The following is a 72,089-nucleotide window of genomic DNA, read 5'->3' as shown; positions in this document are numbered from 1 at the left end:
TGAATGGATAATATTTAATATGAATGTCTTAGTTTCAGTTCATAATGATAAACTAACTAGGAAACACATTCAAACATTAAAACTTATGATTATACACTTTGCTCAACATAATACAAGGTGTTATGATATTTACATGCTGTTGGTAAAATTTAGCAATTCTGCCCTGTTTTGGAAAAATCATAGAAAAATCATACGAAGTCGAAAACTAGATCCGTAAATTCTGAGAGTTCAAAAAATGTGTCTAGTTTGCTCATAATTTTTATCACAATTTATAATGACCTCTAACTTGGGTGAAAAAGTCCATAATCACAGACTGGTCCGGATTGTTGTTTGAAGTGATAGGCAGTTTTGTAAAAATCGCCATAAATTGTAGAAAAATCGTATGAAGATGTGCAAGTAGCCATTTTAAAGATAAGAACTTGAACTATTCGAACCTTGTACAGTTTTGAAAACAAAAATATTTAAGATGCCCAAAACAGTCCGTGAATGGAGTTGAACTTTTCTGATGAAGGCTGTTAGAGAAATTTAGTTATGTTCTTAGTGTTTTAACTTGTATTCCCCCCCCCCCCCCCCCTGAAAACTTGAGAAAACATGAAAATGTAGGGGTATGAACTCACCTTGAGTGATTTCAGTAGATAAGTGTTGAAGAAGATAAGTGTTCAACCCAAGAACACTTGAAGAATCACTTGAAGATTCGAAGATCTAACACAATTATGAGAGAGTTTGTGTAAGATATCCATGATTTGAGTGGAAATATTTGAGATAATCATAAAGAGAATGGATTATGCTTACCAATGTGGAGGAAAAACTCAAGATCAGCCCTTGAATCTCGAATTTCTAGAGAGAGAAAGTGAGAGAGGAAAGAGTTTGATATTCTTGTGAAATGAGAGCAAATGAGAGAAGTGAGGAGAGAGGATGAATATTCAGCCCTCAAAAACGTGGGAAAGAGGGATAATTGAGTGGAAAGGACATTGATGTGACCTAGGTAAGGTGGGGAGGTGTGGTTAGTCAAAGAGTGGGTGTGGGGTGGTTGCTTGTGACATTGGATAAGGCAAAGTCAACACTCCACCTTTAATAATTCACCCATTTGATTTTTATTATTTAAATAATGATTTTCATCAAAATATGTTTAAATTATGAATATTTAGAGTTTATTATGTTAAAATATAATTTCTGGAGAAAATCCCGCTTTAAAATCACGAAAAACGGGCTTAAAATGTTAAAAATATCAAAAATGGGCTAAAAGTGACAATTTTCCGGATTCTGGCCGAGGTTCGGCCTTCTGATGCTGAAACCGAGAGGAGGAAGCCAGAAACCGAGAGGAGAGAAGAGAAAGGAGAGGAACCGAGAGGAGGAGGGTGGAAACCGAGAGGGAAGAAAGCAGAGAGAGAGAGAACCGAGAGGTGGGAAGGGACAGAGAGGCGCGCGAAGAGACAGAGGGGCGGAGTAGAGACAGAGCGAGAGAAGGGAACAGAGAGGGGCAGAGACCGAGCGAGAGGAGGGACGCGACAGAGAGTGAGAAACGAACAGAGAGTGGAGGCGGACCGAGAGGCACCGAGAGGGACCGATCGCTCGGTTGGTGAACAGTGGTTTCGGTTCTTGTTCTAGGGTTCGGTTCCTCCTGCTCGGTTTCGGTCCTCTTACTTTCGGTCCCTAAGAAGACCTTTCGGTCCTAAGGAACTTCGCCTCTTATAAGAGGGTTTCGGATCCTAAGGTTCATTTTTCTCGTTTTCGCCCCGTTTTAAGCCGTTTTTGACCCGGTTAAGGGCCGGAATGACCCGAATGATTCCAAAGTTACGGGAAACTTTTGAGAGAGATTTGGGAGAGATTTCTCACACTTGAAGAGATTTGGGAGAGATTTGACATTCTTGGAGAGATTTCTCATACAAAGAGATATTTGCGAGAGTTTTCACATACTTGGAGAGATTTGGGAGAGATTTGACATTCTTGGAGAGATTTCTCATACAGAGAGATTTTTGAGAGAGATTTCACATACTTGGAGAGATTTGGGAGAGATTTGACATTCTTGGAGAGATTTCTCATACAAAGAGATATTTGAGAGAGATTTCTCATGCTTAGAGGGATTTGGGAGAGATTTGACATTCTTGGAGAGATTTCTAATACAGAGAGATATTTGAGAGAGATTTCTCATGCTTAGAGGGATTTAGGAGAGATTTGACATTCTTGGAGAGATTTCTAATACAGAGAGATATTTGAGAGAGATTTCTCATGCTTAGAGGGATTTGGGAGAGATTTGACATTCTTGGAGAGATTTCTAATACAGAGAGATATTTGAGAGAGATTTCACATACTTGGAGAGATTTGGGAGAGATTTGACATAGAGAGAGATAGAGTGAAAACGATTGGGAGAGGTTCCATGTGTGACAATCGTGAGTGTCCGGCATCGCAATGCATCGTTCGTAAACCCTGTTAAGCCTTGTTTAAGGATCTTACACACTCCCGATGAGTATGCAACATTGTTTTATCGGTTTGGCTCGCCACGTACCACAGTTTTTAGGTTATGGAGGTATAGGTGTTCGCACTTTTTGCTTTATGATTTCTCATTAGAATAGAGAGTTATGTAGAAGTTTCATAGTGTGAATTTTAGTACTCATGGGCAAATTGAGTCGAACGGTTTGACTTGCTGACTTTAGTTGACTTTGACTTGACCGAAATTTGACGGTTGTCACAGCTCCGATGTATGGTACCCGAACCATAGCATCACTCCTCAATCTGCTCCGATGTATGGTACTCGAACCATAGCATTACCCCTCAATCTGCCCCGATGTATGGTACCCGAACCATAGCATCACTCCTCAATCTGCTCCGATGTATGGTACTCGAACCATAGCATTACTCCTCAATCTGCCCCGATGTACGGTACTCGAACCATAGCATCACTCCTCAATCTGCTCCGATGTATGGTACTCAAACCATAACATCACTCCTCAATCTGCTCCGATGTATGGTACTCGAACCATAACATCACTCCTCAATCCGCTCCTTAGGACCTTCAGAATACTCCCTGTATCAAGTATGGGTCCTCTGCTTTCAGTAGTACGGGCCCATACTACCTGCCACATCTACCCATACTTTCCACACGGACCATCCCAGAGCTCCTAAGTAGCTGCTCGACCTGCTCTTTCACCAATCCCATCGCACGTGCTCGCTCCCCAACAAAATCCTCTACTCTTCCATCGCACTCATCTGGCTAGGTTTACTCCCTAGTCTCTTCCGTTGTCCTCCCACTTCTTTGCTATCAGCTGCTGAAGAGCTCCTAATGATGCCAGTCATCTACCTCCTGAATATCGTCATACTCACTTAGTAGCTGACTCCCATCATCGAGAGTTCCACAAAGCACAAAGCAAGCAGTATTCGAGCATCGAAGAATACGTAGGACTCCCTCTCTGTGATAACTCCACCTTCTCGGATCATCCTCGGAAGTACCACTGAACCCTGTAACTCTACCCCACGTGCGTTCTAACTGGATACTCTCTCTCGTCACATACTCAAAAGCATAACACATATGACAACAAATCCTAGGCTAATGCATCACAAATCAGGCCACTCTAGTCCTAAGATATGAAATACCTAGCCTGTCTCTAGCATGCAATAATATCTCATAAAGTGCATCATAAATATTTCATAACACAAAAGTAAGGGTATTTTGGGAAATCACCGTTTGACTCTGGCCGATTGTACACACTGCTCTTTCTTGCTTTCTCTTTGAACTCTTATTCACTTTTTAGAAAACTATTTATTTGAAAACTTTTCTTACTTCCTCAGTTTGAGTCCAGATTTACCCGAAGGCGCATCCGAATCCCTCAAACCAAGGCTCTGATACCAATTTGTAACACCGTAAATTTCAAGACAAAATTTTCATTTGAAATAATCATTTTAATATTAAAACACTTATTTAAAATCACATTCATAATTGAATTACAAAACATAGTTTCATTTTCACTTGAATAAAAAACCAGGATCCTCCAAAATGTAACTCTTTCTTTGGTGTGTACAATCGAGCCGGTGCCATCCCGTATTACTGAAAGAACCTGAAACAACATAACATAAAACACGGTAAGCACGAAGCTTAGTGAGTTCCCCAATATACCACTTACGCACATACGTCTTTCCAGGCCCTGACCTTCCGGTCCACAGCACAACGCCTTCCGGCCCATGAGATAATCGCCTTTCGGCCCATAACGTATTGCCTTCTAGCCCATAACACATTGCCTTCCGGCCCATATAAACATACACAGCACGCATAACAAATAACTTACCACATATAGCACATATATCACATATCATATACTACCTTTCGGTCACATAACATATTGCCTTCCGGCCCATAACATATTGCCTTCCGGCCCGTATAACATATTGCCTTCCGGCCCGTATAATATATTGCCTTCCGGCCCGTATAACATGCATAACACGCATAGCAATTATCTTACCACATATAGCACGTATATCACATATCCTAGCCGACCTTCCGGTCACACTGTCATACCCTTCCGGGTACAGTATAGTGAGAAGACTCACCTCGCGGATACTGAAAGTTAGCAACTCCTGAAATCCCTCGTACTTGATCCGCCGAGCTACAAACTCCCTATAACATCATATATCTCTTATTAACACTTTTATCTTCCAAGTTAACTGACCCTAAGGAATCACACATAGGTCAACTCTGGTCAATGGTCCACGGTCAACTCGACCGGACTCGGTGAGTACTCTGGCGACTCGGCGAGTCTAGTCGTCCTCCAATCCTCTAAGGTTTCCCTTCTACTCGTTGAGTATCCTCCTTGACCCGACGAGTTACTCCTGGAAGAATCGCGTGGCCACCCCGACTCCACTCGCCGAGTCTGAGGAACAACTCGACGAGTCCCAGTTATTGTTCAAGCTACTTGCCGAGTCTGCTCATCTGACTCGGCGAGTCCATGCCATGCAACCGCTCAAACTGCTTCCTAAGGTCATAACTGCTCCGACCATTCATAGGTCTGCCCTTCCTGGACTGGTCCATTACGTAAGGTCCTCATTTCGGTGCTCATGCTACACCCCAAGACTTATAATTCACATGTTGACCTAAGGCATAAGGATTTCAATCCAAAACCTTCACCAATTCCCGAAATGCCCAGGCATGGGATATTTTGGACCTCCAAGGGTCCCAACACGGGGTTACAATCGTTTGGGGGACTTGGGTAACATTCAATCTATCCACAAAAGGGTTCCATAAACCCTCATCCTCTAAATACATCACCATAGCAGAGTATACTCGAATTCTTACCTGGATAATGTATTCTCTGTGTCCCCCCATCCTCAGAATGACTTCCTTGCTGTTCCTTTAGCCAAGCCCTTCTCTTCCTTGCACAACAACTCCTTCAAAATCATCAATGGTCTTTAGCCTTGCTCCAGATGCATACAATCGGTTTAGGGTTCTTCTCAGAAAGCTAAAACGAACAATGACGGCCAATAAGTCCCCTTTATACGTCCCAAACCTAAACGGCTAGGGTTTTCGCTAAACAGCGCAGACTCGCCGAGTCCCTATCTGGACTCGTCGAGTCCAATCGCGAACCTGCGACCCGGCCTGCGATCCTACTCGGCGAGTCTAGCTCCAACTCGCCGAGTCCCCCCTTAAAACACCCCAAAAATATAATTTTACAATACTTGAGATTTCGGGCTGTTACATTTTGAGTTCAACATATTTAGATAATATTTTAGAGCTCTTCAATACTTTTCTGTGGATATAAAGATCGTTGAAAACGGAGTTAGAACGAAGAAGTTATGACTGTTTGAACTTAGGGTTGTTTTTGGGTTGAGCCTCATACGCAGGACATACTCAACGTGTATGTGGGGCGTACTAGGGCATCCCTAGTATGCTCGGCGTAATTTGAGTATGCATGAAGTATGCGATCAGTGCCCAAACCCTATTTCCATGGTTTGATCCCTATTTAAGCTCCTTAACTTCCCTAAACCCATTCCATTCTCAGCCTCCACCTCTCCAACACCCTCTCTTGTAATCCTAACCATAGATTGAGCCCCGTGAGCAGAAAGAAGGTGTTTTTAAGTGATTTGGGTTGTTCTTGGTGCACCTTGGAGAAGAAGGAAGTCATTGAAGAAGTGTTAGTTGCATTGGATCTTGTAGATCCAGACTTTGTTCACTTTGATCTTTCTCCTAGTGGTATAAGGTTTGAATCTTGATGATGAAATTGTTAGATCTAGCTAGTTTTGGGTATTATGATCTTTTGGTCACTTTAAGTTCATAAAGTTTAGATCTTGAAAGTTTGTGACCTTGTTATGGATAATGTTGGAAACTTAATCCATCTAAACATCATTTTGATTCACATATCAAGGTTGGAGATTCGTACTTAATGGATTAAATTGAAAACGATGCGCTTATGGTTCCCTTTGAGACTTAAAGACTAGATCTTATGTGTTGGGACCATTCCAATGGATAAAGTTGGAAACTTTATCCATTATGAAACTTTTATGAACCATAAAAATTTGATCTTGGCCCTTCCATCCCTTCCATACAAGAGTTGTGATGTCTTATTAGGTTAAAAACTTAGGGTTTTGGACAGTTTATAGCCATGCAAAATCATAAAGTTGGAAACTTTATTACTTAAGACATCATTTTGGGCTTGGATCTGAGTTTGGGTCGTAAGGGATTAATAGAACACGCTTTTAATGGAGTTTTGGGATCGAGCTGCGTACGCGGAGCATACTCTCTTGGTACGCAAGGCGTACTTGGCTAATAAGAAATATTGACTTTTGTACCTTGACCCTTGACTTTGACTGCAAATCCTGAGATCAACATCAATTTCCTTGCCTATGGAATACTTTTACAATACAGGGTATAATGCAAACTAAGCATCTTGTGTAAGTCTTATCTCATTAATAGGCAAGACTACAAGACTCATAATCAACTTCTAATACCAACTCTGTTTAGGAAAGATTATCGTAATTTAATGTATATGTTTAAACACATAGAATTTAGGTATTAATATACTTTTATCTTCCTCACTTACAATAAATTTATTATTATTGTAATGTTGTCATATATGCATCCTACATATATAGAACCATATCGTGTTCGCACATAGTACATCTAACATATATTCCAGGTAATAAGCATATGTTTCACATATAAATTTTAACAGATTTTTAATACTTTAATTAATACTTGTATTAATTTCATGTTCATAAAATGGACTATGCAATCACCTAACTTTGGTGGATGAATTATGATTTGGGCAGCGATTTGCCTATCACTTTAGATTTTTCCTTTAAAAGACCTAGGTATAGGTACCACTAAGTCTTATTCTTATATTTCTTGCGACTATAATAGTAATAGTCTAAATTCCTCAATAATCCAAATGTCTACACCAAGATCTATCAAGTAGGGAATAACCAAGTGAGATCATATTGGAGGTAGGGTCCGTTTAGTTTATAGAGTATACGGTTTGGATACTCCACTTTAAACACATCGTTGGATCTAGCCTAGACATTACTCTCGTAAGTAGATCAATCAATATTTTGACTTGGAATCACTAATAAATATTATTTATAGGTTCAGAATAACGACTATGAATATAAATATAAGCTACACTTAAAGCGTAGTAAGTGCAACTTAACTTACAGAGTTTCTGGCGAAAATCGGGAAATTTCGTGGGTAGAACTCTGAGACCGAAAACTCTAATTCACCGGGCTCTCTCGTGCTCCATAACTTCTCTAATATATTCTAAAGGCTTAGGAAAATCTTGCTTAAGGGAAGAAAATAGTGATGGGTTTTGAGCATTCTAACACTTCCTAAGTGTACATGCAACCCTAATAACCTTGGATCTATGTTTGTCTAATTTGTCATGCAAAGTTGAATTCCAAGGTTATATCCTATCTAGTATACATGGGGAACAATTTTAACATAAAGTATAGATAGAATAACTTACCTTGTTGTTGCTTGTGTTCCTTGAAACCTTGTGAGCCTAGCACCTCAAGTGGTGATGCCTCAAATGCTTCACACAACACCAAATGCTCTTGGAAGAACTTATGAGAGAATACACATTCTTCAAAATCGGCCAAGCCCCCTTATTACTTAGTGTGTATATGTGTGTATATGTGTGTAGCCGATTTGGGAGGAGATCATATTACTTATATAGTGTTAACACATCTAGGGTTAAACCCTAATGTGTCATGACTCTTCATTTCCATGACCCATGGATTTGTAACTCCCATGGAGCATCCTATGGGTGGAACCCAACTTGATGACCCATGGAGCCTTTTAGCCCACTATACAAGATATGGATGATTTACTTAATCAACCCATATATTTAATTAGTTATCTTTTGATCACTTAATTAATTCTAAATTAATTCTTGATCAAACTAATCAAATAATATTATTAATATATTAGAACTTATAATATATTAATAATCTCCAAGCGTTATTTCTCTCATTTAGTTTATCCAATTGCATGGTGCCATGCAACCCAAATGGACCATGCCGGGTCGGGTCAAGTACATACCAGAAATAGTTATGGACTTAGACACCTTATCCAACAGTCTCCCACTTGGATAAGTCTAGTAACTATTACTGCAAGTATGACTTCAGGAACCGATCGGCAATCGTAGCTCTTTACAAGGTTTCTCGAAACTTGAGAAGATGATGGTACGCCATTTAAGATAAGTGATCATATAATCCTCCGTTCTAGATATCAGTCGGACAAATACATGGAACAATGTCTTACTTATTGTCCAACATTTGTTTCCCGATTTCCGATTTGTTTGACAAAGAACTTTATTGAACACATCAATCTAGTTCTGACCGGGCCCGGTACATAGGTCAAAACAAAATCATCGAGGGGCCCAGATATCAGCTTCTAATCCAAGAAGGAACAGATAAACTTCGACTCATATGTTTGTTCTACTACTCATTGAATTACACATAAGAGCACCATTTTATAACATCGAGTTACCAATGCGTTTTTCGTACAATCAATGCATAACCAACTTGTAAGTAACAAATCATATCTCTAGGTTTAAAGACTTATATGATATTACCGTCTCACGATCACTCGAGATAGAATTCCATGAAGTGATTCCAGTGAGCGTGGGTTGAGTCCAATGCTCAGAACTTATGAGCACTCATGATTGTTGTAGCCTTGTCCCAGACCTCTACAACCAATCATGACAGTCTTGATTCATACTTACTTCCGACATATGACCGACTGTGGAGGTTTGAATAATATGTTAAACCAAACAAAATTATTCTGGAAGTCAAAACATGCAAAAGAAATATAGTAAACGATCGACAAGAGATAGCAACACTTTACTTATAAATAAAACACTTTTATTCATCATCAAATGTCAATTACACTTTACAAATTTCGAGATTATCTAACTACTAAATTTAATATCATCCTTCAGCCCTATGCTCCGAGCATGCTGGAGATGCTTAACCCGAGTCAGTCCCTTCGTGAGGGGATCTGCTGGGTTCTCATCCGATGATACCCTCTTTGCCACGAGGAGTCCTTCTTCGATCCGATGTCTGATGAAATGGTATTTTCTGTCGATGTGTCTGGATCTCCCTTGATCCCTTGGTTCCTTGGCTAAGGCAACAGCACTTTCACTATCACAGAAAATTTCCATCGGCTCTTTAATAGCTGGTACAACTCCAAGGTCTCCAATGAAGTTCCTCAGCCATAACGCCTCCTTTGCCGCTTCGCTAGCTGCAATATACTCTGATTCACAAGTAGAATCTGCCACTGTTTCTTGCTTGGAACTCTTCCAAGAAATTGCTCCTCCATTTAGGGTAAAGACCCAGCCCGACTGAGAGCGGAAGTTATCCCTATCAGTTTGGAAGCTAGCATCACTATACCCTACAACTCTCAAGTCATCACTCCCACCGAGGGTAAGGACCCAGTCCTTAGTCCTTCGCAGGTACTTGAGAATATTCTTTACCGCAATCCAGTGTGCCTTGCCAGGATTCCCCTGAAACCTGCTAACCATGCTCAAGGCAAAGGCTACATCAGGTCGAGTACACGTCATAGCATACATGATCGAACCTACAGCCGAAGCATAAGGTAATCGACTCATTTCTGCTATCTCAGCCTCAGTGCTAGGGCTTTGTGTCTTACTCAGCTTGGCGCTACTCTGGATGGGCACCTCTCCTTTCTTGGAGTCTTGCATTCTGAATCTCTTCAGAATCTTCTCCAAGTAGGTACTTTGACTAAGTCCAATTAGTCTTTTACTCCGATCTCTCAAAATCCTTATCCCCAAGATATAGGCAGCTTCTCCAAGGTCCTTCATAGCGAAACACTTACCAAGCCAGGACTTTACTTCCTGTAGGGTTGGAATGTCGTTTCCTATGAGCAGTATGTCATCCACATAAAATACCAAAAAGCTAACTATACTCCCACTAGCCTTGACATATACACAAGATTCATCTTCACTCCTAGAAAAGCCAAATTCCTTGACCTTTTCATCAAAGCAAAGATTCCATCTGCGAGGTGCTTGCTTTAATCCATAAATGGATTTCTCAAGCTTACACACTCTATTAGGGTACTCGTTACTGACAAAACCCTCTGGCTGACTCATGTAAACATCTTCAGCCAACTTCCCATTAAGGAAAGCGGTTTTGACATCCATTTGCCAAATTTCATAGTCATGAAATGCGGCTATGGCTAACAGAACCCGAATAGACTTAATCTTGGCTACCGGAGAAAAGGTCTCATCATAGTCCACTCCAGGAATTTGAGAGAAGCCCTTTGCAACCAGCCTAGCCTTATAAGTGTGTACTTTACCATCCATGTCGGTCTTCTTTTTGAAGACCCATTTGCACCCTACAGTCTTTCGATCTGGTACATTCTCAACCAAGTTCCAAACTTGATTGTCATACATGGATTGTATCTCGCTATCCATAGCCTCTTTCCATTTGGCAGACTCGGGGCCTGCCATGGCTTCCTCGTAGCTGTTAGGGTCATCTTGACTTACTAGTGTCTCATCACTAATAAGTTTCTCACCTTCTGCAGTAATATGGAATCCATAGTAATGCTCAGGTGCACTCCTAACTCTCGTGGAACGTCTCAGAGGTACAGATTCCTCAATTGGCTCAACAGGAGTTACCTCCTCAAGTTGAGGGCTAGAGTTTGAAGTTCCTTCACCACTTGATTCTTGAATTTCTTCAAGATCAACTTGCCTCCCACTGTCTCCTTGGCTTGTAAACTCTCTCTCTCGAAAGACTCCTCTTCTTGCTACAAAGACCACGTTGTCACTAGGTCTGTAGAAGAGGTAACCAAAGGAATGCTGTGGGTAGCCGATGAAAATACACCTCTCGCTTCGGGGTTCGAGCTTATCATGAGTCTCGCATCTCACGAAAGCCTCGCATCCCCAAATCTTGATGTGGTCTAGTTTAGGTACTTTACCAGTCCACATCTCGTGAGGAGTTTTGGCAACTTTCTTTGTAGGGACTAGATTAAGGATATGGGCGGCAGTCTCTAAGGCATACCCCCAGAATGAGATTGGTAGCGAAGCTCGACTCATCATGGAACGAACCATGTCCAACAAGGTTCGATTACGCCTCTCAGCCACACCATTCAACTGCGGTGTCCTGGGAGGTGTAAATTGTGAGACAATCCCACATTCCTTTAGATAGTCGAGGAACTCTGAACTAAGATACTCACCACCTCGATCGGATCGAAGCATCTTAATGTTCCTGCCCAATTGATTCTCGACTTCCTGTTTAAATTCCTTAAACTTCTCGAAAGTCTCTGACTTATGCTTGATTAAGTAGACATATCCATATCTACTGTAATCATCGGTAAAAGTCAAATAATAACGATTAGCATCCCTTGTGGCATGTTTGAATGGTCCACACACATCCGTGTGTATAAGGTCCAACAAACCTTCACCCCTTTCACATGAGCTTGTGAAGGGTGACTTTGTCATTTTTCCAAGTAAGCATGATTCGCAACTATCATTTGACTTTAGGTCAAACGACTCCAAGACTCCATCCTTTTGGAGTTGGCCTATGCGTTTCTTGCTTATATGTCCAAGACGACAATGCCATAATGATGCTTTATCCAAGTTATTATTATTAGAATCAATACACAAAACATTATTTCCTAAGTTATCTACAATAGATACAGCTTCATACACACCATCACAAGGTAATGCTTTAAAATAAAGTACATTATTAAATAAAGCATTAATCGAACCAACTTCATTATCAAACGAAAAGGTGAAACCTTGTTTGTACAATGCATGAAAGGAAATAATATTTATTGCCATTTCTGGCGAATAACAACATTTATTCAAATCTAAATTTAACCCACTACTTAGCGATAAAGTATAAACTCCAATCTTGGTGACAGGTGTAACTTTCCTATTCCCCATGATTAAGTTTATTCTTCCTTGCTCCACATTCTCACTTCTTCCTAGTCCCTGCAAGTCACAACAAATATGAATACCGCAACCTGTATCAAGGACCCAAGATTTCGAATGGGGTGAGTTATTAGAAATGATAGTGTAAATACCTGCATGGTTGGGTTTGACTTTCCCATCCTTTACATCCTGCTGGTACTTTGGGCAGTTTCGCTTCTAATGAGCTTTTTCGTGGCAATAGAAGCATTCAGCCTCTTTTGGGTCAGAAGAAGGAGTAATGAAACCTTTCTTGGTTCCACTTGAAGAAGAGCCATCAAGGGTCTGAGCCTTGGTACCCTTTGAAGATCTCTTTCTCTTCCTCCCTCGACTCTGCCCGATTGCCAAGACCGGAGTTGTTTCTGGAGTAGGAGTGATAGCAACCGACTTCCCCTTAAGACCTGTTTCTGCGGTCTTGAGAAGTCCCTGAAGTTTGCTGAGGGTGACCTCTTCCTTGTTCATGTGATATGTCATGCGGAATTGATCATAGCACGATGGTAAGGAGTGCAAAATGATATCTATTGCAAGCTCCTCAGGGAAGTTCACATTGAGCTTCAGCAACCGATCCACATACCTTTGCATTTTCTGCATGTGGCTCGTGACGGACTCTCCGTCCTTCATCATGGTTGTTATCATGGAGCAGATGACTTCGTACCTCTCTTGTCGTGCACTTTGATGGTATCTTTCCATCAAATCTTGGTGCATTTCATAAGGGTAGAAGTCTTCATAAGACTTTTGGAGTTCAGCTGTCATGGTGGCTAACATGATGCAAGCCACCTTGGTTGCATCTCTTTCATGAGTATGAAAGTCAGCGATCTCCTGGGGAGTTGCAGTGGACTCGTCAATTTCCTTAAGCTCCTTGTCAAGGACATATTCTTTGTCCTCGTAGCGGGTAATCATCCTGATGTTTCTGATCCACTTATTGAAGTTGGATCCATCAAAGGTGACTTTCCCACATAGATTCATAAGAGTAAAGGAGCCATTAGGATTCGAGCCAGAAGCATTGTTTGAAGACATCTGAAAAGAAGAACAAGTTTAGTTTAGGTTTAAGAGAGTCCTTAATAAAACACCCAAATGTAATATTAAGGCTAGGATCCAATCACAATATAATATAACTTAGAAGAGGTATGCCGTAATCTAAGCTATACCATATTTGAAAGGTAGGTGAATGACGATTCACCAATTTCCACCACGAAAACCGAAATATTATATATTTAGTTTTTATTGGTTTTAGAAATTCCTAGATTCTTTGAGATCCAATGAACTTTTCAAAGGCATGTTTCGATCTCGGGAGTGCCCTCCAGGTTTTGTGACTGGGATGCCGAGGATCACAAAACGAGGTGTGAAGTAACCATGCAAATCACTTGGTACCCTTAAAGTTTATCACTCAATCGATGTGCCGGTAAACCACACACGCTCCACCGATACTATAATAAACTTTAAGTCACCCTTTACCTACCTTGTTAAGTCCAAGTTAGTGTGCCAGTTAACCACACACGCTCCACTAACGACTCAGACAAAGTGTAAAGTGTAATTTCATGGATTAGCACCTTATTCACATTTTTCCTAAAGTAACTAAGATTGGGAATTTAATAGACGTTTAGTTACTTTATATATTCATCATACTTTGAATGAGAATTTATAAGTCCTTGTCTTACCCGTTCGGCTAACGACCCTCCACCAGTCAAGCAAGCGGTGGGTGAGAATATTCACCCATTAAGTCACCATTTTATAGGCAACAACCTTATACCCACCTTATAGACCGGCTTCGTGAATGAGGCGTACTAGCGGTATGACGACTTGTTCATATACATATATATATAATTATTAAATTATCATAATATAAGTATAAGGGTTGAATTTTAACTTTTAAAATTCTAGGGGTTGGAACTAAAGTTTTAACTTAACTTTACTTGTTCCAAAACTTGAGGGCAAGTTTTGTAACTTTCAAAACTTTTCATTTCTTGTAACTTATGAGTTTAATAGAGTCATAAAATGAAGACTCTTCATTTTTATAACTCTTGTGTTTTCTTAATGGTTTTTAACTCAAGTGACTCTTGGTTTTCCATAACTTAAGGATAAGTTATGGACTCCATTAAAACACATTATGATCAAGAATTAAACTACCAAATAGGTTACAAATAATTCCTATGATCATCTAAAACATCATAAGAACAAGAACATGAATATGAACATAATCAAAAATTACATAAAACTTTGTAATTTTGATAACTAGTTGTTGTAAATGAATTAGCAAAACATTACACCACCAAAAACAAGTTTATATTTACTAAAACAGTTTAGGGTAATGTTTCTAATTCATTTTCCAGCAACTGAATCGAAATTCTGCACTCATTCGACCCTACTCGCCGAGTGCATGAACATGACTCGCCGAGTTGGTTGAAGATACACATGGACTCGACGAGTCCCCCCTATGGACTCGACGAGTCCGATCGCAGACAGCAAATTTCCGATTCTGTTTTCAACTTTTAAGCACAAATAAGAACAAACAAGCCTAGGCTCTGATACCACTGATGGGTTTTGAGCATTCTAACACTTCCTAAGTGTACATGCAACCCTAATAACCTTGGATCTATGTTTGTCTAATTTGTCATGCAAAGTTGAATTCCAAGGTTATATCCTATCTAGTATACATGGGGAACAATTTTAACATAAAGTATAGATAGAATAACTTACCTTGTTGTTGCTTGTGTTCCTTGAAACCTTGTGAGCCTAGCACCTCAAGTGGTGATGCCTCAAATGCTTCACACAACACCAAATGCTCTTGGAAGAACTTATGAGAGAATACACACTCTTCAAAATCGGCCAAGCCCCCTTATTACTTAGTGTGTATATGTGTGTATATGTGTGTAGCCGATTTGGGAGGAGATCATATTACTTATACAGTGTTGACACATCTAGGGTTAAACCCTAATGTGTCATGACTCTTCATTTCCATGACCCATGGATTTGTAACTCCCATGGAGCATCCATGGAGCATCCTATGGGTGGAACCCAACTTGATGACCCATGGAGCCTTTTAGCCCACTATACAAGATATGGATGATTTACTTAATCAACCCATATATTTAATTAGTTATCTTTTGATCACTTAATTAATTCTAAATTAATTCTTGATCAAACTAATCAAATAATATTATTAATATATTAGAACTTATAATATATTAATAATCTCCAAGCGTTATTTCTCTCATTTAGTTTATCCAATTGCATGGTGCCATGCAACCCAAATGGACCATGCCGGGTCGGGTCAAGTACATACCAGAAATAGTTATGGACTTAGACACCTTATCCAACAAATAGCCCAACGAGATTTTGGAGGATTGGTGTGATCAAATGGGGAAGAAAACTGAAAAATATATTTAGGGGGGGTGCTCCACACACAGGTAATAGGCGCATCGCCCCTTCTGATGACGTCGCTCCTTTGTTTGATCGCCACATGTTGTCGTGTTGCTCGTCCGCGTCATTGCTTCTAGAATCCACCAAGTGTCCTCATTTTGTGGTGCCACATGTTTCATTCTCATGGTGCCACGTCACCATGTCTCTCGGCAAAGTCGGCCGCTCAACATGTGGCATCTCCTGGTGGTGCCACGTCATCGCCCTACAGAGTATTTTTTGTAAACTTCGAAAAATCATAACTTTCGCATACGATCTTTGTTTTGGATGTTCTTTATATCTCCAGAATCATCACGACGAGCTCTACAACTTTCTGTTAGACCCCAATAGCTAATTCTCAATCTATCAAAAAATTCATATTTTATAGAGGCTAGGCTGTTAAAATCCTTACGAAAATCATAACTTCTTCGTACGTACTCCATTCTCGATGTTCTATATATCGACGAAATCGTATTGATAAGATATTCAACTCTCATTTACATTGCTTTGGCTAACCATCAACCGATATAAATTTCGATTTTTGTGCCGCATACTGTTATATTGTTTTGCACGAAAACTTCAGAAAATCATAAATTCCTCATACGGAGTAAGATTTAGACATTCTTCACATGTATGCTCTCACTTTTATGATTACTACAACTTTCATTTAGATCACTTAGTTTAATAAGCAACCATCTATAATTCATATTTTACGACACATTTTGCCGTATAGGGTTGAACGCGAAAACTTTGGAAGATCATAACTTCTTCTTATGAAGTCAAATTTGGGTGTTCTTTATATGTAAAAAATCTTCATTACATTTACTATAACTTCTGTTTAGATTATTAATCCTAAATAATCTTCTAACAAAATGTTATTTTATCGCTCATTGATAAAGTTACTAAAAAGGCCTATATTGTATAGTCTGCAACGTACACAACTAATGATTACCTTATTCGGGGATTTTATTTATTAATAATGTCTTCTTGTATCTTTAATTTCCTAACCTGAATTTTCGGGCGTTACAGTTACCTCCCCCTTAGGATGATTACGTCCCATAATAATACAACAACAAAACTGTTTTGAATAACGATTCCCAGGTCGCCTCTCCAATCACTAGTAAGGAGTTTCCTAGTACTTGTTTTTACACAGTCCCATGTCTACCGATTTCATCATATTTATATACAAAACAATATTTTTAGGTTTCTTTATGCCAGCTTAACATCATGTCGACCTAATTCCATCTTATGAACTCTATTGGTTAGGGTTTTATTTAAGCGCCCTAATTACGGCGAGTCACGAGGACAGATCTTACATCGATTTGACACGTGGCATGATGAGAAGGCGACACGTGTCAGACTCGGGCTGATCCATTCCCCGCGACGTAGCAATCTCAAGGCCACGACGTGGCCAATCCCATAACTCACCCTATAAATCGTTCAAAGATTCAGTCAATTTTCAGACAAAACGACATTGATTCCTCTCGACTTTTTCGAAATCTCCCCAACCTTTAAGGCAGACTATCTCATGTTTTTGACCATTCTCTAACAAAAGTTATGTCACACCCCAAACCAGACAGCGGAAACGTCCGGGGGCTCGTGTGACTAACAATTGAATAATCATCACAATGAATATACATGAAACATAACACATTCATCACCCACATTGCATAATACAACCAACATTGTTCACATCAAGTACATTGTTAAAATACATAAATTCTAATTGTTCAAAGTACGATAAGCGACGTTACATAAACAAAACCAAACACACTCGCATATCTTCCAGCTTAACGATTACCTGAGATACAAGTTATTTTGAAAACGGTCAACATATATAATGTTGGTGAGTTCATAAGTATGGTTGAATAGAAATCTTATATCTTTCGTAAAAACCCAGAAAATCCGATATTTTCTGTAAATTGTCTGAAAATGATGTGATCGAGTATACATGCATGTGTGAAATTAATAGTTATAACTTGTATGTGTGTATTGTATCGTGAATAAGTGATAACTGTATATGACTATTTCTCCGATAGTTATATGACTATTTCTCCCAGAAAATCCGATATTATCTGCCTTAATGTCTAGGTTCTTGACTCGTTGATTAAGTGTTTTTCGTGTTGACACAGTTAAAGAATTAATCTTCTGTGTTTAAGTGGTGTTGAATCCCTACATGAGCCGTTATAACCATACATGATAATGACTAAGTCGCTCGTCTTGGCATTTTCCAAACGTCGGTATTGCTCAAGATTTTGTCACCCTAGATTGGCCGAGTCTAATTGTAGCGAACAACTCAGGTGTGGGGAGTCACCCCGTATAGATCTATACACAAACTCTCGCTTTCCCTCCAGGAAACACTGGTTATAACTACAGGCTACGATTGTACACTCAAAGGTGCCAACCGACAAGTCTCACTAGATTCTCAACCTTTCCCATTCAATGTGTTTTTCTTTCCCATGTTTAATGTTTTACGCGTAGGTTATAGATTTCCCATTCCAAAGGTAAGTATCCAAATTCATAAACTACGTAGAGGTATATTTACTATTTGCAAAGTATGTGAATTTTCATTCCAAGCCCAATTAATATGTAAATGGACCACAAAGGTCCAATAACATAATAAAAGGGTAATTTAGGCCCAATAGGCATGAAAATGGGCCACAAAGGCCCAATAAACATGTAACCCATAAATTAGGCCCAAATTAACATGTAGGTGGGTTGTAAAGCCCACTAAATATGTCATGGAAAACATTGGGCTCAATACACACTTAGTTGGGCCCTTAGGGCCCAATAGCCAGGTATCATGAACATTAAGCCCAAAAATTCATTATTAACATATTCCGTTCGTTCATTTTCTTTCGTTGCTTGTTTAGCTCAAAGTTTACCAAGTTGACGTTAAGAAGCTTTCTGTTTGTAAAAAAACGACATTTTTGTCCAATGATCCTTAAATTTTTAGTTAAGGCCCAAAGTTTTGTAAAGATGACACTTTAGTCTATAACTTATAAAAAGTTGCAGTTTTGTCCCAAATGTTTGAAAACTTACGATTTTAGCCCAAAAAGTTATATTTTCACATTTACGAACCTGTTTTGCAGAAAAGTTCATTTTCTGCCCTTTGTTTGTAAAACTTCACATTTTCGGCCCAATTTTGGAAAGTTTAACATTTTTGGTCCATTTTGAAAAATAAATGTTATTTTCACCTCCAAATTTGTTTTATTTACATTTATGACTCCAACTTTGGCCATATAACATTTTTAAACCTTAAAACTTCATGTTTTTCGCAAATTAGGCCCTAAGGCCGCGAGGCCCAAAAGTTTGGCCCAATAAGCTTAAATTTGCATTTTTGACCATTGTAAAAGTATGATTAGCATAAAAATATATTTTTATACATATAGGGCCTGTTTGGCCCCTATAAAAGTATAAATGTCACTTTTTACCCTTATCTTTTGTTTTCTTGGAAATTTTAACCCTTAACCAAGTTTTTTTGTTGAAACTTTTTGTATCTCAAACATGTAATCATTTTTGGTTTGGTAATATGATGTTTATAATGTAATAGTTCATAGATCTTTGCTAGATAATACTTAAATTTCTAGATTTGCTAAGATCAAACCCATTATTACCAAATAAACCAAGTATTCACACAAAACATGCATCTAACACATAGAACTACACATTTTACTTGTATTCTCCCCCAAAAACAAGTAAAAAAACGAAAATAGGGGGTATGAACTCACCTTTGCTTGATGTTTCAGTTTTGAAGAAGAAATGGAAAAGATTTTGGTCCTAGCAAGCTTTCTTGAGTGGAGTTCGAACTTATGGAGTTCAAGAAGTGATGATTGCCTTGTGAAAACCTCCTAGAATCATAAGCAAATTTCGAGATTTTGGAAGAAGGTGTAGGATGATCTTTGAGAGTGTTTGAGAGAGTTTAGTGTAGTGTGTGTGTGTGTGTATGTGTGTGTTTGTTTGTCTTCGGCCGAGAATAGAAGAGGAGAGGGGAGAGAGATGGTGAAAGGACTAGCATGGATACATGATGGTTTAAAGCCTAGATGTATGTTGGATTTTATGGAGGTGGCACTCCAAAGTCAACTCCATTTCCTTTTTTTTTACTCATGGGCCGAAGGTGTTAGGCTAGGGGAATGGGTAGGGTAGTTTGGGTCCAATTCTTGCCTTGGTTCGAAACTATAAGGCCCAATCATTATTTTTCGGCCCAATGGGCTCCATAGATGGGTTATGGCCCAAATAGATTAAAACAGAGGGGCTTATGGTTCACTAAGGTTAATAGGATTAGTTATGGCCCAATAAGGCCCATTAGGGTTAGAATGAATCATTCAGACCCAAGTGGTCCAAAATGTTTTAGATTTATGAATTCAGTCCAATTAGGATCCAATTACGGCTTCTAAGTCCCATGAGGTTGAACTGGGTACTTATTTGTCCATTAGGCCCAATAAGGAACTCCTAGTCCACCATGGACTTAAGCCATGGATCTTAGGGCTTCAGACTCTTTGATGAACATGAATGGTGAATCTAAAGATTCATTAAGTGAGATTTACTTAGAATATAAGTTTTACAATAGTTGAATGGTTACACATGAATAAAATTTCCTAGCTAAAATGCCAGTTGTGACATCATCCCCCCGTTAGAGGGAATTTCGTCCTGAAATTCTTTTGAAAACTAGGATTGTGAAGGAAAGAATAGGTGATGGTACTATTGCTTCATCTAGTCTTCACATTCCCATGTGAATTTCTGGTCCTTGCTTCGCGCTCCATCGAACCTTCATGATCGGGATGCGACTTTGTTTTGTACGCTTCACCTCCCTATCCATAATCTCGACTGGTTCTTCGACGAACAAGAGGTTCTCGTTTATCTCAATCTCTTCTAATGGGACGACAAGGGTTTCATCTAATAGACATTTTTTTTAGATTCAAGGTGTGGAACACTGGATGTACGTTGCTAAGATCGGCGGGTAGTTGTAGTCTGTAAGCCACTAGACCAATCCGGGAAAGAATTTCGAATGGTCCAATGTACCATAGGTTCAGTTTTTCCTTGTTTCCCAAATCAATTCATCCCCTTCCATGGAGAGACCTTTAATAGCACGTGATCTCTTACTTGAAATTCTAGTGGCTTTCGCCGCATGTCAGCATAGCTCTTCTATCGGTCTCGCGATGCTTGAAGTCGAGCTTTGATTTGGACTACCTTCTCGGTTGTTTCATGAATGATTTCGGGTCCTGTAAGAGCACTGGCCGGTGATTTCTCTTTTTCTAGTTTAGTGCCACCCACCTCGACCCAGCATAGGTGCGATCTGGTTGGATATAGTGTCTAAGTTCATAACAATATTTGGTATGTACTTGACCCAACCCGGCATGGTCCATTTGGGTTGCACTTCACCCGAACAGTTTATAGATAATATTTGAGAATAGTACAAGTTATGATTTATTAATATATTATAAGTTCTAATATATTAATATAAGATGATATTATTTAATTAGTAGTGATCTATAAATAATCTAGGATTAATTTAGTGATCAAAGATATTACTAATTAAATATGGGCTTCTATATTTATATTGTGTGGGCTAATGCTTATTTGGAATCGGCTAGGCTTGGATGGAAAAGTCCATGGATACTCCATGGAGCTTTAACCCATGGATCTCATGGAAATGAAGAGACATGGGTATTAGGGTTTAACCCTAATCCACCACACTATATAAAGGAGGCTTTGGTTCTTGAAATGACTAGTTGACACTTGTTGAGGTGAGGGAATTTTCAAGATAGTAGTATCTATTCTCTCAAAGTTCCAAGTTTGTGGTGATTTGTGACTTTCATTTGAGGCATCCACATTATTGGTGCTAGGCTCTAGAACTCCAAGCAATCAACTACAACTACAAGGTAAGTATATCTTCTAGCTTATTTGATTCATGTTCCCCATGCCATGCTAGTTAGGATATAAACCTTGGAAAATTAATTATTTGCATGTATCTTAGACAAACATAGATCCAAGGTTTATTAGGGTTGCATGTACACTTAGGAAGTGTTAGAATGCTCAAAACCCATCAGTGGTATCAGAGCCTAGGTCTGTTTGTTTGATACTTGTGCTTAAAAGTTGAAAAAAGTCGAAAAACTTGTTGTCTAACGAATGGACTCGACGAGTCCATTGGGGACTCGTCGAGTTCACTTGTATCTTCAACCTACTCGGCGAGTAGGTTCATGCACTCGGCGAGTAGGGTCGACAGAGTGCAGATTTTCGACTTTAGTTGCTGGAAATGGATTGGAAACATTACCCTAAACTGTTTTGGTACTTGAAAACTTGTTTTAGATGGTGTAATGTTTTTGCTAATTCATTTACAACAACTAGTTATCAAAATTACAAAGTTTAATGTGATTTTGATTCTTGAAAGTGTTCATATTCATGTTCTTGTTCTTATGATGTTTAGATGATCATAGGAATTATTTGTAACCTATGTGGTAGTTTAATTCTTGATCATAATGTGTTTTAATGGAGTCCATAACTTGTCCTCAAGTTATGGAAAACCAAAAGTCTCTTGGATTAAAAAACCATTAAAAGAACACAAGAGTTAGAAAAATGAAAAGTCCTCATTTTATTACTCTATTAAACTCATAAGTTACAAGAAATGAAAAGTTTTGAAAGTTTACAAAACTTTCCCTCAAGTTTTGGAACAAGTAAAGTTAAGTTAAAACTTTAGTTCCAACCCTTAGAATTTTAAAAGTTAAAATTTAACTCTTATACTTATATTATGATGATTTAATAATTATATATATATATATATATATATATATATATATATATATATATATATATATATATATATATATATATATATATGTATGTATGTATGTATGTATAAGAACAAAGTCGTTTTACCGCTAGTACACCTCATTCATGAAGCCGGTCTATAAGGTGGGTATAAGGTTGTTGCCTATAAAATGGTGACTTAATGGGTGTCTATTCTCACCCACCGCTTGCTTGACTGGTGGAGGGTCGTTAGCCGAACGGGTAAGACAAGGACTTATAAATTCTCATTTAAAGTATGATGAATATTATAAAGTAACTAATTGTTTTATTAAATTCCCAATCTTAGTTACTTTAGGAAAAATGTGAATAAGGTGCTAATCCATGAAATTACACTTTACACTTTGATTAAGTCGTTGGTGGAGTGTGTGTGGTTAACCGGCACACTAACTTGGACTTAACAAGGTAGGTAAAGGGTGACTTAGGGTTTATTATAGGATCGATGGAGCGTGTGTGGTTTACCGGCACATCGATTGAGTGATAAACTTTAAGGGTACCAAGTGATTTGCATGGTTACTTCACACCTCGTTTTGTGATCCTCGGCATCCCAGTCACAAAACTTGGAGGGCACACTCGAGATTGAAACATGCCTTTGAAAAGTTCATTGAATCTCAAAGAATCTAGGAATTTCTAAGAACCAATCAAAAACCTAATACTTAAATGTTTCGGTTTTCGTGGTGGAAATTGGTGAATCGTCATTCACCTACCTTTCAAATATGGTATAGCTTAGATTACGACATACCTCTTCTAAGTTATATTATATTGTGATTGGATCCTAGCCTTAATATTACATTTGGGTGTTTTATTAAGGACTCTCTTATATCTAAACTAATCTTGTTCTCTTCTTTCAGATGTCTTCAAACAATGCTGCTTCTGGCTCGAATCCTAATGGCTCCTTTACTCTTATGAGCTTGTGTGGGAAAGTTACCTTTGATGGATCCAACTTCAATGAGTGGATCAGAAACATCAGGATGATTACCCGCTACGAGGACAAAGAATATGTCCTTGACAAGGAGCTTAAGGAAATTGATGAGACCACTGCAACTCCCCAGGAGATCCCTGACTTTCATACACATGAAAGAGATGCTACCAAAGTGGCTTGCCTCATGTTAGCCACAATGACAGCAAAACTCCAAAAATCCTATGAGGATTTCTACCCTTATGAAATGCACCAAGATTTGATGGAAAGATACCATCAAAGTGCACGACAAGAAAGGTATGAAATCATCTGCTCCATGATAACAGCCATGATGAAGGACGGGGAATCCATCACGAGCCACATGTAGAGAATGCAAAGGTATGTGGATCGGTTGCTGAAGCTTAATGTGAACTTCCCTGAGGAGCTTGCAATATATATCATTTTGCACTCCTTACCATCGTGATATGATCAATTTCGCATGACATATCACATGAATAAGGAAGAGGTCACACTCAGCAAACTTCAGGGACTTCTCAAGACCGCAGAAACAGGTCTTAAGGGGAAGTCGGTTGTTAACACTCCTACTCCAAACTCAACTCCAGTTTTGGCAATCGGGAAAAGTCGAGGGAGGAAGAGAAAGAGCTCTTCGAAGGGTACCAAGGTTCGGACCCTTGATGGCTCTTCTTCAAGTGGAACCAAGAAAGGTTTCATCACTCCTTCTTCTAACCCAAAAGAGGCTGAATGCTTCTATTGCCATGAAAAGGCTCATTGGAAGCGGAACTGCCCAAAGTACCAGCAGGATGTGAAGGATGGGAAAGTTAAACCCAACCACGCAGGTATTTACACTATCTTATCTAATAACTCACCCCATTCTAAATCTTGGGTCCTTGATACCGGTTGTGGTATTCATATTTGTTGTGACTTGCAGGGACTAAGAAGAAGTGAGAATGTGGAGCAAGGAAGAATAAACTTGATCATGGGGAATAGGAAAGCTTCACCTGTCACCAAGATTGGAGTTTATACTTTATCGCTAAGTAGTGGGTTTAGTTTAGATTTGAATAAATGTTGTTATTCGCTTGGAATGGCAAGAAATATTATTTCCTTTCATGCTTTGTACAGACAAGGGTTTACCTTTTCATTTAATAATGAAGTTGGTTCTATTGATGCTTTCTTTAATAATGTTTTTTTTATTTTAGAGCATTACCCTGTGATGGTGTGTATGAAGTTGTATCTGTTGTAGATAATTTAGGAAATAATGTTTTGTGTATTGATTCTACTAATAATAATAACTTGGATAAAGCATCATTATGGCATTGTCGTCTTGGACATATAAGCAAGAAACGCATAGGCCAACTCCAAAAGGATGGAGTCTTGGAGTCGTTTGACCTAAAGTCAGATGATAGTTGCGAATCATGCTTACTTGGAAAAATGACAAAGTCACCCTTCACAGGCTCATGTGAGAGGGGTGAAGGTTTGTTGGACCTTGTACACACGGATGTGTGTGGACCATTCAAACATGCCACAAGGGATGCTAATCGTTATTATTTGACTTTCACTGATGATTACAGTAGATATGGATATGTCTACTTAATCAAGCATAAGTCAGAGACTTTCGAGAAGTTTAAGGAATTTAAACAGGAAGTCGAGAATCAATTGGGCAGGAACATTAAGATGCTTCGATCCGATAGAGGTGGTGAGTATCTTAGTTCAGAGTTCCTCGACTATCTTAGGGAATGTGGGATTGTCTCACAATTGACACCTCCCAGGACACCACAGTTGAATGGTGTAGCTGAGAGGCGTAATCGAACCTTGTTGGATATGGTTTGTTCCATGATGAGTCGAGCTACACTACCAATCTCATTCTGGGGGTATGCCTTAGAGACTACCGCCCATATTCTTAATCTAGTCCCTACAAAGAAAGTTGCCAAAACTCCTCACGAGATGTGGACTGGTAAAGTACCTAAACTAGACCACATCAAGATTTGGGGTTGCGAGGCTTTCGTGAGACGTGAGATTCATGATAAGCTTGAACCTCGAAGCGAGAGGTGTATTTTCATCGGCTACCCACAGCAATCCTTTGGTTACCTCTTCTACAGACCTAGTGATAATGTGGTCTTTGTAGCAAGAAGAGGAGTCTTTCGAGAGAGAGAATTTATAAGCCAAGGAGACAGTGGGAGGAAAATTGATCTTGAAGAAATTCAAGAGTCAAGCGGTGAAAGGACTTCAAACACTAGCCCTCAACTTGAGGAGGAAACTCCTGTTGATCCAGTTGACGAGCCTGTACCTCTGAGGCGTTCCACGAGAGTTAGGAATGCACCTGAGCATTACTATGGTTTCCATATTACTGCAGTCTCAACTTATTAGTGATGAGACACTAGTAGGTCTGGATGAACCTAACAGCTACACAGAAGCCATGGTAGGCCCTGAGGCCGCCAAGTGGAAAGAGGCTATAGATAGCGAGATACAATCCATGTATGACAATCAAGTTTGGAACATGGTTGAAAATGTACCAGGTCGTAAGACAGTGGGGTGCAAATGGATCTTCAAGAAGAAGACCGACATGGATGGTAATGTACACACTTATAAGGCACAACTGGTTGCAAAAGGTTATTCTCAAACTCTGGGAGTTGATTATGATGAAACCTTTTCACCAGTGGCCAAGATAAAGTCTATTAGGGTTCTGTTAGCCATTGTTGCATTTCATGACTATGAAATATGGCAAATGGATGTCAAAACCGCTTTCCTTAATGGAAAGTTGGCTGAGGATGTTTACATGGTTCAGCCAGAGGGTTTTGTCAGTACAGAGTACCCCAATAGAGTGTGTAAGCTTGAGAAATCCATTTATGGATTGAAATAGGCACCTCGCAGATGGAATCTTTGCTTTGATGAGAAAGTCAAGGAATTTGGCTTTTCAAGGAGTGAAGATGAATCTTGCGTCTATATCAAGGCTAGTGGGAGCATAGTCAGCTTTTTGGTACTGTATGTGGATGACATACTACTCATAGGAAATGACATCCCAACCTTGCAGGAAGTAAAGTCCTGGCTTGGGAAGTGTTTCGCTATGAAGGACCTTGGTGAAGCTGCCTATATCCTAGGGATAAGGATTTTGAGAAACAGGAGTAAAAGACTAATTGGACTTAGTCAAAGCACCTATGTGGATAAAGTGTTGAAAAGATTCAACATGCATAACTCCAAGAAAGGTGAGTTACCCATTCAGAGTAATGCCAGATTGAGTAAGACACAAAGCCCTAGTACTGAGGCTGAGATAGAAGAAATGAGTCGACTACCTTATGCTTCAGCTGTAGGGTCGATCATGTATGCTATAACGTGTACTCGACCTGATGTAGCCTTTGCTTTAAGCATGGTTAGCAGGTATCAGGGGAACCCTGGCAAGGAACACTGGACTGCGGTAAAGAATATCCTCAAGTACCTGCGAAGGACTAAGGATTGGGTCCTTACCTTCGGTGGGAGTGATGACTTGAGAGTTGTAGGGTATAGTGCTGCTAGCTTCCAGACTGATAGGGATAATTTCCGCTCTTAGTCGGGCTGGGTCTTTACCTTAAACGGAGGAGCAATCACTTGGAAGAGTTCCAAGCAGGAGACAGTGGCTGATTCCACTTGTGAATCAGAGTATATAGCATCAAGCGAGGCAGCAAAGGAGGCTATATGGCTAAAGAACTTCATCGGAGACCTTGGAGTTGTACCAGCTATAAAAGAGCCAATGGATATTTTCTGTGACCGCAATAGTGCGGTTGCCTTAGCCAAGGAACCAAAGGATCACGGGAGATCCAGACACATCGACAGAAAATACCATTTTATCAGACATTGAATCGAAGAAGGACTCCTCGTAGCGAAGAGGGTATCATCGGATGAGAACCCAGCAGATCCCCTCACGAAGGGACTGAGTAGGGTTAAGCATCTCCAGCATGCTCGGAGCATAGGGCTGAAGGATGATATTAGATTTAGTAGCTAGATAACCTCGAAATTTGTAAAGTGTAATTGACATTAGATGATGAATAAAAAGTGTTTTATTTATGAGTATAGTGTTGCTATCTCTTGTTGATCGTTTACTATATTTCGTTTGCATGTTTTGACTTCCAGAATAATTTTGTTTGGTATAACATATTATTCAAGCCTCCACAGTCGGTCATATGTCGGAAGTAGGTATGAATCAAGACTGTCATGATTGGTTGCAGAGGTCTAAGGTGTTGGACAAGGCTACAACAATCATGAGTGCTCATAAGTTCTGAGCATTGGACTCAACCCACGCTCACTGGAATCACTTCATGGAATTCTATCTCGAGTGATCGTGAGACGGTAATATCATATAAGTATTCAAACCTAGAGATATGATTTGTTACTTACAAGTTGGTTATGCATTGATTGTATGAAAACACATTGGTAACTCGATGTTATAAAATGTGCTTTTGTGTGTAATTCAATGAGTGGTAGAACAAACATATGAGTCGAGGTTTATCTGTTCCTTCTTGGATTAGAAGCTGATATCTGGGCCCCTCGATGATTTTGTTTTGACCTATGTACCGGGCCCAGTCAGAACTAAATTGATGTGTTCAGTTGAGTTCTATGTCAAACAAATCGGAAATTGGGAAACAAACTGTTGGACAATAAGTAAGACATTGTTCCATGTATTTGTCTGGCTGATATCTAGAACAGAGGATTATATGATCACTTATCTTAAATGGCGTGTTCTAGTTCAACAGAGTTTAAAGAGCTACGATTGCTGATCGGTTCCTGAAGTCATACTTGCAACTATAGTTATTAGACTTATCCAAGTAGGAGACTGTTGGATATAGTGACTAAGTTCATAACTATATTTGGTATGTACTTGACCCGACCCGACATGGTCCATTTGGGTTGCACTTCACCCGAACAGTTTATGGATAATATTTGAGAATAGTACAAGTTATGATTTATTAATATATTATAAGTTCTAATATATTAATATAAGATGATATTATTTAATTAGTAGTGATCTATAATTAATCTAGGATTAATTTAGTGATCAAAGATATTACTAATTAAATATGGGCTTCTATATTTATATTGTGTGGGCTAATGCTTATTTGGAATCGGCTAGGCTTGGATGGAAAAGTCCATGGATACTCCATGGAGCTTTAACCCATGGATCTCATGGAAATGAAGAGACATGGGTATTAGGGTTTAACCTAATCCACCACACTATATAAAGGAGGCTTTGGTTCTTGAAATGACTAGTTGACACTTGTTGAGGTGAGGGCATTTTCAAGATAGTAGTATCTATTCTCTCAAAGTTCCAAGTTTGTGGTGATTTGTGACTTTCATTTGAGGCATCCACATTATTGGTGCTAGGCTCTAGAACTCCAAGCAATCTACTACAACTACAAGGTAAGTATATCTTCTAGCTTATTTGATTCATGTTCCCCATGCCATGCTAGTTAGGATATAAACCTTGGAAAATTAATTATTTGCATGTATCTTAGACAAACATAGATCCAAGGTTTATTAGGGTTGCATGTACACTTAGGAAGTGTTAGAATGCTCAAAACCCATCACGATCTACTTGGGCTTCCTTGATCTGTGAGTCTAGGGAGATTGGATGGTGATTGATAGGGTCTTTAGATGATGACATGAATACTCCTATTGGCTTAGGGAATCAACTACCACATTAGCCTTGCCTGGATGGCATTTGATCTCGCACTCATAATCATTTAATAGTTCGATCCATCTCCGCTATCTCATGCTTAGTTTCCTTTTGATTTAGAATGTGTTGGAGGCTCTTGTGGTTTGTAAAGATGGCGCACTTGGTACCGTATAGGTAATGCCTCCAAATTTTTAGGGCGAAGACCACCGCTCCCAATTCCAGGTCATGCGGAGCATAATTCACTTCGTGAGTTTTTAGTTGTCTGGATTCATAAGCAATTACCTTCCCGCGTTGCATAAGAACACAACCTAAACCCTGATTCGAAGCATCACAGTAAACTATGAAGTCTATGATTCCCTCTGGTAAGGATAGCACTTTAGAACTATAGAGGGCTTGCTTCAAGGTTTGGAAAGAGATCTCTTGCTTCTCCGTCCAGTTGAATGGTATACCTTTCTATGTCAATGTGGTAAGGGGTTTGGCTATCTTAGAAAAGTTCTGAATGAACCTTCGATAGTAGCCTGCGAGTCCTAAGAATTTACGAATTTCCGTTGGCGTTGATGGAATCGACCAACCTTCAATGGCCTTTACTTTGGAGGGATCTACATGTATTTCCTTCCTGGCTAACTACATGTCCCAAGAAATTCACACTGCGGAGCCAAAACTCGCACTTGGGAAGTTTCGCATATAACTTTTCAGCTTGAAAGGTCTTTAAGATCTGTCGGAGGTGTTGGCTATGATCTTCTTCACTTCACGAGTACATGAGGATGTCATCGATGAAAATGATTACAAATTTATCAAGAAATGGGCGGCAGACTCGATTCATGAGGTCCATGAATGTGGCAGGGGCATTTGTTAGACCGAAGGGCATCATGATGAATTCGTAATAACCATATCGAGTTTGGAAAGTAGTCTTAGAAATGTCCTCATCTCGGACTTTGAGTTGATGATAACCAGATCTCAGATCTATCTTAGAAAAGTAACTAGCTTCTTGGAGCTGATCGAATGGATCATCAATTCGTGGAAGTGGGTAACGGTTTTTGATAGTGAGTTTATTCAGTTCCCTATAGTCAGTGCACATCCTGAAGGATCCGTCTTTCTTTTTAATGAAAAGAACCAGAGCTTCCCATGGAGAGAGGCTTGGTCTAATGATCCTTTATTCAAGAGTTCACTTAGTTGGCTTGACAATTATTGCATTACAGCAGGAGCCAACCTATAGGGTGATTTGGCGATTGGAGTGGCTCCAGGAACTAGGTAGATTCGGAATTCGATTTGTCGTTCTAGGGGTATTCCAGGAAGTTCCTCTGAAAACACATCTGGGAAGTCACATGCCACTGGAATGTTTTGAATGCTCGCTTCCTCTTTGGTCTTATCCTCCACGTGAGAAAAGAATGTGTCGTTCTTCATTTGTGAGCACTTTTGAGCCCTGATTCTCGGGATAAGGCGAAGGTTTGCACCGGGTTTATCTCTGCAGATTATTAGGGTTTCGTGGTTAGGAAGATGAAGGCAAACGGCCTTCTCGTGGCACTTAATATCGGCATGATGGGAGCTTAACCAATCAATGCCGATGAACACACAAAAACTCCTAATATTTACAGGCATTAAGTTTATTTCGAATATATGCTTGCTTAGAGTTATTTCACACCCTACATAGATATCCTTAGTTGATTCAGTCTTCCCATTAGCCATTTCCACCGTGAAGGCTTCATTGAGCTTCTAGGGTTGTTGCTTAGTAAATGTTTGAACTTATTACTCACAAAACTTTGCTATGCTCCACTATCAAATAAATGCATGCATATGAGTTGTTAAGCAGAAACGTACCGGTGTCAATGGCTGGGTCCTGCATTGCTTCACCCTGGCCCATTGTCAATACTCTTCCTGCTGCACCTGTCCCTTGATTGCTCACGTTGGGACAGTTTCGCCTGATATGCCCAGTTTTCCTACATCCGTAACAGGTATAACTAGCTCCCGTATTGTGGTTGTTGTTTTTGTTGTTGTTGGTTGTCATCTGGTTCTGTTGAAGCTGAGTCCTATGATACTTCGCTGTGTGGCCCTTCCGGTTGCACCTTGTGCAACTCATCTCTCTGCAATCCCCGTGATGGTGGATTTGCATTTGTTACAATTGGGGAGATTTCCCGAGTACTGCTTGGAAGCATTTGGTGTGGATGAGGTTGGAGCATGTGGTGTGGTAGTGCCTTGTGTTGCAATATGGATGGACACCGTTTGTTGCTTCTTAGATGATTCCGAGTTTCGTTTTCCCTTTCTCTTGTTGTTTCTTCCATTCTTACGCTCTTCCTCATTCTTACCCTCCGCCTCCACCGTCTTGTCACCCTTCTTATTGCCATGATCGTATAGTTTCTTAGACAATCTCTTGGTGTTATCAAATGTCTTAGGGTTTGCTGCAGTGACATTCCCTTGGATAGGTTCAGTCAGTCCCCAGATAAACCTTTCAATCTTTTCTCTTCTGAGGTGATCATTCTGTGACACAGAAGAGATAGCTCACTAAACCTAGATATGTATGCGTCAATGTTGGATTTTTGGACCGTGAGATTCCACAACTCTTGCTCCATCTTTTGAATCTCATCTTTAGGGCAATATTCCGCTAACATCATCTCCTTCAGCTCTTCCCAGGGCATCGCATTTGCCACTGGGAGTGGCATGGCCTCAACGTGGCCATTCCACCAGGAGAGAGCTTGGTCCATGAACGTACAGGCTGCGAACTTGACCTTACACTCATCCAGACATTCGCAAATTTCGAATACCGACTCTACTTTCTCAATCCATCTTTTTAGGGCTATGACGTCTCCTGTCCCATTAAAGGTTCGAGGTTTGGCGTTGGTGAAGTCCTTGTAGGTGCATGCTCGTGCGGCTCCATGATTTGTTCCTTCATTTGTACTTCCAGTTCCCTGTCCATTGCCTTCTCTGTTGTTTCCATTGCGAATATGTGCAAGTGATGCAGTGACCGCAACGGACACTGCTGCCTGGAATGCAACCGAGTTAATTTTTGGAGGCAACGGCTCGGGGTTTCCACAGGTGGGTCGTTGAGGCATCCTTCTGTCATGGAACGGAAAGATGTTGAGTGCCTATTGTTCTTACGACTTTGTGATCCTATAGGCTAAGTGTATAACATGTACTTAAGTAATTTCACACATTGACAGAAAACATGGAAGTATAGCACATAGCAGATAACAACACCATGATAAAACATAAAGCATTTTTATTAATACTAATAGGCTTGCTACATGAAAAGTTGCCAAAAAGGCATACAGTACATATAAAATCCGGCATCATGATGACACTATGAGTAGTGTAATCACTTAAACATAGAGTTGACAGTACGTAGGGTGGTACGCGTTAGAAGGAGCAAATTCTTAGTAGGAGATATGGTTGGTTTCACATATTGTGACACCTATATAGCAAGTAGTAGAGCAAGTCCCATTGGTAGTGCTGATGATGGCACTCAATCGTCGAGCTGACGTATCAGAAGTTCAGCCAGTTCATTTGCCTCTTGGGTGATTACCTCAACCCTTTGCTCGGCTAGTACAGCCCTTGCTTCGGTCATAAAGAGTTGACGCTTGAGATTTGTTATTACTTCCTCAAGAGAGCGTAAATGGTATGCATCACCCCTCTGAACCATGTGTGGATCTGATGGGGCTTTCGATAGGTGGGGTTCATTGCACGCCTCCTCAACATCCTTTCCTTCATCTGACTCCCGGTCAGACTCGTCGTATTCGTAATCAGTTACCACATACTTTCCCGGTTCCACTTCGGGTCCCACCTGTTGACCCATGGCAGGGCCCCCTTCGGGGTTTTCTTCAGGGTCCTCCTCAAGAACTCCTTGAGCCACTAGCGCTTGGTAGAAGTGTACCCCTTGCTGATCATCATCCATGGTGAATGCATGGGGCGTGGGAACGAGACATGTTTTGATTACTCTCATAGTATTTTTCATTATTAGTGTTTGGATTCCCTAGAGTTATTGGAGAGTGGGTAGGCTTTCGGATTCATTTCCCGCTACAGTTACTCCCGAAAACATGTTGGTCATATTCTAAATAAATATAGTTGATCAGGCTATATTTATCCCAAATATGACTACATAACTGCCAGGTTTAACCATAGTGTTCAATCCCTAATATGACTACACAAGTGTTGATTTTTTTGTTTTGTTCAGAGTTGTTTAGTCCCATTGTGTTTATAGTTGCATATCATGTATGGTTAGACATGCTAGTTCACTATAAAGATTGCTCTGATACCAACCTGTCACACCCCGAACCAGATGGCGGAAACGTCCGGGGGATTGTGTGACTAACAATTGAATAATCATCACAATGAATATAGATGAAACATAACACATTCATCACCCATATTACATAATACAACCAACATTGTTCACATCAAGTACATTGTTAAAATACACAAATTCTAATTGTTCAAAGTACGATAAGTGACATTACATAAACAAAACCAAACACACTCGCATATCTTCCAGCTTAACGATTACCTAAGAATACAAGTTATTTTGAAAACGGTCAACATATATAATGTTGGTGAGTTCATAAGTATGGTTGAATAGAAATCTTGTATCTTTCGTAAAAACCCAGAAAATCCGATATTTTCTGTAAATTGTAACAACCCGTTATTTCAAGTCAGTAAAAATCGAGTCCTGTAACCTCTTTGAGAAAGGAATTAGAATATCATCGAAAAATGAAGTATTCAAAAACTCTATTTGGAGTACACTATGTGGTAGTTATCGTCTTAAGGTTTCCAAACATATAAATAACACAAAAATCTGAATTATAATGAAGAAGTTATGATCATTCAAAGCCTTACGACAAAAACCGGCAATACAATGTTGCATAAAAACGCAAAGTTCCAATAAAACACTTTCCGACCTTAGGTGTCTAAATGAAAGTCGTAGATATCATTAAACTACAAACATGCATAAAAAGAACGCTCAAATCAGACATCGTATGAATAAGTTATGAATTTTTTTTAAAGAAATTCCTTAATCACGTCATTTTAATAAATAAATAATAAAAATAATTCTGGAATTTGCCAATGGAATCTAAATGAAAGTTGTAGATCGTAGTCTCACCTTCGCGGGGATATAAAGAACGTCAAAAACGGGGTTCGTATGAAGGAGATATGAATTTTCGAAGTTTGATAAATAATTTATATATAATTTTTATTCAAAATTCGGTATTATCCGAAGAGGAGTCAGCCTAGGGCTGTAGTACGCGCCGCGTACCCTCGTACGCCCCGCGTACCCGAGGAACTTGGCCTCAAACCGTCCACGCCGCCCTATGCAAGGCACCCGACCCACCCGTCCGACCCGACGTCCCATCCGACCCGACTGCCTGAGCCGTCCCATCCGAGGCCGAGGCAGTCGAGGCTTCGGTCACGCATGACGTACACGTACGCGCTGCGTACGAGCGTACGCCCCGCGTACGAGGCCTCTCAGGCCCCCCTATAAATAGCATGCGAGGGTTCCCGGGAAAAGGGCCAATTCTCTCTCCTTTTTCTTGCGTTTTACCTCGTTTTCCGTGCTCGCACTACCCCGAAGCCCTGGTCATTTTGTGCAAGTCCCGAAGGCCGATCTTTCTCCCGAGGAATCCCGAGATTTCCGAGGAAAATCCATTTCCCGAGACGAAACTCTGCCCGGTTTTCCATCTTGCTATCTTCAAGTTTTCAAGTGAGTTCATACCCCTTTCAAACACACTTTAAATACATTTTTAAATGCTTTTATACTCTTTTAGGGGGGGGGGGGAATACAAGTAAACATACGGTTATTATCGTGTATTTTATAAAGTTTCACTTCACTTGTGTTATCAGATAAACCACTTGGAACTCATTACTATTATGGAAAACTCTTGTCATACTTTGTGTGCATTAGACTTATACGATGTATATAATGGTCTTTCATTGTTAAATCTTTTTATACATTCTAAAAATTTATGATTTTGCTTTATCAAACATTGTGAAAAGGGATAAACTTTGCATACAAAACTATCACTTTAATATCAACTTAATTGAGAATCTATGAGCCGTGTACATCTTCAAACGTTACTTTCTTTATTAGAAAGTACTGCAGTAAGTCCTGTTTATAACCAGAATCTCCCGCGACGAGAACGTGTCAAATGTGTATAGATCTATACGGGAAGTCATGATCCCGCGCCCTGACTGTTAGCTACAGTCCGTCTTTTGGGGTGACAGTTGTCATAGCACTGCGACGCCTGAAGAACGTCGTTACAGGCATATTATGTTTAGTATGGTTATAAAACTAATCGGATATACAATTATTATGGTATTATGCTTTTATGAACGAATAGCTAATAAAACTATTCTTTAGCTAACGATTGCGATCTTCGTATAGCTTTATTATATAAAACTATGACACAACTTACGAGAACGTCGGTTTCTTGCAAATTTTCGGTCTTAGAGACTACCATTTATTTTAGGAAAATAAGGGTTTCTCCTGCATACAAACCAAACAACTAATAGGAAAATAAGGGATTTTCCTGGTGCAATCATTTACAATTTACAATACGAACATTTATATGCATTTCATGCTTTTATAAGAAAATAAGGGTTTTTCTTGGGAAAACACAACCATTCGTATTTCAACCATTAGGGAAAATATGAGATTTTCTGGATCTAATACATTCATTTGCAACACAACAAATCACAACTCTTTACATTTGAAATGCTACGTTTTCTGGAAAACATACACCCATTTTGGAATGGCATCCAATTTTTCTAAACTACTTATGGACTCACCAACTTAATTGTTGACACTTTTTCTTTGAAATAACTTGTATTCTCAGGGAACCGCTAAGCAGGTTTGGGAATCAACTTTTGGGATTAACGCGCTGGCGTTAATTACTTCTTTTGAATGATATTTATGTATTTATCTTTTGAACATGTAATGAATACTCTATGTAAACATCTTGGAAACTTTAATTTATATGGTGGTGTGTACTTTCCTTTCTATGAACTGTTATGATACTGGATATGACGTCCTCCGCCCCCGAACGTTTCCGCCGTTCTGGTTTGGGGGTGTGACATAAATTGTCTGACAATGATGTGTAAATCGAGTATAAATGCATGAATGAAATTTATAGTTATAACTTGTATGCGTGTATTGTATCGTGAATAAGTGATAATTGTATATGACTATTTCTCCCAGAAAATCCGATATTTTCTGCCTTGGGAGAATTTCATATATACCCTTATTAAATGTTTAAATATCGTATTTACTCGACTTAAAATCTAAATATCATATTTACCCTTCCTAATGTTTTAAAATATCGTATTTTCCATAATCTATTTTTTAAAAAGATTTTATTATTTAATAATCATTTTTTATAATTGAATTTTTTTTTAAAATAGAATAAATAATAAAATAGACAATAATACCCTCATCTAGACCCTAATACCCTTACCTTACCTGTTCAAAATCGTAAATCGTAGGAATCCTTTGAGATGAGGTTTCTGGTCGTCTTCATAGGATCGCCGGTTAAAAACATGGCTTTTATCTTGTTTCCTATTGTTTTTGCCTGCGTTTTATCTCGGTCAATAACCATCTCAAGCAATTACTTGATTCTTCTAAACCACCTCTAGTTTATCTATTAAAGGTCATCCCTCTTGATCGAAAAAGGTTAATCCATGGTAACCACTACCACCATTCCATCTTTTTCCCTTTCTTCTTCCTTCGAAAACTAAAATTGACATATAAAGATCCAATTTTATTGATGTTACACAAGTGATTTGTGAACTCAAGCTCACAATTCAAAAGCTTGAAAGTAATGAAAAACCCATATAACAAGGTCTTGGATCTCTTCTTTGTCACTGATCACTTGTACGCCCTTTTGAAATATTGTATATAAGCTATTAATTTGAGTTAGCAGGACCTGGATATGAGAGCCAAAAAGGGTTTACTTCTATTTCAGAAGAAATCGTTGATGAATTGTTTAGTTGTCAGCTTGCCACCAAGTAAGATGATCGTTCATAAGCTCTTAGCAGACATATTGGATGTTAAAAGTTGTTATTACTGTTGATAATTTAACAAACCCATCTGATACTTTTGCTTCAAATGCAATGCCTTGATCATAAAGCTCTCACAATTTAAAGATCTCCAAATACTGCAATATCAAGGTGTATTGACGAAGGTAATGGAGGGTGGATTGACGAAGATCCTGAAGAATACGAAGAGCCTATAGAGTTGGAGGGAGGGGATGACTCTGGCACGGATTCGGAGCCAGAAATTATAAATCCACCAATCCCACAATCTCCCATCCACGTGAGGAATTTCCAAGGACCCACTCCAGTGTGGGGAAGTCATCTCCATCATTGGAGCCAACAACAAAGCTTACGCCCTCCATACGGCATGTGCCGAGACTTCTATGATGTGAGAGGCGGGGGATCAGCCGACCGAGCACTTCCGGTCATGGTTGGCAAACTCGCCAACCAGTGCTATCAATCCGGAGTGCAAGCCAATCGAATCCGAGAGGTCAATGTGGAAGTACAAATCCACACGGCCGATATCAACCCCCTAGAGTTGTTGCAGAACGACATCCACATTCGTGCCGAAGCGTTTCAAGTACAAGCAAATGCGGCCTTCGCAGAATTAAGAGAACAACAAGCTGCGTTTGATAGACGCCTCATGGAGTCGAAGCAGTCCGACACGGAGTCGAGCTCCAAACGCAAAGCGCACCGCAAGTAGTACTTGCCCAACTCTCAAATTTTGTTATAAATTAGGACTTCGGATAAAAGTATTATTTTCTTTAAATTGTTCTGTAATCGGAGGCCTTTAGAAAGGCCAAGAAATTTTGTCTAGACCCCGCTGTAACACAACTATATGTTTAATATATATATATATATATATATATATATATATATATATATATATATATATATATAAGGGTATACCCCTTTTCTTGTTGTTGTTAATCATGCACAAATCGTTCGGTTCGATGGTACATCTATTCAAACTTTACTTTCAAGCTCAAAACATTGTGTCAGTCAAACCCAACTTCTTAGAACTATTAGAAGTTAACTCAAATCATTCAACTCTGAACTGCCAAAACTTATAAATTTTTCCATATTTTTTTTTTCTTTTGGCGGCACGATGCCTCCTCGTCCAAACCTAAGGCCCAGGCCGGGCACGGTACCACCACCACCTCCACCACCAGCTTATGATCCAGCCATGGTTCAGGCTGCTATCACAGCAGCAGTAACTGCAGCCCTCTCGCAAATAAACTCCCACGGGAATGGAGGGGCGGGAAGCAGCACGAATCATCCAAATCATGGCACTGGTCATGGCCAAGGAAGAGAAAGTACTTACAAGGAGTTCTCTAACGCTAAGCCAAAAACTTTTAATGGAACTGGGGGAGTCATTGCACTAATGCAATGGTTCGAGAAGACCGAAACGGTCTTCGAGATCTGCTCATGCCTAGAAGCAAGCAAATTCAAGTTCGCTGCTTGCACTTTCGTAGATCGAGCCCTCACTTGGTGGAAAAGCCATGTGAATTCAGTGATGCTCACTGTCGCCAACGCCATGAGTTGGGACGACCTAAAGGTTCTATTACTGGAAGAATACTGCCCAAGGGGTGAAGTGCAAAAGCTTGAGCAGGAGCTCTGGAATCTGAAAATGACGGGGTCTGACCTAGTCACCTACACAGCTAGGTTCAACGACCTCGCTGCACTGTGCCCTACCATGGTCAACCCAGAATCAAAGAAGGTTGAAAGGTACATTTGGGGGTTGTCACCCCAGATTCAAGGACATGTCCTAGCTTCCGGCCCTGTTACCTACAACAGCGCTAAATGCCTAGCTCAGCGACTCATCGACCACGGAGTAAAACCCAGTATCATTTCAACAACCGCAAATCCACCTAGGGAGGCTCAGAGCCAGAGTTGGCCTTGGAACAAAAGGAGGGGACAAACTCTCCAGGAAAACCCCAAGAAACAACAAGTAACAGCGACCCACGCTATGACTGTGCCTGTGAACCCTACCCCCACAAGCTCATATAATGGGAAACTTCCTAAATGCGACCGATGCAGCTTCCACCACCACGGTCCTTGCCCTGATCTTCAGTGCACCAAGTGTAATAAGAAGGGACATACAGCCCGCTATTGCAAAGGGCCAACCCAACCATCCGTCCCCACTACTAATACCGGGGTAAGTCGCGCCTGCTTTGAGTGCGGAAACACGGGGCACTACCGCAGGGACTGCCCAAAGGCAAACAACCGGAATACCGGCGAAAGGGGACGAGTTTTCGCAATGGGACAAGATGAAGCCATTGCGGACCCTACTGTTGTTACGGGTACGTTTCTTCTCGATAACTCGTATGCATGCATTTTGTTTGATAGTGGAGCGGAAAGGAGTTTTGTGAGTCACGACTTTAAAGGCCTGCTAAAATCAATACCACAATCATTAAGGGAACCATTCATAGTAGAAATGGCCAACGGGAAAACCGAAGGCACTAAGGAGATATACTTAAACTGCACCCTAACTTTAAACAATAATCCCTTTTCAATCAACCTCATGCCAATCTCGATTAAGAGTTTCGATGTCATCATTGGCATGGATTGGCTGAGTTCTCATCATGCGGACATTCTATGTTACGATAAGGCCGTTCGCCTTAATCTGCCAACCGGCGAAACTTTCATTGTCTTGGGCGACAAACCAAGTACCACTCTTCGTATCATCTCAAGTATCCAAGCTCGGAAATGCCTACGCAAGGAGTGTCACGCATTCTTGGCACATGTTGTAGATGTGAAACGCGAAGTCCAAGACATCAAGAGTGTGCCCGACGTGCGCGATTTTCCCGACGTTTTTCCTGAGGACCTTCCGGGAATACCACCCGCAAGACAAGTGGAGTTCCAAATCGATCTAGTTCCCGGAGCTACCCCAGTAGCCAAAGCACCCTATCGGTTAGCCCCGGCAGAGATGCAAGAGCTATCCAGCCAACTGAATGAACTACTTGGAAAAGGATTCATCAGGCCGAGCTTCTCGCCATGGGGAGCACCCGTACTGTTCGTGAAAAAGAAGGATGGGTCATTCAGAATGTGCATCGACTACCGGGAACTCAACAAACTTACCATCAAGAACCGATACCCCCTACCCCGAATCGATGACTTATTCGACCAACTCCAAGGAGCCAACTACTTCTCCAAGATCGATCTGAGGTCGGGATATCACCAGCTGCGAGTCCTGGAGAGCGATATTCCCAAGACGGCCTTCCGAACACGATACGGACATTACGAGTTCGTAGTGATGCCGTTCGGACTAACCAATGCCCTGACCGTATTCATGGATCTAATGAATCAGGTATGTCGTCCATTCTTGGATAAATTCGTGATAGTATTCATAGACGACATACTCATTTATTCAAAGAATAAAGAAGAGCATGGTCGACATCTGAGGCAAGTTTTAGAGACATTACGGACTGAGAGACTGTATGCAAAATTCTCAAAATGTGAATTTTGGATTAGAAAGGTGGACTTCCTCGGTCACGTGGTCAGCAAGGAAGGAATCCACGTGGATCCATCAAAAATCAAGGCTATCAAAAACTAGTCTACGCCAACTACACCAACAGAAATTCGCCAATTCCTAGGTCTTGCTAGTTATTACCGAAGGTTCATCCAGAATTTCTCCAGCATCGCAAAGCCTCTTACCACCTTAACCCAGAAAGGTGTGACCTACAATTGGGGAGAAAAGCAAGATGCTGCATTTCAGACTTTGAAACAGGCCCTTTGCAGTGCGCCCATCCTTTCTCTCCCAGAAGGGATCGAAGATTTTGTGGTGTACTACGACGCTTCGAAGCAAGGGCTGGGCTGTGTACTAATGCAGAGGGGACAGGTTATTGCATATGCCTCACGACAACTAAAAACGCATGAGGTCAATTACACCACTCATGATTTAGAACTTGGGGCGGTGGTCTTCGCTCTTAAAATCTGGCGACACTACCTATATGGTACCAGATGCACTATCTTTCCAGACCACAAGAGCCTACAACACATCTTCGACCAGAAGGAGTTGAACATGAGGCAGCGACGTTGGGTTGAATTGCTCAACGACTACGAATGTGAGATTCGCTATCATCCAGGAAAGGCTAACGTCGTGGCAGATGCCCTTAGTCGTAAGGAGTACTCTGGCCGAAGAGTGAAGTCATTAGCCATGTCAATCCATTCGCACCTGTCGACACAAGTCAAGGAAGCTCAAATAGAGGCCCTGAAACCCGAAAACGTGACAAGTGAGACCCTTAGGGGAATGGACAAGAATTTAGAAGTCAAGAGTGACGGAGCACGCTACCTCATGAACCGAATATGGACGCCCAAGTTTGGTGGACTTAGAGAGGTAGTTATGAGCGAGGCACACAAGACTCCATACTCCGTACACCCCGGGTCAGACAAGATGTATCAAGATCTCAAACAACTCTACTGGTGGCCAAACATGAAAGCAGAGATCGCTACATATGTGAGCAAGTGTTTGACTTGCGCCAAGATCAAAATAGAACACCAGAAACCCTCAGGACTACTCCAACAACCTGAAATTCCTGAGTGGAAATGGGAGCAGATTTCTATGGACTTCATAACGAAACTGCCCAAAACTCAGGGTGGCCAAGATACTATTTGGGTAATCTTCGATAGATTAACCAAGTCCGCTCATTTCCTACCGATCAAGGAAACTGATAAAATGGAAAAGCTATCGAGAATCTACATCTGAGAGATCGTACGACTCCATGGAGTGCCAATGTCTATCATCTCGGATAGAGACAGCAGATTCACGTCTAGATTCTGGAAATCGTTGCAAAAATCCATGGGAACAAGATTGGACATGAGTACAACCTATCACCCCCAAACTGACGGACAGAGCGAAAGAACGATCCAAACCTTGGAAGACATGTTGCGAGCATGTGTAATCGACTTTGGTAAAGCATGGGATGTTCACTTACCTTTGGTTGAGTTCTCTTATAACAATAGTTATCATACCAGTATCAATACTGCTCCATTTGAAGCCCTTTACGGCCGTAAGTGCAGATCACCTCTGTGCTGGACGGAAGTGGGCGACACACAACTAGCAAAAGGTCTAGCCCCTGATAGCACCCTCACTGGTCCAGAGATCATCAGAGAAACTACTGAAAAGATCGTGCAAATACGAGAACGACTGAGATCCTCGAGGGATAGGCAAAAGAGCTATGCCGACAAAAGACGTAAACCCTTGGAATTTCAGATTGGCGATCGGGTACTACTGAAGGTTTCACCCTGGAAGGGAATGATACACTTTGGAAAGCGTGGGAAGCTGAATCCTAGGTACATTGGACCCTTTGAAATCATTTCAAGGGTTGGTCCAATAGCCTACAAACTCCGACTTCCAATAGAGCTTAACAAAGTACATCCAGTATTCCACATATCAAACCTGAAGAAGTGTTTGTCCGACGAAACACTTGTAATTCCACTCGATGAGATCGAACTAAATGAAAATCTTAACTTTGTGGAAGAACCCGTCGAGATCATGGATAGGGAAATTAAACGAACTAAACAGAGTCGCATTCCAATAGTAAAGGTCCGATGGAATGCTAAGAGGGGACCTGAGTTCACGTGGGAACGAGAAGATCAAATGCAACAGAAGTATCCACATCTCTTCCCCAGCCCCTAAGACTCTTCTTTTGTATTAAAATTTCGGGACGAAATTCCCTCTAACGGGGGGATGATGTAACAACCCGTTATTTCAAGTTAGTAAAAATCGAGTCCTGTAACCTCTTTGAGAAAGGAATTAGAATATCATCGAAAAATGAAGTATTCAAAAACTCTATTTGGAGTACACTATGTGGTAGTTATCGTCTTAAGGTTTCCAAACATATAAATAACACAAAAATCTGAATTATAATGAAGAAGTTATGATCATTCAAAGCCTTACGACAAAAACCGGCAATACAATGTTGCATAAAAACGCAAAGTTTCAATAAAACACTTTCCGACCTTAGGTGTCTAAATGAAAGTCGTAGATATCATTAAACTACAAACATGCATAAAAAGAACGCTCAAATCAGACATCGTATGAATAAGTTATGAATTTTTTTTAAAGAAATTCCTTAATCACGTCATTTTAATAAATAAATAATAAAAATAATTCCGGAATTAACCAATGGAATCTAAATGAAAGTTGTAGATCGTAGTCTCACCTTCGCGGGGATATAAAGAACGTCAAAAACGGGGTTCGTATGAAGGAGATATGAATTTTCGAAGTTTGATAAATAATTTATATATAATTTTTATTCAAAATTCGGTATTATCCGAAGAGGAGTCAGCCTAGGGCTGTAGTACGCGCCGCGTACCCTCGTACGCCCCGCGTACCCGAGGAACTTGGCCTCAAACCGTCCACGCCGCCCTATGCAAGGCACCCGACCCACCCGTCCGACCCGACGTCCCATCCGACCCGACTGCCTGAGCCGTCCCATCCGAGGCCGAGGCAGTCGAGGCTTCGGTCACGCATGACGTACGCGTACGCGCTGCGTACGAGGCCTCTCAGGCCCCCCTATAAATAGCATGCGAGGGTTCCCGGGAAAAGGGCCAATTCTCTCTCCTTTTTCTTGCGTTTTACCTCGTTTTCCGTGCTCGCACTACCCCGAAGCCCTGGTCATTTTGTGCAAGTCCCGAAGGCCGATCTTTCTCCCGAGGAATCCCGAGATTTCCGAGGAAAATCCATTTCCCGAGACGAAACTCTGCCCGGTTTTCCATCTTGCTATCTTCAAGTTTTCAAGTGAGTTCATACCCCTTTCAAACACACTTTAAATACATTTTTAAATGCTTTTATACTCTTTTAGGGGGGGGAATACAAGTAAACATACGGTTATTATCGTGTATTTTATAAAGTTTCACTTCACTTGTGTTATCAGATAAACCACTTGGAACTCATTACTATTATGGAAAACTCTTGTCATACTTTGTGTGCATTAGACTTATACGATGTATATAATGGTCTTTCATTGTTAAATCTTTTTATACATTCTAAAAATTTATGATTTTGCTTTATCAAACATTGTGAAAAGGGATAAACTTTGCATACAAAACTATCACTTTAATATCAACTTAATTGAGAATCTATGAGCCGTGTACATCTTCAAACGTTACTTTCTTTATTAGAAAGTACTGCAGTAAGTCCTGTTTATAACCAGAATCTCCCGCGACGAGAACGTGTCAAATGTGTATAGATCTATACGGGAAGTCATGATCCCGCGCCCTGACTGTTAGCTACAGTCCGTCTTTTGGGGTGACAGTTGTCATAGCACTGCGACGCCTGAAGAACGTCGTTACAGGCATATTATGTTTAGTATGGTTATAAAACTCATCGGATATACAATTATTATGGTATTATGCTTTTATGAACGAATAGCTAATAAAACTATTCTTTAGCTAACGATTGCGATCTTCGTATAGCTTTATTATATAAAACTATGACACAACTTACGAGAACGTCGGTTTCATGCAAATTTTCGGTCTTAGAGACTACCATTTATTTTAGGAAAATAAGGGTTTCTCCTGCATACAAACCAAACAACTAATAGGAAAATAAGGGATTTTCCTGGTGCAATCATTTACAATTTACAATACGAACATTTATATGCATTTCATGCTTTTATAAGAAAATAAGGGTTTTTCTTGGGAAAACACAACCATTCGTATTTCAACCATTAGGGAAAATATGAGATTTTCTGGATCTAATACATTCATTTGCAACACAACAAATCACAACTCTTTACATTTGAAATGCTACGTTTTCTGGAAAACATACACCCATTTTGGAATGGCATCCAATTTTTCTAAACTACTTATGGACTCACCAACTTAATTGTTGACACTTTTTCTTTGAAATAACTTGTATTCTCAGGGAACCGCTAAGCAGGTTTGGGAATCAACTTTTGGGATTAACGCGCTGGCGTTAATTACTTCTTTTGAATGATATTTATGTATTTATCTTTTGAACATGTAATGAATACTCTATGTAAACATCTTGGAAATTTTAATTTATATGGTGGTGTGTACTTTCCTTTCTATGAACTGTTATGATACTGGATATGACGTCCTCCGCCCCCGAACGTTTCCGCCGTTCTGGTTTGGGGGTGTGACATAAATTGTCTGACAATGATGTGTAAATCGAGTATAAATGCATGAATGAAATTTATAGTTATAACTTGTATGCGAGTATTGTATCGTGAATAAGTGATAATTGTATATGACTATTTCTCCCAGAAAATCCGATATTTTCTGCCTTGGGAGAATTTCATATATACCCTTATTAAATGTTTAAATATCGTATTTACCCGACTTAAAATCTAAATATCATATTTACCCTTCCTAATGTTTTAAAATATCGTATTTTCCATAATCTATTTTTTAAAAAGATTTTATTATTTAATAATCATTTTTTATAATTGAATTTTTTTTTAAAATAGAATAAATAATAAAATAGACAATAATACCCTCATCTAGACCCTAATACCCTTACCTTACCTGTTCAAAATCGTAAATCGTAGGAATCCTTTGAGATGAGGTTTCTGGTCGTCTTCATAGGATCGCCGGTTAAAAACATGGCTTTTATCTTGTTTCCTATTGTTTTTGCCTGCGTTTTATCTCGGTCAATAACCATCTCAAGCAATTACTTGATTCTTCTAAACCACCTCTAGTTTATCTATTAAAGGTCATCCCTCTTGATCGAAAAAGGTTAATCCATGGTAACCACTACCACCATTCCGTCTTTTCCCTTTCTTCTTCCTTCGAAAACTAAAATTGACATATAAAGATCCAATTTTATTGATGTTACACAAGTGATTTGTGAACTCGAGCTCACAATTCAAAAGCTTGAAAGTAATGAAAAACCCATATAACAAGGTCTTGGATCTCTTCTTTGTCACTGATCACTTGTAAGCCCTTTTGAAATATTGTATATAAGCTATTAATTTGAGTTAGCAGGACCTGGATATGAGAGCCAAAAAGGGTTTACTTCTATTTCAGAAGAAATCGTTGATGAATTGTTTAGTTGTCAGCTTGCCACCAAGTAAGATGATCGTTCATAAGCTCTTAGCAGACATATTGGATGTTAAAAGTTGTTATTACTGTTGATAATTTAACAAACCCATCTGATACTTTTGCTTCAAATGCAATGCCTTGATCAGAAAGCTCTCACAATTTAAAGATCTCCAAATACTGCAATATCAAGGTGTATATACTCAAATTGACTTCATAATACTATTTATTTTGTTTGATGTTTGAAATGAATAGGTTATCTTGTTTTTATTCAGATAGCATATGGAAGAATTTCTAATAGTGTGAAAGGGTACCGAAGCTTGGACTTGTTTATACAGAAAGATGATGGAACAAAATAATGGATACTGAAAACCAAGTTGCTTTATGTTCACGTCTTAAAGAAGAGATACTACATCCATTAAGAGTCATCATCACAAACTGGGGCCCAGATGATACAGAACTTTTGCTTGCTAATCCTTCCGATTACCTGATGCATGATGCGTGTAATTTTAAGAAGGAAGATGCAGCAACAAGGGGATTAGGAGGATGTGCTGAGATCGTAAGTAGTAGGATGTTATGAAAGTAAATTAACATGTGTGATCTGAGATGTATTGGAATTTAGAAGCAAAAGGGCATTATTATCCATTTCATATGTATTTTCAATTATAAGGACTTAAGACTATGAAAAAAATATAAATCAATAAAAATTATCAAAAAAATAGATTTTGGTATATATGATATTTAAAAATATTAAGAAGGGAAAATCTGATATTTAGATATTAGGCCAGACAAATATGATATTTTGACGTTTAATAAGGGCATATACGAAATTCTACCTTATGCCTTAATGTCTAGGTTCTTGACTCGTTGATTAAGTGTTTTCGTGTTGACACAGTTAAAGAATTAATCTTCTATGTGTTTAAGTGTTGTTGAATCCCTACATGAGCCTTTATAACCATACATGATAAAGACTAAGTCGCCCGTCTTGGCATTTTCCAAACGCCGGTATTGCTCAAGATTTTGTTACCCTAGACTAGCCGAGTCTAACTGTAGCGAACAGCTCAGGTGTGGGGAGTCACCCCGTATAGATCTATACACAAACTCTCGCTTTCCCTCCAGGAAACTCTGGTTATAACTACAGGCTACGATTGTACACTCAAAGGTGCCAACCGACAAGTCTCACTAGATACTCAACCTTTCCCATTCGATGTGTTTTTCTTTCCCATGTTTAATGTTTTACGCATAGGTTATAGATTTCCCATTCCAAAGGTAAGTATCCAAATTCATAAACTACGTAGAGGTATATTTACTATCTACGAAGTATGTGAATTTTCATTACAAGCCCAATTAACAGGTAAATGGGCCACAATGGTCCAATAACATAATAAAAGGGTAATTTAGGCCCAATAGGCATGAAAATGGGCCAGAAAGGCCCAATAAACATGTAACCCATAAATTAGGCTCAAATTAACATGTAGGTGGGTCGTAAGGCTCACTAAACATGTCATGGAAAACATTAGGCTCAATATACATTTAGTTGGGCCCTTAGGGCCCAACGGCCAGGTATCATGAACATTAAGCCCAAAAATTGATTATTAACATATTCCGTTCGTTCATTTTGTTTCGTTGTTTGTATAGCTCAAAGTTTACCAAGTCGACGTTAAGAAGCTTTCTGCTTGTAAAAAAAATGACATTTTTGTCCAATGATCCTCAAATTTTTAGTTAAGGCCCAAAGTTTTGTAAAGATGACACTTTAGTCCATAACTTATAAAAAGTTGCAGTTTTGTCCCCAATGTCTATAAACTTACGGTTTTAGCCCAAAAAGTTATATTTTCACATTTAGGAACTTGTTTTGCAGAAAAGTGGTTTATTTACATTTATGACTCCAAATTTGGCCATATAACATTTTTAAACCTTAAAACTTCATGTTTTTCGCAAATTGGGCCCTAAGGCCGTGAGGCCCAAAAGTTTGGCCCAATAAGCTTAAATTTTCATTTTTGACCCTTGTAAAAGTATGCTTAGCATAAAAATATATTTTTATACATATAGGGCCTGTTTGGCCCCTATAAAAATATAAATGTCACTTTTTACCCTTATCTTTTGTTTTCTTGAAAATTTTGACCCTTAATCAAGTTTTTTTGTTGAAACTTTTTGTATCTCAAACATGTAATCATTTTTGGTTTGGTAATGTGATGTTTATAATGTAATAGTTCATAGATCTTTCCTAGATAATACTTAAATTTCAAGATTTGCTAAGATCAACCCATTATTACCAAATAAACCAAGTATTCACACAAAACATGCATCTAACACATAGATCTACACATTTTACTTGTATTCTCCCCCAAAAACAAGTAAAAATCGAAAATAGGGGGTATAAACTCACCTTTTCTAGATGTTTCGGTTTTGAAGAAGAAATGGAGAAAATTTTGGTCCTAGCAAGCTTTCTTGAGTGGATTTCGAACTTATGGAGTTCAAGAAGTGATGATTGCCTTGTGAAAACCTCCTTGAATCATAAGCAAATTTCGAGATTTTGGAAGAAGGTGTAGGATGATCTTTGAGAGTGTTTGAGAGAGTTTAGTGTATTGTGTTTGTGTGTGTTTGTTTGTCTTCGGCCGAGAATAGAAGAGGAGAGGGGAGAGAGATGGTGAAAGGACTAGCATGGATACATGATGGTTTAAAGCCTAGATGTATGTTGGATTTTTATGGAGGTGGCACTCCAAAGTCAACTTCATTTCCTTTTTTTTACTCATGGGCTGATGGTGTTGGGCTAGGGGAATGGGTAGGGTAGTTTGGGTCCAATTCTTGCCTTGGTTCGAAACTATAAGGCCCAATCATTATTTTTCGGCCCAATGGGCTCCATAGATGGGTTACGGCCCAAATAGATTAAAAGAGAGGGACTTATGGTTCACTAAGGTTAATTGGATTAGTTATGACCCAATAAGGCCCATTAGGGTTAGAATGAATCATTCTAAACCCAAGTGGTCCAAAATGTTTTAGATTCATGAATTCGGTCCAATTAGGGCTTCTATGTCCCATGAGGTTGAATTGGGTACTTATTGGTCCATTAGGCCCAATATGAAACTCCTAGTCAACCATGGACTTAAGCCATGGATCTTAGGGCTTTAGACTCTTTGATGAACATGAATGGTAAAGCAAAAGATTCATTAAGTGAGATTTACTTAGAATATAAGTTTTACAATAGTTGAATGGTTACACAGGAATAGAATTTCCTAGCTAAAATGCCAGTCGTGACAAATTACTGTAAAAATACGCTTCAAAGGTGGTTTCACGACCCCACTTCAAACTATTTTTATGTTTTCGGGGGAAGATATATGCTCGTCATAAAAAGTATACTCGATATTATATGAAAACAAAAAATGTAGTTTTTATAAGGAACCAAAAAGGGCTATTGATTGTTTTATAATTATAAACCGCTTAATATGTTGTTTATCATTATTATACAACGATATGGAACTATTGGTAGGTTTTACGTTGGTTAAAACCCGGTATTGATCTATATACAGTAGTTATATTGTGTACACGGTCTAGTAACTTGAGGTTTTAGACACATATATGCTTTCACTGTTGGAACCTTTAAATCTCAAAAATTCTACATAAGGTATTCAAATCATCAACTAAGCCTAGAAAATCTCAGTAAAATCTTGACCTGTAACCGCTAATCCCATGTGATTGAGGAAGCTGTGTATAGATATATACGGGTTAACACTCCCAACCGCAGTTGCTAGCTACAACCCAACGGTTTACGAAACACATCGGGTGACAAATTGTCCAGATATTCTTGTTTTGTTGTCTGATGTTGATGAATCATACGAAACGTATGAACTGGTGAGACACTTTCAGCACCAAAAACAAAGGCCTTAAGCATCATGGAGCAATTGTTGTAGACTCATGTAGTGCCTATTACACTGTAGAATATTATACTTGTCCAATATAAAGTATAAATATTAGGTATAAGTACCACAAAAACTTATACGTAGGGTGCTTGAATTATTGTAGGTATAGAACTTATACAATAAGTAAACAATTATACCTAGTACGCACACAATACTGTGGAACAATATATAAGTTGGCAGAAACTTATAAACTATATACTTTGATCACAAAAAACATTTTGAAACTAATGAAACAACGGTGTACTTATTAAACATATTTTATTGAAGTACACAAAGTCAAAACCACTGAACTCACCGACTATATGTTAACGTATCTTGAAACTACATATATTTTCAGGAACGTAAAAGCGAGAATATCATGAAGGTATGGAAGTTTTAGTTATCAACTACTTTAGTTATTATGATATATATATATATATATATATATATATATATATCATTTTTTTGGATTTAATGATATACTAGAAGGATAAGAACGATTTAACTCATGTTTAATATTAATAAATGTATGTATTTTTGTATTGTTCATTATACGTTTGATAAATGTGATCCAAAGATAAAGTCGCACAGCCCGATGTTTTCGCCACCGTTCGGGGGTGTGACATAATGAAATCTCTATCATCAAATAATATTAAGAGGAACCAACTTTGAGTAAAAATATGAAACCCCAATCTTTAAATCTGATTAGTCTCCAAAAACCGATCACGTTCATAATCTCTCCCTCGACTGTTGAACCGAAGAGCTCAATATCGGATCATACAAAGGCTTCAACATTTTGAACTCAATCATAACGCACCAAATAATCTCTAATGAATAACCTGCTGAAAATGTGAAACATCCTAAAAGTAAAGTATGAATAATAACTAAAATGGATTTGAAGAAAGGTCTAGCAATGCCAAACATTTGATCGGGAATGATAAAAAACTAATGCCACGTTGCATTACCAAAAGAATCTTCGTCTTCAAAGTATCAAAAATCCAAACTCGAATAATCATAAAATTTGATCTGGATGTAACACAAATAAGACATCCAGAAGAACATAGTTTGGAAGTACATAATATGAATCCGGAGAACATCTACCAATACCAAAAATTTGATATGTGAAGACTAAAAATCAGTGTCACATAACATTACCAAATAAATCTTCGTCTTCAAATGTCTTTAAAATCCAAACACCAATAATTATGTCACACCATGAAATCGAGCAAAAGAATATGCCGGATATGATGGAGCATCACAAGCCCCCTTTTGATGTGAGCATCTACCCATAAAAACTAGGATATTATTTTCGAGGCATGAGTAGGCTTGGTGGTGTATTGTTGAACTGAACAAACATTGAAAATTATATCTGATAAACCAGATAAATCGCTTTTGAGAAGAATCTTAATGCTAAACCGAAGTGATGCTGACAATGAAAATGCGAACCCAAAATTTCGAAGCACGACCATTGATTTGTCAATCAAGGTCGGAAAAGACTGCTCTAGATCTTTATTCTGAAAATCTTTGGTCCAAAGGTGGTCAAAGACCTAATTTAAATAGTCTGAAGGAAATAAAATGCAAACCTCGGAAAGATACAAATGTTGGAAAACGTTGGTGATTAGACACATTTCCGAATAATTATGTGGATCGGAATCTTTAAAGAACATAAATTTGAGGATGCAAATGCGAATTGTTCAGTAGAAAGAAGAACACAAAAAATAATAATCTTTGAAACATTTGTGTCTTCACTTTAAATCAGTAAGAATAATAGAGTGTGAAACCATAAGACTAAAATTGGTATTAAGAATAATAATTGGTTTTAATAAATAAATAAAAAAGTTAAATGTTAAAATAAAAGAAAAAAAGTTAATGGATTTTGAAGAAAAAAAAAATTGTTAGGACAGACATGGCCCATGGTTTGGATAAGGAATTGTTTGGATGGGTCCAAGATGTAAATCCAGTTGCTCGGATCTCGGATTTAATCTAGGAAATAAGATCCAAACAAAAAAATGGATCCACCTTTAAATTAAACCTGACAATTCCATCACGATACGAATATATCTTGAAAATTAAAATAAAGTTTATTTTTCATTATATAATCGTTTCTAAGTTAAATTTGTGGCTGATACCTTCATCAAATGAATACACAAATTGACAAATTTACAGGTCATGCTTTAAATCCAAATTAGTTTAAAAGGGTGGGACAAGTATGACAGCTGGATGACGTAGGATGCATGGTATCTTGGAATGAGCTGGCATCTTTAATGCACAAAAGACAAAAGAAGGGCAATGGGAATATAGGAGACAAGAGCTGCAGGTGGTTGAAAGACGGATATCCGGCTGCCTAGCGGACGTGTCCTTTCATATCGTTTCCCAAAGGAAGAAAAACCGTTTACAAAAAATAGCGGACGTGTCTTTTGGAGCATGGTCGTCACATTGACGAGAGGGAGAAAATGAAGCAGGGCGTCAAGAATCCTGTCCCCCACTCTCATACAGTAACCATAGCTAATCTTTTTTTTTTTTTTTTTTTTTTTTTTTTTTTTTTTTTTTTTTAAGTGTCCATAGTCGTTGAAATGTTATTTTCGAGTATTTGATTGTTAGCCTTAGGATATTTGGAAGAACTCGTAGATCTGAGATTACTTTCGAGTATATAATAGTTGTTGAAAGGTTATTTTTCGAGTATTACATAGTTGAGATGGCTAAGAACTCTAGATGTGAGATTGTACAAGTAGCTGATGCGTAAAACGTGCATATGGAGTTGTATATTCTAATAAATATATTCAGTTTTTAGTAAACAAGAATCAACATTGTATATTTGTTTTCAGTTAAGAATATACAAATTTGCTCAGTCAAAAAAACAAAAAAAAGAATATACAAATTTCTGATACAATATGCGTCCATTATATGGTTGTATATTGGCCTTGTTCTTCAACACAACCTTGTACCTTGGATATTTTATAGCGAAATGTTTATGATCACAATTTTTATTTTATATTTATTGTGTGTAATTTATAATATATGAGTTTTACTGTTTAGATTTTTTTTTTCAGTTTTATTTAGTAGTTCTCTTTAATTTTCATTGTATATTTATACCTTTCAACAACTTGTTTTATTTCAGCACGCCTCCCGATAATTTATAATTGTGGTTAATGTGAAAGGTTTCGGATGTAAACTATGGCAAGTGTTTGAAAGATTGGAGGGTGTGAATCGAGAAACATTCCGAAGAAGTGTTTTTGGTTATTTGTTGGACATGCCTTTATTTCAAGGGGACGACTTGCTTATACATAAAATGTTTCTTGACCAAATACGACAATATTTTTAGATGGCCAATTTTTTTTTTTAAGTAGGAGACTACAAAATGGTTTATGGACCTGAAGAGTTTGTTTTATCATCGAATTTAATTTCGGTGTTTATCCTAAACAAATAGGAAAAACAATATCGGAGAAAAAGCTTTTAAAGAGGACACAAAGATATTTATTTCAGGAACACATGTTTCCGGACAAAACAAACAGTTTAGTAACAATAAGTGATTTGAAAACATAAATAAATAGCAATCGGTTCCTAAGTGCTATGTAACATCCCCAAAAATACCGATACAAATTTCATTTTTTAAACCATTATATCCATACAACCATTTGCTCCAAACCAATCAGAGTAAAATGTGTCTTTCAATCATCAAAGTAAAATAATAATAATAAGAGTAAATTACTGAAATTGTCCCTGTGCTTTGATCAAAATTGCACGATTGTTTTAGTGTATATATTTGTATTATTTATATAGCCCATTTCATTAGCCCAATTTGTTAGAATAGCCAAACCTAGCCCATACTCTTTGTATCTTGTATCTATTTATTCTTGAATGTTTCGTGTGCTAATTAAGGGAAAATATCATTCTAATATGGTATCAGATTAATTCCCTCTTCTTTCTCCCTCTCGATCCTGCAAGCCGTTGGACCTCTGTTTTCTTCTTTCCTACCCACCTCATCTTCTTGCATAACTTTTTCTTCTATCATGGGTACAGACGCCTCAAGCTCCGGCACATAAAATCAAACCACAGGGATGATCCGAATGCAAAAAAAAAGTTAGGTACCAAACGTGCAATTTTGACCAAACCACAGGGACGATTTCAGTAATTTACTCTAATAATAATAACTAGAAAGGCTACCCACGCTATGCGGGGGCCAGAAACTTTCAATGTTGTTTCCGAATCGATAAATATGACAGTCGTAGATAGTGCAAGGATGAAAAGTCTGGGCTTTATCACGGACTGTTTTTTTTTTTTCATGTTTTTATGAAAAAAAATGTAAAAGTTTTGATTGCAAGGACCAGAAGTGTCAAAATGGCTAAAAAAATAAAGGGGTGGGATTTAGCAACTTTTTAGAAAAGGGATCAAACTTGTCAAACCGTTAAAGTTTATGTGGCCAAACTTTAAATATTAAAAGGTTCCTAAAAAGTGTAAAAATATTTATTGCAAGGACCAAAAGTGTCAAAATGGCTAAAGAATGAGGAGTAAAGTTGCCAAAAAAACATCCAAATTTACTATTCCTAACTTTGAAGCCCAACAATAGTATAGGGACCAATTCTGCCAAAAAAATAGCAAGTTTACTAATTCGAACATTCATTTCTTTAATATATAATAATAATAATAATAATAATAATAATAATAATAATAATAATAGTAATAATAATAATAACCAGTGTGGAAAAACCATTAGGGGATGCGGTGTAGTCAATCCGGGTCCTTCCCATTGAACCTAGAAGTACTTGAAAATGTTTAAACCATAAAACCGTAAGCATAAAGCATAATGAATCCCCCAAAATACCACATACCATATATATTGGACCCTACCCACATATTGGGCCCCGCCCTCATATCTGGGCCCATCCATCATACAAACAGGCCTACTTTAACATATAAACGTGTCGAACCCAACATAAAACGGACCCAAACCAACATATAAATGGGCCCAACCCAACATACACATAGATCCAACCCAACATACCAATGCAAGAGTCATAAAGACAACGGGCATCATACATAGTATAGTGAGAAGACTCACATGTCTCACGAAATCAGATAAATTACAGCTCAATGTCCTACAACAAGTGCTAGAACACAACTAACGAATAAACAAGGTCCAACCTTAGTTTATACTCTAAATCCAACAATCTTTACCAAAAGTCAACACAGGTCAACAAATCAATGGTCAGGGTCAAAGTCGGCGGTCAACATCTCCATTAATCGACCCTCACGTTGTAACCAACCCATGATCACGTTGTGAGAAACACACTCAGCCCAATGCCAACTCAATCACGATCCAACTTAGCCAACCAAGTCCCAACTCAGTCACGATCCAATCAGGAAATTCCCAGTCGTCATGTTGTGACAAGGAAGTTGTCACGTTATGCGGACGAACTTTCTCAGCTTAATGGATTTAGCTCTCAATCCATTACGCCATCCATCCAACTTTCTATAAAGCTTCTTAACGTCCATTATCATCTAAAGATCGATGCTTTTTAGCTGTAACGTCTGCAGATTCGAGCTAGTCAATTTAGAGATAATGAACGTCAAAAATGACTTTTTGATGGAAGATTATTTAGAAGGAGTAATCTTTACCAAGTTATAGTATATGTCACAAGGGTTCCGTACATATAAAGAACGCCGAAATCCGAGTTATAACAAAGAAGTTGTGGCTCATCGAAGTATCGCGACAAAACCGTCACGACGATGTGTGACGTAAAAAGTATGTAACGTCATAAATTCCGAAACCAAATTTTTTTTTTTCATTTTTACAACCATCAAAACATTGAGTAATAAGTTTAGGTTCCAATGTAACAATTAGTCACGACCGATTACATAAAAAAAGATCACAAAATAGTTTCCCCGAGTGTGTGTACGATCACGCCGGTGCCTTCCCACGGTCCTTGCTAGTACCTGAAACACATAACACAACAACTATAATCATAAATGCTTAGTGAGTTCCCCAAAATACAACCTACGCACGTACGCCTTTCCAGACCTTGACCTTCCGGTCCATGTGTCTCAGGGGACTTCCGTCCCGACTGGGTAAACCTTCCGGTCCTACCCACGTCAACCTTACGGTCCATATGACCACGCCTTCCGGCCCATAACATGTTGCCTTCCGGCCCAAATCAAGCATATCATAAATGGCACATATAACGAATAACTTATCACACATAAGGCATATATCTCATATCATATTCGACCTTCCGGTCACACAGTCAAACCCTTCCGGGTACAGTATAGTGAGAAGACTCACCTCGTATGCCTCGCTAATCGTGAACCCCAGAATCACTCGTGCTCGAACCCCTGAGCTGTAATCCTCCTATGATATCATGATTCTATAATTATTACTTGTACCACTAAGGTTGACCATTCATATCAAGTCGACACAGGTTGACTTGGTCAACAGTCTTTGGTCAATTGGACAGGACTCGGCGAGTGCACTATAGTGACTCGGTGAGTCTACGCGTTTTCTCCAACTCGCAAGGATTTTCCCTTTGACTCGTCGAGTACTTCCCCGACTCGACGAGTTCCACCTGGGCATGAATCACGGGGCCACCGCGACTCAACTCGCCGAGTCGCAAGGACAACTCGGCGAGTCCCAGCTTGACTCGGTCCACCTGTCAAAACCTTTCTAACTCTCTGCGACTCACTGAGTCACCCACAACTCAGCAGGGCTACACACTGGGTGGTCACAAGGACAATCTTCAAGCGACTCGTCGAGTCTGTTCTTCAGGCTCGGCGAGTCCATGCCATGCATCAGCTAAAACTGGCTTTTACGGTCAGATCCGTTCCATACACACATAGATCTGGCCTTCCCAAACTTATTTACCACGTAAAGTCTCAGTCTTGGTCGCCATGCAATGCATACAAGGCTCATTTTGGAGAAATAACCTCTAATATGGCAACCCTAGCTTCTAACTCAAAAGAATGGACATAAAGCTTGTCATATGGGGCCTCCTGGACCTGCTAAGGTCCAGATCTAGGTTCCATATCTCCATGGGACCTTTCCTACTTCCAATTTAAGCCAAATAAGGCAAGAAGAAACCCTAGATTTGACACATCAACCCAAAATACGAAGTTTAGCTTTGAAAGTTACCTTAAAAGGTTCCCTTGAAGAAATATAAGCAGATCCAAGCTCCCCACTCTTCAAGCTTGATCTTCTACCTCCTTTCTTGCAATAATGCACAAAAATGATGAACAAATGGCCTCTTATCACACTCACAAGGTCTCACAGTCGTATGGGTGCACTTAGGGTTCAAGGTGGCCGCAAATGAAGGCCATAAGGTCCTTTAAATAGGGCTTAGGATCGGGGAATTAGGGTTTCATTAAACAGCGCGGACTCGCCGAGTCCATCCCTTGGACTCGCCGAGTCCGGACGCGAACCTCCATCCAAAACCGCGACCTGAATCGGTGAGTTCGACCTCCAACTCGTCGAGTTCGACCTCCAACTCGCCGAGTCCCCTCACAAAACATCAAAAATATGAAAGTAAAGATACCTGGGGATCCGGGATGTTACAATTCTCCCCCACTATAACAAGACTTCGCCCTCGAAGTCCCGCTAGGCAAATAGCTCCGGATGCTGCTCACGCATCTCACGTTCTGGCTCCCAGGTCATCTCTGATCCTTTCCGATGCTGCCACTGAACCAATACCAGGGGTACCTCCTTGTTCCTCAAAACCTTGATCTTCCGATCTCTGATGGCTACTGGTCTTTCAGCATAATTCAGGCTTGCATCCACCTGAATATCCCCTAATGGAAACACCGCCGATTCGTCGGCTATACACTTCCTCAACTGCGACACATGGAAAGTGTCGTGAATCTGTCCCAACTCTGCTGGCAAGTCTAAACGGTAGGCTACCCGGCCCACCCTTACGATCACACGGAAAGGACCAATATATCGGGGCCCCAATTTGCCCTTCTTCCTGAACCGAATCACTCCTTTCCAAGGAGAGACCTTCAGGAGTACAAGATCACCAACTTGAAACTCAAGCTCGGACCGTCGTCTGTCTGCATAACTCTTCTGTCAGCTCTGAGCGGTCAACAACCTCTGCCTGACCAGCTGAATCTGCTAGGTCGTTTGAAGTACGATCTCCGTGCTACCCATAACCTGCTGTCCTACCTCACCCCAACATATGGGGGTGCGACACCTCCGCCCATACAACAGCTCAAAGGGTGGTATACCAATGCTCGAATGATGGCTGTTGTTATACGAGAACTCTGCTAAAGGTAGATAGGTGTCCCAGCTTCCTCCGAAGTCAAACACACATGCCCGAAGCATGTCCTCGAGTGTCTGAATCGTCCGCTCACTCTGACCGTCTGTCTGGGGATGATATGCTGTACTGAAATGTAACCTAGTACCTAACTCCTCATGAAACTTCTTCCAGAACCTGGAAGTGAAACGCACGTCACGGTCCGAGATAATCGAGATCGGCACCCCATGCCGAGTTACGACTTCCCTCACATATAACTCGGCCAACTTCTCCGCAGAAGAGCTCTCGCTGATGGCTAGAAAATGAGCGCTCTTCGTCAGCCGATCGACGATCACCCAAATTGCATCGACTCCCCTCGCAGTCCGCGGTAACTTGGTGATGAAATCCATAGTGATTTGTTCCCACTTCCATTCGGGAATCTCTAGCGTTTGCAGCTTACCGAGCGGTCGCTGGTGCTCGGCCTTGACCTGCCGACAAGTCAAGCACCTCTCGACAAACCCAGCGACATCCCTTTTCATACAGGGCCACCAGTACTCCTTCTTGAGATCCAAATACATTTTCGTAGCACCGGGATGAATCGAGAATTTCGATCGATGTGCTTCCTCCATCAAAATAGTACGCGCACCGCCCACAAACGGTACCCAAATCCGACCCTGAAAAGTCATAAGCCCTCGTCCATCCGTGACAAATCCTGATACCTGACCTACAACCCGCTCCTTCTTTTGATGTTCTAGCTTTGCAGCCTCCACCTGAGCTCCTCGAATAATATCCAGAATCGGGGTCAATACCGTCAATCTCATACAAATACCTTGGATCGGGGCGCTATCCGCCCTACGGCTCAACGCGTCGGCTACCACGTTAGCCTTGCCCGGGTGGTACAGGATCTCACAATCGTAATCCTTCACCACATCCAGCCACCTTCTCTGTCGCATATTCAGATTTGGCTGATCCATCAAGTACTTCAAGCTCTTATGGTCCGTGTATATCGTACACCGAACCCCATACAAATAGTGTCGCCAGATCTTGAGGGCAAACACCACCGCCCCCAATTCCAGGTCGTGCGTGGGATATCTCGACTCATGAGGCTTCAACTGTCTCGAAGCGTACGCTATCACATGACCCCTCTGCATAAGCATCGCCCCGAAACCCGATATAGAGGCATCACAGTATACCACAAAATCCTCCATCCCTTCCGGGAGTGCAAGCACTGGAGCCTCGCACAATTTCTGACGAAGCGCCTCGAATGAGGACTGCTGCTCCGGTCCCCATGAAAACGTAACACCCTTCCGAGTCATCCTAGTGAGCGACACAGCGATCTTGGAAAAATCCTTGATAAACCTGCGATAATATCTAGCCAAACCCAGAAAACTCCTGATCTCGGTGGGCGATCTCGGCACCTCCCACCTCAACACCGCCTCAATCTTGGCCGGGTCGACCAATATCCCTTTCTGGTTAACAAGATGCCCGAGGAACTGAACCTCTCGTAACCAGAAATCACACTTGGAGAACTTGGCATACAATCTCTCCGATCTCAAAACCCCAAGAATCTCCCTCAAATGTTCCTCATGCTGATCCCTAGTCCTTGAATACACCAAAATGTCATCGATGAATACGATCACCGACCGATCCAGCATCGGTCGGCACACCCGGTTCATGAGATCCATGAACGCGGTCGGGGCATTGGTGAGCCCGAAAGGCATCACCACAAACTCATAATGTCCGTAACGAGTCCTGAAAGCAGTCTTTTGGATATCTTCCTCTCGAAACCTCATCTGATGATACCCCGACCTCAAGTCAATCTTGGAAAACCAAGATGCCCCCTGCAACTGATCGAACAGATCGTCGATCCTAGGTAACGGATATCGGTTCTTAACCATCAACTTTTTCAACTCCCGATAATCGATACACATTCGGTGTGAACCATCCTTTTTCTTGACGAACAAAATCGGCGCTCCCCAAGGTGAGCTACTCGGACGAATGAATCCCTTTCCCAACAGCTCCTGAAGCTGCGAGGATAATTCCTGCATTTCCGGCGGAGCGAGACGATAAGGCGCCTTGGCGATGGGTGCCGCTCCCGGAATCAAATCGATACGAAACTCCACTTTCCTCTCCGGAGGCACACCCGGTAACTCTTCGGGGAACACATCCGAAAACTCGCATACAACCGGGACATCATCAATCGAATTGGGCCTCTCCGCGGTCACACGAGTATCCATCATATAGGCTATGAATCCATCACAGCTCTGCTGCAAACTCTGCCTTGCCCTGGCAGTCGAACAAAACGCCGACCCACACCGGGTCCCCTCGCCATAAACCGTGAGCACTCCCCCACTAGGGTCTCGAATCATCACCAGCTGCCTCTCGCAGTCAATGACTGCTCCAAACTTACTCAACCAGTCCATGCCCACGATAACACAGACATCCCCCATAGCTATAGGGACCATGTCTATAGGAAACTCGACCCCAAAAATCTCGAGCACGCATCCTCAAATCACCTCCGTGGCATATACCGCTTTCTCATTTGCTATAGCAACTCGCAGGGGTCGGCTCATCACCTCCCGATTGATACCGATGTGCTGGCTAAAAGCCAACGAAACAAAAGACCGACTCGCACCCGAGTCGAACAATACCAAAGCAGGCACATGATTCACAAGAAAAGTACCTACGCATATAATAATATAAGCACAATATCTCAGTATAAATGTAAATACATGAAAGAATACATAACCTCCACGACATCAGGTGCCATGCGGACCTCCTCTGCAGTCAACTGGAAAGCTCTTCCACGAGCCTTCGGAGCCTCGGCCTTCACTGGCCGAACCTCGGGAACCCTGGCAGCAGGTGTAGATCCCTGGCGAAGCTGGGGGCACTCGGCCTTCCGATGGCCAGTCTGGTTGCAATAAAAGCAAACCATGAATCCCTTGGGGCAATCTCTAGCAATGTGCCTCTCCTTGCCACACTTGTAGCAAGCACCTGATCGACATGCCCCCTCGTGACCCTTGCCGCACCTTCCGCAAGTGCGGCTCTTCTGACCTTCGGATCTCGAATCGGCGGACTTGATCCGTTTGGCTACCGGCTGAGACTGATCCGGCCGCCGATCCACCTGTTGAGACTCGGCCTCCTCCCTGGCCTGGGTCTCCAACTCGATCTCACGCTTCCTGGCATTCGCCTGAAGCTCAGCAAAAGTCTGATATGACGAGTTCGATACGAACTCCCAGATATCCCTCCTCAGCACTCCCAAATACTGACTCATCCGAGCCTGCTCCGTGGACACCTGTTCGGGGCAGAACATCGCCCTCTCATGAAACTTCTGCGTGATCACCGTAACAAAATCATTACCCTGCTTGAGGGTCAACAACTCCTGAACCAACCGTTCCCTCTCCACCGGGGGAACATACTCGTCTCTGAACATATCAGTAAACCTCTCCCAAGTCACAACTGAGACCTCTTCCAGAGTGAAGTTCGCCGTCACGAACTTCCACCAATCCTTTGCTCCCAGGCGGAGCTAGTTCAAGGCGAACCGTACCCTCAGATGCTCCGGACATGAACAAGTATAGAAGCATCCCTCGATATCAGCAATCCATCTCATCGTAGCAATCGGATCCTGAGTCCCGTCAAACTCTGGTGGCTTCGTGTTGCTGAACTCCCGGAACAGCAACGAGTCACCCCCCTGTGGTCTGGCAGCGGCCACAGCTGCGGTAGCTGCAGCGGCGGCAGCCTCAGTCAACGCGGCGTACCGCTCATCAAATGTCTCCATCAGCGTGGTCTTAATAGACCCAAACATCTCCGGAATCTCGGCTCGGATCGCTGCAGCTACCTCCTCATGAATCATCTGACGAAGCTCCTCGTCAGTCACACCACTCGTACCAGGTCTGTGTCGTGGTCCAATCATGATGTCTCTAAAATACAACATAAAAATATCAGAGACTCTATCGGGCATAATCGCACTCGATAACGCAGTCCTACTCAGTCTCCGTTACCCAGGGATTCTTACTTGGGCTGCCCACTGACCCGGTATCCTTGGTAGTACGGGCCCAATACTACCAATTACACCGCGTCGGTATTCACCCCAAGTCCTCCTCCCCGAACCCCGAATCCTGAGTACTCTATTCTTGTCATACACTAGTTACCCACTCGCTCTCAAGCACCTCATAGAAGCAGGTTTCCCTAGACTAAGGCATCACAAAATCAGGCCACTCTAGTCCTAATATGTATACCTAGTCTACTAGCATGCGTATCATATCATATCGCATCTCATAACACATATTGTAAGAGTATTTTGAGGATTTTACCGTTCGGGCGCTGGCTGACCGTACACACTCTTTCTTCTTTGGTTGTCTCAAAATCACTTATCAAATTTTTATTGATTTATTAATTAAAATTTTCTCAAATCCCCAGTTTGAGTTCAGTTACGCCCGAAGGTGTACCCGAATCCCTCAAACCAAGGCTCTGATACCAACTTGTAACGTCATAAATTCCGAAACCAATTTTTTTTTTCATTTTTACAACCATCAAAACATTGAGTAATAAGTTTAGGTTCCAATGTAACAATTAGTCACGACCGATTACATAACAAAAGATCACAAAATAGTTTCCCCGAGTGTGTGTACGATCACGCCGGTGCCTTCCCACGGTCCTCGCTAGTACCTGAAACACATAATGCAACAACTATAAGCATAAATGCTTAGTGAGTTCCCCAAAATACAACCTACGCACGTACACCTTTCCAGGCCTTGACCTTCCGGTCCATGTGTCTCAGGGGACTTCCGTCCCGACTGGGTAAACCTTCCGGTCCTACCCATGTCTACCTTACGGTCCATATGACCACGCCTTCCGGCCCATAACATGTTGCCTTCCGGCACAAATCAAGCATATCATACATGGCACATATAACGAATAACTTATCACACATAAGGCATATATCTCATATCATATTCGACCTTCCGGTCACACAGTCAAACCCTTCCAGGTACAGTATAGTGAGAAGACTCACCTCGTATGCCTCGCTAATCGTGAACCCCGGAATCACTCGTGCTCGAACCCCCGAGCTGTAATCCTCCTATGATATCATGAATCTATAATTATTACTTGTACCACTAAGGTTGACCATTCATATCAAGTCAACACAGGTTGACTTGGTCAACAGTCTTTGGTCAATTGGATAGGACTCGGCGAGTGCACTATAGTGACTCGGCGAGTCTATGTGTTTTCTCCAACTCGCAAGGATTTTCCCTTTGACTCGTCGAGTACTTCCCCGACTCGACGAGTTCCACCTGGGCATGAATCAAGGGGCCACCGCGACTCAACTCGCCGAGTCGCAAGGACAACTCGGCGAGTCCCAACTTGACTCGGTCCACCTGTCAAAACCTCTCTAACTCTCTGCGACTCACTGAGTCATCCACAACTCGGTAGGGCTACACACTGGGTGGTCACAAGGACAATCTTCAAGCGACTCGTCGAGTCTGTTCTTCAGACTCGGCGAGTCCATGCCATGCATCAGCTAAAACTGGCTTTTGCTGTCAGATCCGTTCCATACACACATAGATCTGGCCTTCCCAAGCTTATTTATCACGTAAAGTCTCAGTCTTGGTCGCCATGCAACGCATACAAGGCTCATTTTGGAGAAATAACCTCTAATATGGCAACCCTATCTTCTAACTCAAAAGAATGGACATAAAGCTTGTCATATGGGGCCTCCTGGACCTGCTAAGGTCCAGATCTAGGTTCCATATCTCCATGGGACCTTTCATACTTCCAATTTAAGCCAAATAAGGCAAGAAGAAACCCTAGATTTGACACATCAACCCAAAATACGAAGTTTAGCTCTGAAAGTTACCTCAAAAGGTTCCCTTGAAGAAATATAAGCAGATCCAAGCTCCCCAACTCTTCAAGCTTGATCTTCTACCTCCTTTCTTGCAATAATGCATAAAAATGATGAACAAATGGCCTCTTATCACACTCACAAGGTCTCACAGTCGTATGGGTGCACTTACGGTTCAAGGTGGCCACAAATGAAGGCCATAAGGTCCTTTAAATAGGGCTTAGGACCGGGGAATTAGGGTTTCATTAAACAGCACGGACTCATCGAGTCCATCCCTTGGACTCGCCAAGTCCGGACGCGAACCTCCGTCCAAAACCGCGACCTGACTCGGCGAGTTCGACCTCCAACTCGCCGAGTCCCCTCACAAAATATCAAAAATATGAAAGTAAAGATACCTGGGGATCCGGGCTGTTACAAAGTGAATTTTTGATAAAATACTTTTTAGCCTTAGGGATCTAAATGAAAGTTGTAGTATAAGTTAAACCGAAAGTGTGCATAAAAGGAACGCCCAAATCTGACTTCGTATGAGGAAGTTATGATTTTTCTAAGATTTGACATAACAGTGCACAACCCAAAATTTGAATTTTAGATCGATCCATTTTTGGCCAATGCAACCTGAATGAGAATTGAAGATCTCATTAATAGGAGCTCAACGATAAAACGACAGACAAAAACAGAGTGCGTATGTAGAAGTTATGAATATTACACGGTCATTTAACAATGTAATCTTCTCATACTGTTAATTTTTAAATCGGTCGACAATTAGCCGACGGAGTCAAAAGGAAAGTTGTAGATCTTGTCAATACCTACATGTGGATATAAAGAACGTCAGAAATGGAGCTTATGCAAAAGTTACAGATTTTAGAAGTCGGAAGTGTACTGTGCGAAAATGGGTGACATGGCACAATCCTGACCATTGCTTTCTCCCTAAGACTCGCCACCATATGGTGACATGTGGCACATACTCGATGAGTTGGAGGCCCTACTCGACGATTTGAGCTGTATTTCAGCCTATAAATACCATGTGAGAGTGCCTTCATTCTTCACACCATTCCCTCCTTCTCTCTCTATATCTTTCTCTCTAAACCCCCAAAACCCCTCCTAAAGTCCTAGTAGCCTCAAGGCACTAGAGGAAAGCCCCGTAGCGCCCGACGGGTCCGAGAAGAAGAGCTTTTCGGCTCGGAAACTCTGCTTTAGCGAAGCCTGGTTTTGAAAAAAACCTGTTGTAAGTGAGATACGCTTACCTTACCTGAAGTATAACTTTTATTTAAATAAAGTAAAGTTATTAGGACCTCATAATAAATATTTGGGCTATTATTATGAGTTATATAAGTGTCGTTATAATATCTTTTTAACTACTCGTGGTACGGATAATCTTGTTTGAAGGGCCGCCTGGGTTGTTGGATTCAAAAGTGCTATTATGCCAAAATGATCATGCTCTCCGGTGTTTCATGTCCGACCCCTGTCTGTACATAGTGGTTGAGAAGTATTGTTTTAACGCTTATATAATAATAATAATACTAAGTCTATTAATTAGCCACGATGAACGTTAGACTAAAATCTAATGGTAATGATACTAGGTTTTGTCAAAGGAATTAATTTTTAAGAAGCAAAGCGCTATTTGAGTTCAGAATCACCACCTTAACAGGTGAGTTCATAGTTACTTTCATCTTACACATAAATATAAAGTAATTTATATAAATTACGTGCTATGTGTGCATATTATTTGAGTACTTGTTGTCTATGCTGGATGAACGATATTATACATGTTTTAAATGATTTAAACTGTATATGTATTTTATATCTACAAATATGTTGGGTAAAACATGGGTAGATGAATGAGGAGGGATGAAAGAGGATATAAGTAAACATTGGCGACTATGGACATAGCGCCTATTGTATAAACCCTGACGACTATGGACTTAGTGCCTATTGTATAAACCTTGGCGACTATGGACTTAATGCCTATTTCATATACCTTGGTGACTATGGACTTAGTGCCTATTGTATTAACCTTGGCGACTATGGACTTAGTGCCTATTGTGTAAACCTTGGCGACTATGGACTTAGTGCCTATTTCATAAACCTTGGCAACTATGGACTTAGTGCCTATTGTATAAACCCTAACAACTATGGACTTAGTGCCTGTTGTATAAAACCTGGCGAAGATGGACTTCATGGTTATTCCTTAGGATACTCCTTAGGAATGAATGAACGAGGAATAGCGGATTCTTAGGGTAGACCCTTAAGAGTGAAGATGATAATGGGGACGGTTAATGGGGTTAACTGTTTGATGATTAAACATAATAATTATATTATTGTGGGTTGAAAACCCTATGTACTCACCAGATTTCCCAACCTAACCCACTCAATTCATTTGTATCACAAGTGTCGACATGAAGTTACATTACACTGAGAGATTAAGGAGATATAAATCACTAGTGATAATGAATGTAAGTTCAGTTTATGCTTATGTTTCTGTATTGACGATGACATCCCAATGTTTTAAAATGAATAAAATACATTTTTTTCAAAAATGCTTTGATAACGTATTTATAATGTTTTTCTGGAAACAAATTCCGCAACATTTTTCTTTAAAAGAATACTCTAATTTTCAAAATAAAGCATAAACAAATCAGTCTTTTCTGGCCGTGAAAATGGGGATGTCACATTAGCCATGCATGCTCATTATGAGTCTACGGCTTAAACTAGGTCAAACATGAAGAAATATCACCAAAGATCTCATGAATGGGTCCGATACACAATCAAATTCTTGATCTGAACCATATAACACTCAAATGGCTTCAAGGATCCATAAAGTTGCTAACGTTACGGAATCCCATCACTCAAACTTGCTCAAACTTGAAGATAAAGGGACAAGGACTTAGATCTAGCAACCTAGAATCATAAAGTTTGGATCTTGGACACTTACAAAGGTCCAAAGATGCCCAACATGAATTCCGATGCTTTCCAAGGTTCTCTCAACACTTTAAGGCCTTCTTCTTCCTTCCAAAACAATCAAAAGCACCAAAATGAGCTCATAAATGGAGAGGATGGTATTAGGGGTTTGCTTCAAGGCTCGAGAGGGTGATGGAGGTTCGAAATGAAACCCTAAATTCGAGATTCGGGGTTTAAATATGAAGGAAAACCAAAAAGATCATGGGCTTGGGCTGCAACCATAATCACACATGACCATACTCATGTCACGTCGTAACCTTCTTCCGGATACGCGTTCTCATTTTTTGCACGTTATGTCGTGACACATGATTTTCTCCCAAAAACCATGCCTTTGACTCCTTTATGCCCTACATTGACCCATTTTGCAAAACTGGTGTTACAACTCTCCCCAACTTAAATTATATTTTGTCTTCGAAATCATTCCTTACAACTTACTCTACTACACTAGCCGATCCCGATTGAACTATCTGAATCCAAAACAAAACTGAGAAATCATCTTACACAGACGAACAACTTACGATATTCCTACCGAACCCAACCTTTGTAGAAATCACGCACCTTGAAGAACAAACGAACATTAACACGCTTCGTTTAACCAACAAGAGAAAGTCTAACTATTTTGCCCAAAATCTAAAAACCTCATACCATGGTTGACTTCCATACAAACATAACCATTCAAACCATATCCATAATGACTCTCATCCATGACCAGAACTGATCATAACCTCTCCAACCCGGCATCGTCTTACTAATAACTAGGAAACAGAATCCATGACCATTCGTCGATGCTGGCAACTTCGCACTCGAATACGGATGCGAATCCCAACATGAGTTTTAACCATTGGTATCATACCAATATATGTATCACATCCCGCTAACGAACAATTTGCGTATTTGATCTATCTGAGATCTCCCTGGTTCCGAGCTGCACTACTAAATAACTTAAATATAGGATTCCCAGTTGACTGCTGAAGCCGACAACTTCACTCATTACCACACATCAAGACTCTAGTCCAAAAGTCAAATTGACAAGGTTGTCCTATCCGTCATCACGACTCCAACTGTCCTCTAGTCCAAACAAAGGACAACTAACCAATAATCAATGAATAACAAGTAGTTCATTTCTCCCTAGGTGAATGCTAAGGGCCAAGTCATAGTCTTACATCGCACCCAACCCAACTCAGTCAACGGTCTAACTCAACCATATGCATGTTGTGGCCCCCCTCATACTGCCACACATTGTCCCGGAATGAGGCCATGATCCAAACCTACCCACATAAAAACATACTTCATTCACAAGTCTCACCCAAGATAACATAATCAGCGGCCCTCGTCCTGATGGGTTTTAGCCATAAGAACTTTCCTATGTGCGCATGCAAAACCCTAATGCTTGGATCTAGGCTTTCTAATAAACATGCTTTTGAATCCAAGACTTCTAATGGCTAATTAGGTTAAATAACAATATTGAAACAGATCTAGAATCACACCTTTGAGTTCCTTGTTGATCTTGTTGTCTTGGAGCTTCTAGAGTCACAAATGTCACTCCTCTAATGGCTTACAAACACCACTAGCAAGCAAGATGATTTAGGAGAGAGGAGAGGGGAGGAATTCAACCAGAGGTTCCTTGCTTAAGGTTGTGTGTCGAATTCCCTCACCCATAGGATCTATTTATACTTGTAGACTCCTTAAGGGTTTCAACCTAAACCCTAATTGGATAATCTTCTCTTAAGGCTATCCAAATCCATTCCATAGATAACCCTATGGACGGTTTTTGGCTTATCCAAGCCCTAGAAATCGTCCATCCTATCTAGGATAAGGATTTATAGTCTAAAGTGTAACTATCAAACAATTGACAGTTTATACCCTCTTATTTAATTAATCTCTTTAAGCCACCAAATTAATACCAATTAATTTATGACTTATATTAATCAAATACCCATATATTATTCCTTATAATATTTACTCTCTCTTAACAAATCATCCATCAAGTTGCTATGGTGAAGGCAACCCAAAAGGACCATGCACAACCAAATATAGTTACAGCCTTAGACACTATTCCAACAGTCTCCCACTTGGATAAGTCTAGTAACTATACAAGTACAATTCGGTTTGCAATCGTAGCTCTCAAAGACGCTGTCAACTCTGATCTAATCAATCTTGTCCTTTAGATAAGGGATCGTACAGTCCTCTGTTAGATATCATGCTGACAATCCTATGGAATGGTTAGTCAAGCATTTAGTTTCTCGATCTCCGATTTATTCGACATAGAACTTAATCGAACACATCAATTTAGTTCTGACCGGGCCCGGCACATAAGTCAAATCAAATCATCGAGTGGCCAAGATATCTCTTCTACCCTCTTAGGATAAAATTTACAGATAAACTTCGACTTATATGCATTTACTTATTCATTAACCAACTATACACAACAATGCGTTTTATAACATCAAGTTACTGATGCGTTTTCGCATTATCAATGCACAATCAATTAAAAAATAATAAACCATATATCTAGGTTTTAAGACTATATGATATTATCGTCTTGCGATCACCTTTTATATCGTATTCCATAAGTTGATTCCAGCAAGCGCGGGTTTATTCCAATGCTCAAAACCAGTTCATAATCACTCATGAACGTTGCAGCAACCCTTGCTATGTCTAACACCATTTAGACATTCTACACACCAATTCATGACAATCTTCACTCATATCTACTCCCAACATATGAATGATTGTGGACCATTTGAATAATTCGATTATTCTTAATAACTCAATTATTCTGGAAGTCAAAACATGCAAAGTGAAACAATAGTTAAACAATTAACATGTGATAGTAACTTTACTCATAAATAAAACTCCTTTATTTAATCATCAAATGTTAATTACATTTATCTATTATACGTTTCTAATACTATCTAATCTATACTAATATCATCCTTCAGCCCAATACTCCTAGCATGCTGCAAGTGCTTAACCCTACTCAGTCCCTTTGTAAGCGGATCTGCTGGGTTATCTTCTGATGATATCCTCTTCACTACGAGTTGTCCTTCTTCTACACGATGTCTAATGAAGTGATATTTTCTGTCGATATGTCGAGATCTACCATGATCCCTCGGTTCCTTGGTCAAGGCAACCGCACCTTCGTTATCACAGAAAATCTCCATGGGCTCCTTTATGGCCGGTACAACTCCAAGATCACCAATGAAGTTCTTTAGCCATATTGCCTCCTTCGACGCTTCGCTCGCTGCGATGTACTCTGATTCTCACGTTGAATCAGCTACGGTTTCTTGCTTGGAACTCTTCCAAGTCACTGCTCCTCCATTTAGGGTAAAGACCCAGCCCGACTGCGAACGGTAGTTGTCCCTGTCGGTCTGAAAGCTGGCGTCACTATACCCTCGCACCTTCAAGTCATCACTCCCTCCAAGGACTAAGAACCATTCTTTCGTCCTCCGAAGGTACTTAAGGATGTTCTTCACCGCAATCCAATGTGCTTTGCCAGGGTTCCCTTGATATCTGCTAACCATGCTCAAAGCGAAGGCTACATCAGGGCGAGTACAAGTCATAGCGTACATGATTGAGCCAACTGCGGAAGCGTATGGTACTCGGCTCATTTATGCTATCTCAGCTTCGGTACTTGGACTTTGAGTCTTACTCAACTTGGCATTTCCTTGTATCGGTAGTTCTCCCTTCTTTGAGTTTTCCATACTAAAACGTTTTAGTACCTTCTCCAAGTTAGTATTCTGACTAAGTCCAATTAGTCTCTTACTTCTTTCTCTTACTATCCTTATTCCCAAAATGTAAGAAGCCTCTCCGAGGTCCTTCATAGCAAAGCACTTCCCGAGCCAGGACTTAACCTCCTGCAGAGTCGGGACGTCGTTCCCTATGAGTAATATGTCATCGACATATAGAACGAGAAAGCTTACTATACTCCCACTGGCTTTGACATATACACAAGATTCGTCTTCGCTTCGTACAAATCCAAACTCTTTGACTTTCTCATCGAAGCAAAGATTCCATCTGCGAGACGCTTGCTTAAGTCTATAAATGGACTTCTCAAGCTTACACACTCTATTCGGATGCTTCGGATCCACAAACCCCTATGGCTGAGCCATGTAAACATCCTCAGCCAACTTTCCGTTAAGGAAAGCGGTCTTGACATCCATTTGCCAAATCTCATAATCATGAAATGCGGCAATTGCTAGCATCACTCTAATAGATTTAATCTTCGCAACTGGTGAGAAGGTCTCATCATAGTCAACTCCGGGAGTTTGAGTAAAGCCCTTCGCGACCAATCGCGCTTTATATGTGTGTACGTTCCCATCCACGTCGGTCTTCTTCTTCAAGATCCACTTGCACCCTACGGTCTTACGTTCGGGCACATAATCAACCAAATTCCAAACTTGGTTATCGTACATGGATTGGATCTCGCTATCCATCGCCTCTTTCCATTTCGCAGACTCCGGGCCTACCATGGCTTCCTTATAGCTATTAGGTTCATCAAGATTTACTAGTGTACCATCACTAATATACGTGTCCCCTTCGGTAGTAATATGAAAACCAAAAAACTGGGGATGAACTCTAACTCTATCGGAACGTCTAAGAGGTAAGGATTCGTCAATGGGTTCAACCGGAGTTTCCTCCTCGGGTTGAATGCCAGCGGTAGAGGTTCCTTCATCTATCGACTCTTGAATCTCTTCAAGTTCGATTTGCCTCCCACTGTCTCCTTGGCTTATGAGTTCTCGCTCTCGAAAAACTCCTCTCCTCGCAACAAAGACAACATTGTCTTTCGGTCTATAGAAGAGATATCCAAAGGATGTTTGCGGGTAGCCGATGAAAATACATCGCTCACTTCGAGGTTCAAGCTTGTCGTGAGTATCTCGTCTTACGAAAACCTCGCAACCCCAAACCTTGATATGTGCCAACGAGGGAGCTTTCCCCGTCCACATCTCGTGAGGTGTTTTGGCAACCTTCTTAGTAGGGACTCG

The 72,089-nt window shown here is 40.3% G+C and overlaps 1 protein-coding gene, 1 long non-coding RNA gene and 1 pseudogene across 2 annotated transcripts; 2 read left to right on the top strand and 1 right to left on the bottom strand.

Annotated features, from left to right (window-relative positions):
- Positions 1-30,355: 30,355 nt before the first annotated feature.
- On the bottom strand, positions 30,356-30,856 carry LOC145007449 (uncharacterized). The gene has a single exon (XM_078966385.1). The coding sequence runs from the start codon at positions 30,854-30,856 to the stop codon at positions 30,356-30,358; it is 501 nt and encodes a 166-aa protein (XP_078822511.1).
- A 6,224-nt stretch (positions 30,857-37,080) lies between these two features.
- On the top strand, positions 37,081-46,772 carry LOC145007448 (ACT domain-containing protein ACR9-like; annotated as a pseudogene).
- A 5,658-nt stretch (positions 46,773-52,430) lies between these two features.
- LOC145007608 (uncharacterized) lies at positions 52,431-53,429 on the top strand. Its single transcript, XR_013663007.1, has 2 exons — positions 52,431-52,583; positions 53,207-53,429. It is a non-coding gene; the product is annotated as an uncharacterized LOC145007608 (long non-coding RNA).
- The last annotated feature ends 18,660 nt before the right edge of the window (positions 53,430-72,089 follow it).

The sequence above is a fragment of the Lactuca saligna genome, chromosome 7 (genome assembly GCF_052625555.1).
Source record: "Lactuca saligna cultivar CGN05327 chromosome 7, ASM5262555v1, whole genome shotgun sequence".
NCBI classification, from domain to species: domain Eukaryota; kingdom Viridiplantae; phylum Streptophyta; class Magnoliopsida; order Asterales; family Asteraceae; genus Lactuca; species Lactuca saligna.
The sequence above is the reverse complement of the archived record's forward strand: the minus strand, read 5'-3'. Positions and strand labels throughout refer to the sequence as shown.

Bases quoted from the DNA above. Each gene is read 5' to 3' on its own strand.
- LOC145007449 (XM_078966385.1), bottom strand. From the start codon at position 30,856: ATGGCTAATGGGAAGACTGAATCAACTAAGGATATCTATGTAGGGTGT.